Raw genomic sequence first — 72,089 nt, 5'->3', positions numbered from 1 at the left:
ACAAAATTTCTCAATAATATCTTTGAGAATTTGAAAGTTGAAAAGAATGTATTAGTTGTTTTCAGTGTCCGTATTATTGTTAAACCTGAGCTTTTTAGTGACACAAGTTGATTGAAATGGTATTTGACTCTTGTTTTCAGTATAATTTTTTGAAAACCCATTAAATCTTCTTTTTCTTTTTCGTTCATTATTTTTTTTATTACCCATTACTATAAAATGTATATATATATATAAATACTATCTTTGGTTGAAATGTAAATAAAATTTGTTGTCCGAATCGCTTATAAATGCAAACAATATATATATAAATGCTCCTTGTACTAATTGTTAAACTACAAATATTTTAGTATGAGGACTTACAGTAATCAATTGCAAACCAAGCTGGCATAAGAAACCATATCGTGTTTAAATTTTTTGGCAGTTGATCAAAAAGAGAAGCATTTATAGGTAGTGAACGGAAACTTTCGGCTTCGGCCGAAACCGAAACCGAAATTTCTGCTTCAATAATTTTTTTACTTTTCCTGTTTCGGCCGAAATTTCGGTTCAAACCGCAACCGAAATGAGCCGAAACTTTTATAAGATTTTTTTTTAAGTTTTACTTTAGAGTGGGATTATGATGGTTTCCTAATTGTAATTGTTTGTTAGTAAATCAATTTTTAATTATAACAATTGTAGAAATTTTAATTGAAATCACGTTACATAATAGTTTTAAATTACTATTCTCAAAATCATTCTTAAAATGAATTAAGATTTAAGTAAAGCAACCCAAACCAATAGTTTCATCAAAGGTTTCTCAGTAATAAATTTTACAATGGAAAATAATCGATAAAAAACTGGTTTATGGAATCATTTTACGTGACAGGTAGTGATTTCAAACACGGAACTTGCAATATCTGCAATTTGAAAGTATCTCGTGAATCGCACAATCCAAAACTTCAATCACTTAGCGGACTTTCATCACATTTAAGAAGTGGTTTACTCTAAAAAATCTCTTAACTGAAAAAGCAATACAACTACCGGCAGTCCTATAAATCTCAAAAATTGATTCAAACTTCAAAGAAGGTCTGAAGTTTCTTGTGCGACCGTGGCGCAGTGGTTAGAGCGCTTGCCTTTTAAGCAGGAGATCCAGGCTCAAAACGAGCTTCGCATATATTTTTGCGTCACGGTAATGAAGGAGGCGTGAACTTCCTGGTTAAATGCACTTCCACGGTGCTCTGTGACAAGACCTATAGGTCTTCTTGGGGCACCTAAATAACAACAACAAAAAAAGTTTCATAGATTTATATTAGAAAAAAACATTAAAAGCAAAGTTTGGTTTGGCAAAAGTAGCAAAGAGATTCCTTAGACCTCCACCAACATCTGCCGAAGTTAAAAGGTTGTTTTTAACTGCTGGAGAAATTCTTTCAAATGAAAGAAACAGACTTTTGCCAGAAAACATGAAAAAATATGTATTTCGCAGAGAAAATACTTTAATTATTACCTTTAATTATTGAAATGTCTTGACATATTCGAGTTTTTATCAAACTATGTTACATGGTGATTGGCTAGATATATGTAAAATAGTTTTTTTTTGCTTTAATTCGGTGATCATAAAAGGTTCAGGGATTTTAAACATTCATTTTCAAATTTCGGCCGAAATTTCGGTTTCGGTTTCGGCCGAAATTTTGGTTTCGGTTTCGGCTACGGCTTCACTGAACCGAAATTTCGGTACTTTCGGTTTCGGCTGAAATTTCGGTTTCGGTCGATCACTATTTATAGGGTTGTTGAAAATGACTTAACGAAAAAAAATGCAGTTGCTATGAACGTTGCTAATGACGCTTTTTTATACTTACCTACAAACTATCCAAAATACAATAATTTTTAGAATGAGTTAGATAAAACTAAGTTTATCATAACTAAAATGGATCATCAAAGCATTATATCACTTAAATATCAAAAAATTGATTTTTTTGCAAAAAAAATATTTTTTTTGTGGTTATCCACCTTAACAAACTTAAGAAACTCCTGAAAAACTTTTAGTACTAATTGGGAAAATAGAACTCCTAAAATAAGAAACTTTCTAGTACTAGCCCATTTGCTTGGTTTTTTATATAAAAAATAATGCTTTGTTACAAAAAAACAAATAAATGAATATTCGCTTTCCATAACCTTCGTTGATCTACGCAAGAGTTACGAACGATTGACCGAGGAACTAGGTAAGCAATATATAATAGAAGTCAAAAGTACGCCTCAATTTCAAATTATAAACAGTTGCCGTAATTATAGTTTGTGTACGTTTGACTTCTAAAACAGATTTTTTTTTTTCGGAGATTAAATAAATGATTAGAGAAATAAAATAGATGACAGGGATATAACTCGTGTTGTAATCTCGATTTCTATCGCATGATTTTTATTATTGATATCTGTTAGATATTGCTATATATAAAACAGCGACAAGTCATATGGAAAAGATTCAAGAAAAGCAACCTTTTCCATATGACTAGTCTTTCCATTTGATTTCGCTAAGAACTCGCGCTGTACTTTTGAGTTCTATTGCACGATTAGTTCTTTTGATATGTTGGATACCGTTATATAAAAAATAGCGACAAGTTATTTCTTTCAGTAGCGATATAACAGATATCAGATATACAACTCGCGTTGTATTTTTGACTTCTATTGTATGATTTGCTCTTTTGATATCTTTAATTTAATAGCTGTACTTTTGACTTCTGTTACATGATTTGTACTTTTGATGGCTGTACGACTTGTATTTTTGATAACTGTACTTTTTACTTCTATTACAATGTTTTTACTTTTGATGGCTGTACTTTTAGCTTCTATTACATGATTTGTGTTTTAATAGCTGTACTTTTGACTTCTATTACGATTTGTATTTTTGATAGCTGTACTTTTCACTTTTATTACACGATTTACACTTTTGATGGTGTTTTTTTGGCTATCACATATTTCGCTCTTTTGATAGCTGTACTTAAATAGATGTACTTTTGACATCTATTACATGATTTGTACTTTAGATATCTGCTTTATATTGCAATATATATAATAGCGAAAAGCTATGCCTATCATTAGCAAAATAGAACATGTCAGAGATTTAACTCACACTATACAACGTTTGATTGAGCTGTTGATAAACGAGAGAATTTTTTTTTAATCTTAAAAAAAAATTATCTCAAAAAAAAAAAAACTTGTAACCTAACTCTACAAATTAGGTCATAAAAACCAAATCACTTACTATGAGTATAACAAAAATTATTATTTTTAATAGGGCGGGTGAATAAATAAGAGCAATTGTTTTTACTCAGTAATTGCTCAGCCTTACGTGAATAAAAACTTAAGCAAAATTGTTGAAGATTAAAAAAAAAATTCTCTCATATATCATCAATACAATCAAACGTATAGTGTGAGTTAAACCTTTGACATGTTCTATTTTGCTAATGAAAGACAGAAAAGGCTTTTCGCTATTTGCTATGTTGCAATATAAAGCAGATATCTAAAGTACAAATCATGTAATAGATATTAAAAGTACATCTATTAAAGTACAGCTTACAAAAGAGTGAAATATGCGATAGCCAAAAATACACTATCAAAAGTGCAAATCATGTAATAAAAGTCGAAAGTACGGCTATTAAAAATACAAATCATATAATAGAAGCCAAAAGTACAGCCATCAAAAACACAAATATTGTAATAGAAGTCAAAAGTACAGCTATTAAAAATACAAATCAGATAGTAGAAGCCAAAAGTAGAGCCATCAAAAATCCAAATCATATATTAGAAATCAAAAGTACAGCTATTAATAATATAAATCATAATAGAAGTCAAAAGTACAGCTATTAAAAATACAAAATATATAATAAAAGCCAAGAGTACAGTCATCAAAAGTACAAATCATGTAATAGAAGTCAAAAGTACAGCTATTAAAAATACAAATCATAATAGAAGTCAAAGGTACAGCTATTAAAGTAATGTAAATTGCTTAACTTTATGTGAATAAAAATATGAAGAAAACTGCTGAAGTTTTTATTCAAGTAAAGCTGTCTAACTGTTGAGTAAAATGAGCAATTGCTCATTTTTATTCACCCGGCCTAATATGAATAGCTGTAACGTGACAAATAGCATTAACTAGTTTTTTAACGTTTCCAAAAAACAAAAGTATTACCTTGTGTTGAATTTGAGCTCTTTTCCTAAACTGTTGGTTCATGATTAATAAAGTAAATTTGAAATCATCAAAATTTACTAAATTGAAATCATATTTCCACAGTAAGGAAACTTTAACAAATTAGTCGAATAGCAGAACTAAATAAATTAAATAAAAAATTATAAAAAACAAACAATAAAAACAATAAAAATCTCTAAACCTTCAAAGGTTTTTTACCAAAGTTTCTAATTATAATAGTAATAAATATTTAAACATAAATAATGATTTTTTTTTGTTTTAAACAAAACTGAAGATGAAGACTATAGAGCATGATAACAATTAACAGAACATTCAAAAGATTGAGAGCACTTAGGAACAGACACAGTATAAGGACGAGACTTAATTGAATGACAAGAAACATGAGAATAAATTTTAGTAGATGGCACCAGAGACTCTAGCTCTGGTGCCATCTACTAAAATTTATTTTCTACTTGCTTTAGAGCAACTACTATTGTAATATTTGTAGGCATTATTAAAGAGTGTCATTGGAAGATCCTCAATAGATATGACAACAGTATTTCATACAAAGACAGATTAGAGATTTATAGAGATAAAGAATAGAATCCGGAGTAAGATATCTGAAGCATGATAAAGAGATGCCACCTTAGCTAATTTTATAATGGATTTGATATGTGGTTTCTAGGAAAGATCAGAAGTAAGAGATAATCCTAGAAGACACAATCTAGATGACTGATCTTTACCATTCATAGATGAAAAATAATCCAGATTATTGCAATAACGATTAGCTGAAAATAATTAAGTTTTATCTGAGTTAAAGATCAACAATCAATGAGAGCGCCATTCCATGCCAGAATTCTGATTATTAGAAGTCCAAGCAATCAGAAGCTTGACTTCTAATAATCAGATATCATCAGAAATTATCAGGTATCATCAAAAAATAATGCCACCTTAGATGTGAAAATTTCTGAGAGATCATTATTAAAGACTATGAGAAAAATCAGAGGGCCAAGGATAGAACTTTAAGTCAACCCTGACATTACAGTAAAGGAAGAAGTCAAAAGTACAACATGAGTTCTATATCACTATTGAAATATATAGCTGAATATATAGAATGTATGAAATAATTGAATAAATGAAATATAGCAATAAACTAGAACTTTAGAATATAATAATAAATTAGAACTTTTCTTGAAATTGATGTTTTAAGAAATGCACAAAGAAGCACTTTAATTAAAAAAAGGGGCACTGTTAACATTAACATTAAGTTCAGTAATATTATATAGAGATATTTGTTAACAAATGTTAATGCATAAAATAACAACTGGAGCCTAGTTGAATCATCAAATAGATAAATATTAATACTGAATCAATCCATGAAATGTAAAATTGAAATAAGTTTCTCACCACTTAAAAATAATCTTTGCTAATAGTACACCAAAATAACCATACCACTAAACAACGAACACCAAAATAACCATACCACAAGGGTAATACAACGTATAGTTGGCTTACAAAATCTTTAAAGCATTGTTAATAAAAAATAATAGCCACGCTATTAATTTCCATGAAGCATTTAAGTCATCTAAAAACCACAAAATAACAACAACAAAAAAATCCTCTAACATAAACTAATATTCAAAAATAATACTTTCACAGATAAGAAGTCACTGAACTCAACCAACTTAAAAAGTTTTTGGATGCAATATGAATAAAAATATATTAAATATTTATAATAAAAGTAATTTAAGATCATAAAAGTAATTTTAGAAAATTGTTAGTGTTCTTAAATGGTTTGTAGTTTAATTTTAAAAATAAATCTGATCATATCAAACTATACCTATATATGTGGTGATTTGCTTATAATAATAAATTATAAAAAACTTGTTCAATGATTTACAAAAAAAAATTCCAAATCTGAAAGACGAAATAAATAATTATAAAATAAACTTCCAAAATACATAACTATAAAATTAACTTATCAAAATATTTTCACTGATGCAAATAGAAAATATATTATTTTTGCATATAACATAAACAAATAAAAAACTTAAAGCTGATTTATATATATGGGTTAATGAAGTAAAGCAAATTTACTGCTATTAAATATTTAATAAATTTTCCACTACTTAGAAATACTCTTGTCAACTGAAATTAAAATATCTTACTTTTTGAAACAATTATTTAAAAATTAAATGTTGCAAGACCTTATTCTCAAACATAACAAACAAAAACATCTCAAAATTTCAGTCAAAACGCAGGATGGGGAAGGATTATTATCAAAACTTTTAATAAAAGAAAAACACACCCCACATTATTAGCGATTCCACGGCTTAACAAAAAACATTTGACGTTTGACAAAAAACACGTAGTTTTCATAAACTTTGCTCTCTTATATCTTTTTGTATGGTTAAGCCAACGCCTTGAGGTTTTTTGCATCAGTTAGTGTTACTCAATCTCTTTCCAACCATATATAGAAAGTACTAAGTTTTGAATGGCTTCATTTATATATTACCCATATCTTGAGACCACTTTTCATAAAAAAACTTGCCGCGGGAACGTTTTTTTAAAACGAAGCTTTTGATGGTAAGTATTCCTAAGATCTTAAACACATCTAATTTTTATGAAACTTTCCATATTTATTAAGAAAAGGACGAGGAATCTAATGGAATCTAGACGTTTTTTAACATTTATACAAAAAATTTTAGTTCTCAGTGTTTAAAAACTTCAAGGTTAATTTATATAGAAAAAAAAGTGTTTTTGAAAAACGTCCAGGTGGAAATTGCAAGTTTAGCCTTTCCTTTATTTAAATCAAGTATTTATTTAAGCTTACCTAAAGAATTGGTACTTAGGATTTGCATATATAAACTATGTGTATATATACATCCTTTTGTTCGCATATTTAATGACGTTATCTGTTTTGATTTTTGCGTTTGTTTTGGTTAAATTATGAAAATTAAATTGAAAGTGAAAGTAAGTGAAATAAGTTTTGAAACAAAAACATTTTTCTGTGTTATTTTCATTTTTTTTTATCTCAGGCGTTTTCATAGGTTTACATAAGCAATCTTAAAGAGTAAGTTTCTTATTTTATACTTATTTAGTTTTAAATGTTTTGAATTTATATATTTTTAAAATGAATTAACAAAATGTTTTTAACACGTTATTGTGTATCTGTGTTTCTAATAATAATATTTTTACATTTTAGATATAATTTCTGCTGTTATACCTACCTATTGCAGTTGTAAGTACTCCAAATTTCAGAAAGTTCGTTTGCTATAATTTATTTTCATTAAAAATTAAATTTATTGAACAATCTTCTGTCTGCTAAATAGGTTATTCTGAACAATTTCGTCAGATTTTAACCCCCTTTTGCAGTAATTTACTGACCGGTCTGTAAATTATACAATAATTTCAAAATGATGTATGATTTGAATTCCATGATTCTTTTATGCCTATTTGTATGGTGTAATTATAATATAACCCCAAATTTTATTTTCCAAAACTAAGTAAATAAGTGAAAACCATCAGTCTGTAAAATAGATGATTCTGGTTAATCTCGTCAGATGAATAAAAATGGGGCCATTATGAAAAATTTCGAATCAAATTTAATAACGGTTGAAAAATATCAAATATATTCAAATTCGGTATGCCCGGTTGGTTTGTGCAGCCCTTTTGCAGTAATTTACTAACTGGTCTGTAAGTTATACAATAATTTCAAAATGATGTACTATTTGGATTCCATGGTTCCTTTATGCACATTTGTATGGTGTTATTATAATATAACCCCAAATTTTATTTTCTAAAACTAAGTAAATAAGTGAAAAACCTCAGTCTGTAAAATAGATGATTCTGGTAAATCTCGTCAGTTGAAAAAAAAAAATTGGGGGTATTTTATTTTGTTATAGTCGTTGGATCACTATGGAAAATTTAAAGTCAAATGTAATAATCGTTTAAAAGTTATTCTAAAGACAATATGACACTAAAACTAAGTAAATAAGTTAAAACCCACAGTCTGGAAAATAGACAAATCTGAACAATCCCGACTAAATTAAATAAAATTATTTTGGTATTTTATTTTCTTATAGTTAGTTAATCATTATGGAAAATTTCAAGTCAAATGTATTAACGGTTCAAGAGTTATTCAAGAGTCAATATGACACCAAAACTAAGTAAATAAGTAAAAGCCCTCAGTCTATAAAATAGACAGTTCTGGGCAATCCCGACAGAATTAAAAAATTATTTTTTTGTATTTTATTTTCTTATAGTTGTTGAATCAATATGGAAAATTTCAAGTCAAATGTAATAACGGTTCAAAAGTTATTCAAAATTCAATATGATCCAAAAATACTCGGTGCCGTAACACTGCAAATTTTCCATACTTCAAAGGTCGAATGATATAAATTATATATTTTTTTTTAAATTATAAAAAAATCGTCTGGAATGGCTAACATTATATTACTAACTTCAAAGGTCAAATGACCCCTCATTTTTTAAGTCTGGTTAAGCTCTATACGATGATATAAATTATATATATTTTTTTAAATTATAAAAAAATCGTCTGGAATGGCTAACATTATATTACTAATATATATAATAATATATATTGTCAGACTAATATTATTAGTCTGACAATAAGAATAGATAACCACAAAGCTTATGAAACAAAATTCTACAATTTATATTCATAATGATGGTAACGATAATAACATAAATATTACAGCAATATTGTAACATTTACAAAAAAAATGTCCTTTTACGACGGTTAGCTTTCTTTAGTAAGACACAAAATAAGGTTTGTGATTTATAGAAAACACAACGACATCATAAATGCCGCCGCTCCGTTAACTATAATTACGGAAACCGTTTTAAATTTGAAAACGAGGCGTACTTTTGACTTCTATTATATATTGTTTACCGAGAAAACTAAGCGTGTCACCTTAGGCATAGCTTTACGTTAATAAACTAGTAAAAGATAAATCTTAGGAATTTATTTGAACTTTTTATTTCAGTACAAAATAATATGTCACATCAGTGGGATTTTGATTTTCATATAGATGTATTTTCCAATAAGTTACCTTTTGAGATCATTAACATAATTCCAATAGGAAGCAGAGGAAAAAACAAGCTGAACATTCCACATAACTTATTGGTTATTCCAAGGCTCGATAAAAAAGTTAGTGGAAGTGGAAGGGGAAGGCAATTACAAACAAATAAAGACTTACCTCCTATTAAACAACCTTGCAATTTATCATGTATGTCAGACTATGCCAAAGCCGATACTGGAAACAAATTGAATATGGCAAGTGAATTAGAATATCCTTCCCTTAAATCTACAACTCAACAAAGTAACACAACTTCTGCTCAAAAGAAAGATTTTTTCTTACCACAAAAACAAAAAAAAGTCTCTAAGTCAACTGGTCCAGTTTCAAAAGAAATTAAAAATGAAAATTTTAATTTACTTAATTTAAATAATGTTCCTAATGAAATTAAGCAAATTGAAAAAGTTGGAGAAAATAATGATGTTTTGTTTAAAGGCGAAAAACAACAAGTAAATATATTGCTTAAAGAAGGCAATAACAAAAACTTTCAAATACATTTAGATGAATTGAAATTAACTTCTAAAGAAATTGACATTCACTCAGAAATTTTGTTTAAAGATAATAATTCTGATTATATTTCTAATTCTCTAAACCAAGTAGAGTTAGAGTTTAATAACATTGAGAAAAAATCATTGATAAATAAAGTTGAAAGTCTTGAATCAAATATATTTGAAAGCAATGGCCCCATTAATCATGAATGTATAAATGATAAAAATGAAACTACTAAAAATGATATTCTAAGTATTGATTTTTTAAAATCACTTTTAAACCCAGAATGTTATGTTCTCGTTGAAAACTTATCTAAAAATATAAATGAAGACGATTTTAAAAAAGATATTAATGTTTTTGGTGAAGCTGAATCCTTCCTTTTTCAACAACTAAATAATTCTGAGAAAGTTGTTCTTATTAAAATGAACCAAATGAATGACTGCGATTTAGTTTTTTCTGGTTTAGATGGCTCAATGAATGAAAACAAAAAAAGAACAAGTGTTCGTAAAGTTGTTGATATATTAAATGTTTAAAGCTTTAAAACTTTAATATTTAGTAATTCTTAGTTAGTTGTAATCTTTTGATACTTTAATTAAAAAAAAAAATTTTGTAGTTTCATTTAATTTTTATGCCTTTAAAAAATGATAATGTGCAATGCACCATATATTTTATGTTAGATTATAGAAAGTATATGTATGATACATATTGTATTGATTGTAGCGTGAAACCTTATTAAAAAGAAGCATTTGAAAGCAGTGCTGCACAACATTTTTTTTCAACATTTCAACTTAATAGAGTACTAAAAGATTTTTGAGAGGGTTCTCTCCCCTGTTAAAAATTATTTTAAGGAATAGTGCCTTCTTTCCTCCCATTGTAAAAATCTGCCTCTATTTTAATGGTATTATGTATTCTTCATTTTTAAAACTTAGAGATATTTACTTTAGCTTATAATGTAGTATGGTTAGCGAATCATGCAATAAATATGATAGAACAAATGATTTGGTATTTAAAGAATATAAGCGATACAAGAAACGGAAACCGCCTCCTGATTTTAGTGAAGTAATTGACTTTCATCAGCCAGAAAAGTATATATCTTTAATTAAAGAGTCTTATGTAGATAGTACTATTCCAGAAAATGTTTTTTGCAAAGTTGGTTTAAAGCATCCAAAAAACTGGAAAGTATATGAGTTGCTAACTTGTCCAGGTTTTATTGTTATACAAAATCCATTTATATGTTATGGTGCACAAAGTCATTGGATTAAGCAAGCTTTAACAGAGTATACAAAGAAACCATACCCATGTAATTTAGATGCTTTGGTGGCTTTGGATAAAGATAAAACAGTGTGGGAAATCAGTCAAGAGTAAGTATTATATTTTTTATAATATTCTAAAATTGATTGTAATGTTAATTTAAGCAACTACAATATTATATTACTTATAAGTTCTTTTTCAGAAAATCTGTGGAAAACAACTTTATCAATCAGTTAAGATGGACACACATGGGATACCATTTTGATTATAACATTGTAGACTATAAAGCTAAGGAGTATTATGGATTTCCAAAAGATCTTGCTGAACTTACAGTTACTATTGCAGATGTGTTTAAGTTTCAAAACTATATTGCTGAGACAGGCATAATTAATTATTATCCAGAAGGCAGTAGTATGGGCGGACACACTGACCATTATGAGGAGGAACTATCACAACCGCTGATATCATATAGTTTTGGACAAGCAGCAGTTTTTTTGATTGGTGGCCCTACAAGAGATATAAAACCTGAAGGTATTTGTTTTAGCTTTTCAATTTTATTTTGTAAATTTTACTGATACTTGTTCATTAATTCATTTATATTGTTAAAGTTAATATCTATAAACATTATTTTAATGTTATTTTTATTTAGTTAAATTAAAACTATTAATGTCATTAATGTTTGCTTGTATTAAAGTTAGTTTTCAGTAATGTGTAAGGTATTTGGCTATTTCTTTCTAAATTAGTAAGCCATACTGTGCTAGCCAAACTCAGTTGAAGTGTCGCTGGCATCATTACATGAAATAAAATTTTTACATATTGTTTTACATATTGTTTTACATATTTTACATATTTGTTTTATATTTGTTACTCATTTTAGCATAAAATTTTTTTTATGCTAGAATGAGTTTTTATGCTAAGATTTGTTACTCATTCTAGCATAAAGGTATACTCCATAACTCTTGCGTATGTTAAAATTACAACTTAAAATGGGAAATTACCTTATTATAAAATTAAAATAAATAATAATGAGAATAAAGCTTTACTAAACAGTGTTTAGTTGTATTAAATGAGTGAAAAGATTATTTTATATATGTTTATGTATATATTTATATGTGTGTGTATAAATATGTGTGTGTGTGTATATATATATATATATATATATATATATATATATATATATATATATATATATATATATATATATATATATATATATATATATATATATATATATATATATATATATATATATTTATATATATATTTATATATATATTTATATATATATTTATATATATATATAAATCACTTAAATTGCTAGTTTAGATAAGTACTCTGATGTCAAATAGAATAGCCTGCTGCTGGGGGCTTCAGTAGATAAATCAACTGACAAATAGCCTGACTCGCAGCGGAGTGCTGCTACATCGACTGAGGGTTTGGGATGGGGCAGCAATCTTTTCTTTAATTATTCTTTCTTTTTTCTTTTTTTTTCTGAAAACTGTATGCTATAAAGATAAGCAAAACTAGTGAGCAACTGCTCATCTAAACAAGCTATAATAGATATATATACATATACACATATATATATATATATATATATATATATATATATATATATATATATATATATATATATATATATATATATATATATATATATATATATATGTGTGTGTATATATGTATATATATGTGTGTGTGTGTGTGTGTGTGTGTGTGTGTGTGTGTGTGTGTGTGTGTGTGTGTATAATCTTATTTTATATATATATATGTATATATTTTTGTTATTTCACCTCCCCAAGGCCCAGAAGGCCACTACAGATGAGTAGGCTACTTAATTGTGGTTATAACCCTCTCTCAACTCTATAACTCTGAAACACGAACCTTGACAAACAAGGCCGCTGCGAAACACGAACCTTGACGAACAAGGCCATCTACTATAGCATATTTATATATTGCTCACTTTTTTTGCTTATCTTAATCCATATGTCTTTTTTAGAAAAAGAAGAAGAAAAAAAAAAGAATAATAAATGAAAAGATTGCTGCCCCATGCCAAACCCTCAGTTGATGTAGCAGCACTCCGCTGCGAGTCAGACTATTTGTCAGTGGATGTATGTACTGAAGTCCCCAGTAGCAAGCTATTTCAGTTTGACGTCAAACTGCTCACCTATATATATATATATATATATATATATATATATATATATATATATATATATATATATATATATATATATATATATATATATATATATCAACAAAAGCGAAAATAAGAAGAACTTAGCTAAAACACAAAAAACATGAATATGACTTAGCTAAAATAAAACTCAAAAAAAATAAAATGCTAAATATATTTAAATCAGGCTTTTAGTTATGTTTGGAATAAGGAATAAGGTGTTTTTATAATATTTTGGGAAATTCTTTTGAATAAAGTAACGTAAAGTAATCAATAAAAAAAATGATTGTCTTAACTAAATGCGCACATTTACTTGAAATTTTAGTGTTTTTTTTTTGTTTTTTTGTTTTATTAATTTAAAAATTTCAAATTTCCATATAAATACTTGGTAGTAAATAATTATGCATTTAAAAAATATATATATATTTAACTCTTTTTTAAACCATTTCATGCTATGTTCAAAACATTTTTTTTTCTTCTAAAGATTAACATTTATTATAAAAAATTGATAATTATATATAAATAAAAAACAACTATGTATGCATTTTCATTTATATTTAAAAAATTATCAGCAGCGGTTTTAAATTTTTGTTTCATTAATTAAAAAAAATATTAAAGATCAAATTTATTTAATTCTATCATCTTTCATTCATCAAAAACATTTGTAATTTTTTTTCAATGAAATCTTTTTTTATCTTTTTAAATGTATTAACTTTATTGATTTATACACAGTTCATTACAGTTGTCAAAAAAATCGAAATAATTTTGTTTTAATAACATTTGTTATAAATTTGTTGTCCATTAGAAGACAAACTAGTGGTCCAAATAAAGAGAATATTGCTTTAAGCTTTCCAACAACTTCCATAGCTGTTTTGGTTACCATTTTATGCCATATTGTTTACAATGACAGACCAGTCACCATTTATTTCAGATGCTATCCATTGTAGTACAACTAATACAATCTGATCTGGATATCTTTTACTACTTGCTTAATAGTATTCAACCGTCTTTGTACTAACAATTGAGAAATTCTTGCAATCAAGTCCATCAAGTATCCAATCCAGATCAATTATATTATTATGGTGTGTATCAGTTACCGGTTGAGGTCATGCTGCATCTGCAACAACTGCTCCTCCAATGAGCATAAATGACACTAAGTCCTATGCATCGCAGTAAAAGTTTTTCCATTGGTTGGTACTAGCCATTTCCCACCAACCAAGTCTTCTTTTTCCACATGTTAAACATTTTCTTTTGAGTTGGAAATTGCCCAACAACACTTTGAAAATATGCAGGAAACTGGAAGCATCTTTCAAATTCGGAAAATAAGATTTTTATAGCAGCTATAGTAGTTTCATGAAAAGCGTTATGTACAATCTGAACATTCTATTTGAATTTGCTTGGTGCAAAACTTTATTGCAAATTCTAGGAGGTTTTCTTAAACTTTCATCCAAGTTTCATCTTTTTCATACACATCGTGCAACAGTTTCCAGGAAATTTCACTAGACTTGATAGTAATATCAAAAAACTAACAAAAATTAAACTCAGGAAAAATGAATCTTTTTTTGTTTAAGAAATTATTTCTAACATTTTTTATCAGGTGTACGACATTAAAAAATAAACTTTTTGTGATTGAAAATTTATTAACGAACTTAGAGCATCTTAATCGTGTAACTTCAATAACTTTGCGTAGGTTGAAACATTAGTAGCATGGTTACAATACCTGACTCTAAAACTACTCTTTTTTAAAATATCTCAGCTCAAAATTTCATCTTTTAACCAATCACTGTTGATTTTGGTAACTGACAAAGCTATTATAATGCGGGGTATATTTTCTTTTAGCCCAATTATTATAAAACATAAAATACTTCTACAAAGTTCATTCTTATCATTGGTACCAATAAATTCTCCTCCACGATACTTTGCACACTTTTGCAAATACACTTCATCAAATAAAACAATAATATCCTTTGATAAAGTATTATTCTCCATCAATAATTTTGCAACTTTCAATTAATCAATTTTACCTTCTTTTATCTTGTTTAGAAGGGAAACTGAAAATAAAGTTCAAGAAGACTAAATTTACAATTGTTCCTATGCCTGAACCAATGTGGCAAAGATACAGAAAAACCTTTAAGAAACAATTTCACGTGCAAGTCTTTATCAATTTTGATTTCATTCCATAACTTCTGGCACACACTCATCATTTAATCAATTCAAGTTTATAAACAACATAGTCTACATATTTTAAAAAGGTATATCCCGGTGTGCTGTCTGCTTCATTCATTGATTCTAAATCAAGTAAAGAATCGATTGGTACTCATCTTCTTGAAAAACCCTTTTTTGAGGAAATCTTCTTGGTAGTGAAATTGTAAGTAATAAAGATGGTGTTTCTATACAATCTGGATAAATAGTAGGGACTGATTTTGAGACTTTAATCAAGCGAAATCTTATCTCGTTCGCCCTTTATAAGTTATGATGAGGAAGTTGATCGCCAGTTTTTTCTGTTCACAAATCAAAATCCATCTGTTTTTTTCTATTTTCGTTTGTTGGAAAAGAAAATACAGGAGTTGATTGATTTCCTGAATAATTTGATCTACATCCAACAACACAGCATTTGTTAACCATATTGCACGTAAAGCTATTTAAGCAAATGGCCTTCAAAATTTTTCGGCAAAAATGCAGGATGAAAGGCCGTGTATTTTAAGTAGGCCATGTTAATTAGCAACATAATTAAGGTTAATTATTATTTAACAACATAACTAAGGTTAATTATATATTAACAACATAATTAAGGGTTAATTATTAGTTAACCACATTGATTACTATTAAGTTCAATATTATTCATTTTTTATTTTAATTTTATTGATATTTTTTTAAACTTAAAAGCTGTTGTATCGTTACATTTTTTTACTTTGTGTTATTATTTTTTATTATTTGAAGGTATTTGGGTTCGAACAGGAGATATTATACTTATGACTGGTCCTTCGCGGACTGCGTTTCATGCTGTTCCTTGTATTATTACAAAAAATCAAAAAACAATACCGCACGACATAGGTGTATCGTGTCAATTATGGCAAACCTCTGAATATTTTCCTGCAGCGGAAAGAGCTGAATATTGCAAATGCATTGATTGTTCTCATCATTTTTGGACTAATGCTATGAACGACTCATCGTGGGAAAAGTTTGCTGAATATATTTCCAAGACAAGAATAAATATCAATATCAGACAAGTTCATAAACACGTGGACACAAATAATAAATGAAATACAAAACAATGAAAAAGTTATATTTTCAAAAAAGTTGTTTGTTGTTAAATTTTCAGTTAACAATCGGATCTAATATAATTTTGAAATATAAATAAAGTTCTACGATTACAATTGCTTAACTTTTAAAAGAACTCCAATAATATTATCACTTCATATAAAATCAATTCTTTTGCTAACATACATTATGGTGAAAAAAAATCTAAAACGCAGATTCGAAGATAAAGTCCGTTTTCGTTATTTTGTATTATATACTTTTGTTTTTTCTGATGAAAAACAGTTTAGAATACTCATTACTTATTTATAATTGCAGAAATTAACCCAAAAATAAGTGCAAACCACTGGAGCTCTGCGAATTGGTATTTTCAGTTTCGAATCGAATCGATGCGGGTTTTGATTTACGAATCGAATCAGCAATATATGGAAATCCAAAGTTAAGCCTTTTTTTTTTTTGAAAAAAAAACTCTACTTAAAAATTTTTTGCCCGGATTATTTTTTAGCGGTTGTTTGGCAGCAGTATAACAATTACTTTCGATTACAATTACTTTACTCTGGCTGAGATAAATGAAAACATTTTGATAGCATCTTTGCGTTGGATCTGAAAAAACATTACCTCTTGCGAAATAAATAGTGATTCGAAAAACTCGAATCGAAGCGACACTTTATTAGCGAATCTAACCGATTCGAAAGGCCCTAATATATATATATATATAAATATATATATATATATATATATATATATATATATATATATATATATATATATATATATTTATATATATATATATATATATATATATATATATATATATATATATATATATATATATATATATATATATATATATATATATAAGGAGCAGGAAAAAGTTTTAAGTGAAGTATGCAAATTATAAATATGCTTTTCTAGTTATTCTTTCAAAGATCAATTTGCTAATTTCAATTGTTTTTTTAAAAGGGTACAATACATTTAATGTTTTTTTTTTTTTTGAATCAAATAAATTATTGGTTTTCCATTTAAAACAGAAATATAAAAATTTCTTATATATAGAATTCTGTTTTCTTTGGGGGGTAAAATTAGCGTGTTTGGGGGTTAATGTCGAAGTTTTAATGTTAAGTTATTGAGTAAAAATGATAGAAATGTCAGGGGAATATAAGAAAAGTTTCATTGAAAAAATCAGGGAAAATCTCAATCTTGACATTTATTAATTCAATTCTAATCTAGAAATTTATTGTTAATCGTTCAAAAAGCACAACGTGAAAAAAATAACAATAAACTCTAAATATTGTATACGAATTTTTTAAACTTCCATCTCTTATTTTGAGAACCTCCGGTCTATTATACCTTCTTGGTTTAACCAAGTAGCACACTGTAAATCTGTCGTCGTACCAGGTAAACTATCATGTGTCATAAGAAGTTAAGTTTCAAGACCAGTGAAGACTCCATTTGTTACGGTGGTTGCCCAACAATTAAATCTTGATTTTTTCAAAAAAAAAAATAAAAAGGAAACCTTTTTCATAAGCAAAATTTTATCCTCTTTAAAATGGTATATAAATCGTATATGTTCAATTTATATAAAGTTTTTTTTTTCTCATTTTTATTTATAGGTATATAAGGTTTTTTTTCGCATTGTTATTTTTCACGTTTTTCTTCATTTGTACTTGGGTTTATCTCCTCGGATAATCCTCAACTCCGTATCGAACCTAATGTCTTGGGGTGTATCTTAGGTTTTATGATTTTTAATAAACTAAAAGTCATTGATTAAATGAATATCTTACGTTTTAAGCAACGTGATGCAACATAAAATATATTATTTATTAGATTTTTATGAATGTATATTGATGTGTAATGACTTATTTGTTTTTTTTATTACTTCTAACTCTTTTAGACATAAATATATAACAATGGCCAATCGAAATAAGCAGAACTAATGCAAGAAAAATTAAAAGAAAGCCTTCTCCCAATCGGTTTAAGAAACAGGAAAAAATTGATCTTACTGCCGAGACACACAGTTTCAATACAATAAGCATGTGTTCTAGAGCAAAAAAATTAAATATGGGTATTCAGAATCATTTGGAGTGTCGTGATATGTATGACTATAATATCCTTATTAACTTTTTTGTTCTCAAAAATACTTTTTTGGAAATAGCTTGTCCAAAATGTCATATGCTAACCATTGACCTATTTGATAACACACAAAAAAGAATGGGATTTTCACATAATCTCGAGTTCAAATGTAGATCTTGTGATCAATGGAGTCTTGCTGTTTACTAATCTAAAGAATGTGTAAAGAATATCAGTAATACAACTGCAAGAAATATATTTAAAGTAAATGCAAGAGCGGTAATTGCTTTTCGAGAGATTTGTCGAGGTCATTCAAGTTTAAACACATTTAGTCAATGCATGAACATGTATGGTTTAGCTAAAAACGCTTTTGATAACTTAAATTCGATTGAGATATATTATACATATAATGATGCAGCTTTAAAATGCATGAATAAAGCTGCAGACGATCTTCAAGATTCTTCAGATGGTTCAACACAACAACGTATAAAAATAGACGGAGCGTGGTAGAAAAGAGCTTATTTATCTCTTAATGGATTTGTTACTGGTATCGTTGAAGATAAAGTCGTAGATGTACAAGCTTTTTCCAAACATTGTAAGAGTTGCCTTATGTGGGAGAAACAAAAAGGGTCACCAGGTTATGAAAGATGGGACCCAGTGAAAAATAAAACCGCGTCCCACATGGGTTACGCGTGGGTTCCGTGTGGGATTGATGGGATTTACGTGGGACGGTGTTTCCCATGTGGTATCCGTATGGAAATTTGTCACCTTAAACTCATGTGGGTAATCCCACATGGGTTACATGTGGGAACCATATAGTATTTACACACATGGGAAATCCCACGTGGGCTTCCTGTGGGATTTGTATGGGAATTAATTTGAAAGCTGGAAACTAAAAAAAAAATTTTTTTAAAAAACTAAAAAAAAATTTTTTAAATCGACATTGCATCGCGTTACGTTTATATTGTGTGAAAATATTTTATATTAATATAGAGAATGACAAGCAAGTATATAAGTACCACGAAAAATGTTTATCTTTCTTTATAGAAATAAGATTAAGATTTGTGCAAATAGACTTATTATTAGGATAATATAATAGTTAATTGAATATAGATCTTGAGTAAATTATTTGCAAACAACTGATGCAAATTGAAATGTTGTCAAAAACCAATCTTGCATGCATGGGACACTGCAGTGTCCCACAAAAAAATGCAGGTTTGAAAGTCGAAGAATTCCCAATTTTCTTTATTAAAAAAAGAAAAAAATAGGATGGAGATGGGTTTCTGTAACTTTTTTTATGCTCCAAAACTTTTAACTTTAGATATAATAAGGTCCCTAAGACTTAAAGGACTTACGAACTACATTGAGGAACAAAAACAGGATATTTACAGAAACTTTTCAATTTTTATTCTGGAGTACCACAGTGTTATTGAGAATAAAGCCTCAGGGTCCAGTTTTCAAAGTAATATAATCTAAAGTGATGTTTAAATAAAATAATATGCTTTAAAATGCATATAGTTATACATATAACTCCTGATAGTTAACTATATGTATAACTAGTTATACATATAATTTCTTATAAAAACTTATTTTTTAAGGTTATGCTTGAACAAATTAGTACCAATTAATTCAAATTCAAGATTTAGTTAAAGTTCAAGTTAAAGTTCTTATTTATTCATTTTTTTTTTTGTTAATTTTATATTTATTTGTTTAAATTTATCAGTTAGTACTATTTTTTACTACAGTAAGAATATTTATCATTGTTGAACGTGATTTTATTAGTAACTTCATTTTATTTTCAACATATTTTGACAACACCCATTATATTTTAAATGATGACAGCTTTACTTTTCTATTGATATTAAACTTATTACGTTTCAATAACTCAGATTGAATCTTAACTGAATTATTGTAAGCTTTGTAGGGGTTTGTTGTATATCAAATGGTGTTGTAAATAAAGTAAAAATAATATATATATATATATATATATATATATATATATATATATTATATATATATATATATATTTATATATATATATAAAACATAAAAGCAATAAAATTGATACAAAATTTTCACTTTAAAACGAATACCATTAACATTGTGATGATAATAGCATTAGGAAACTAGTATTTATGTATTATTATTATACTATAAATAAATAGTTTTTTAATTCATTTTATAAAATGGAGACTGACAACTGATAATTAATAGAAATAAATACAAATTATAAAAATCATCTAAACTTCATTTATTATTTCTAAATACTATATTAATGTTAGTCTACAAAGTTAAAATCAATTTAGAGCATTGTTATTTGTTCTTTTGCGATTCGCACTTCCACTTCTGTCTCTCAAATTTATAAAATAGGTGGTCAAAGCTTGCTCAATAGGTAGGTTCTCAGCACAACAATGCTTTTTTCTTACACTTTCTAAAGAGAAATATGGCAAATTGATTACTTATTTTACCTAAATCATAGGGTCATCTATGCATAATGATGTCAGATGATGACCCGGTTTATTGAACACCTTCACCCTTTATCAAACTCAGTCAATTTTTTTGCCATCTCCCATTGAAAATGATGTCAGTTTTTGTAATCATATTATGATGGTATATCTGAATTGTTAATATAATATAAAAAATGCATATACCATCAATTTTTTTCTGGTTCAATTATACATTTATTCTCAACTGTACTAAAAGTAAAAAAAAACGAACATAAATTGTTCTTTCAGATAAGCAAGCTAATTTCTGAATTTAAATTGTTTTTCCTATGATCCTCTACAGTTTTAAGCAACAAAAGCAAAAAGTTTTTAGACCACATCGTTGGTGTAAATACCTCTAAAACCTGCTCATAGCTAGCATAAATTGTTTTACTTTTTTTTTTAATAAAATATTTTGCTTTTTTTTTTAATTCAATTTTTTAATTGACATTATTTTGGTCTCAACATCCCCTCCCCATTGTCAATTATTGTTAAACTCACACTGCCCCTCTATCTACTGGCATCATTTATGGATGATCCCATTAGCCTAAATACTATATATATATATATATATATATATATATATATATATATATATATATATATATATATATATATATATATATATATATATATATATATATATACATATATATATATATATATATATTTACATATATTTATATATATATTTACATATATATATATATTTATATTATTTTTATATATATATATATATGTATTATTTTTACTTTATTTACAACGCCATTTGATATACAACAAACCCTTACAAAGCTTACAATAATTCAGTTAAAATTCAATCTGAGTTATTGAAACGTAATAAATTTAACATCAATAGAAAAGTAAAGCTGTCATTATTTAAAATATAAAGGGTGTTATCAAAATATGTTGAAAATAAAATAAAGTTACTAATAAAATCAAGTTCAACAATGATAAATATTCTTACTGTAGTAAGAATTAGTACTAGTTAACAAATTTGAACAAATAAATATAAAATAGTGAAAAAACAATGAACAAATAAGAACTTGAACTTGAACTAAATCTTGAATTTGTATTAATTGGTACTAATTTGTTCAAGCATAACCTTAAAAAATAAGTTTATATAATAAATTTTATGTATAGCTAGTTATACTTATAGTTAACTATCAGGAGTTATATGTATAACTGCATGCATTTTAAAGCATTTTATTTAATTTATATATTACTTTAGATCGTATTACTTTTAATACTGGACCCAGAGACTTTTTTCCAAATTACACTGTGGTACTCCAGGTTAAAAATTGAAAAGTTTCTGTAAATATCCTGTTTTTGTTCCTCAATGTACTTCGTAAGTCCCTTAAGTTTTATGAACCTTATTATATATAAAGTTAAAAGTTTTGAAGCCTAAAAAAAGTTACAGAAACCTCCCTATCTCCCCCCTATTTTAATTTTTTTTTTTAATAAAGAAAATTTGACTTTAAACCAGCATTTCTTTGTGGGACACTGCAGTGTCCCATGCATGCATGCTTGGTTTTTGACAACATTTACACTTGCATCAGTCAATTGCTTGCAGATAATATACTCAAGAACTATATTCAAATATCATATGAACATGTTAGAGAATGTTCATATGATATTTGAACATCACAAACTTAATAATATTGTTATGATATGTTATATAAATAATACCATAATAGATTATGATATGAAAATAAGATAGGATATGAAGGTAATGATCAAAGAATAAATTTACTTATAGAGATTTAGATGTTTGTTTATTAGTTTCAGAATATTATATTATGTGTGACCGCGGCCTTCTATAATAACAGGCCTTGACATTGCACAACAAAGTTGTTAAACTGAAGGCCAATTCCTAATACTGTGTTTACATTTTCATCTTTTAACATTAGACGAAAGTTTGTGTTCACACTTTTTTAATAAATCTTTAAAATTTGATTGGTTTATAAATTAGATAGCGCAACTTCAAGACGATAACGTTGTAAGGTTCAAGGCGTTAACATTGTAAGGTAATAATATTGTCAAACTAACGATAAGTTTTTTTAATAATTGAAATGCCTTAAAAATGCCTTTAAAATGCTGTGTATCTCTTTGCAAGTCGAACTATTTCAACTACAACAAAAATATCAATTTATACAACTACAACTACAATATCAATTGCAACTACAACAAAAATATTAATACTCAACTACAACAAAAATATCAATTTATAAATTTCCGAAGAATCTAGAGGAGAGAAAAAGATGTAGTAAGGCTATCCCAAGAACTGGTTTTATTGTTACAGACTATACAGCAGTATGTCAACTGCATTGGCCAAATGAAGAACCTTTTGAAAGCAAATATGGGAAGCAACGACCTTTAAACCCACCATCTGTTTTTAAAAATGTTCCGCCTAGTTGTTAAGCCACACCAGCAAGTAAAGTTAGAAAAACTGTAACTTCAAGCGGTTTTCGAAGCATTTTACCAGATAAGTTTAATGATTTTCTAAAAGAGGATGAACTTACATTTAACGATATTCAATCTTTGTTAAGTGATAATAACGATGTTATTGTTTTCCAGCTTAATAAAAAAGTTTACACATACAATCAAAAATGTACAAACTTGGTGTACCATTATTTATTTTAGTAATTTTCAATGATTATTTATTTGTAGCTAACCATAATGGCACAACTTGTAATATTTCATCTTTAGCTGTAAACAAATTAAAGTTAATAAAAACAAAATCATCTTTATTTGAAGCAGTTAGATTTTTAAAAATAAAGAAAGTTCGCTTCAGTCAAATATTCTATTCGAACACCTTAATGCTATGAGAAAAGTTAATGTTGGTGAAGTTTTATATACTTCAGATATTATATGTAGAGCATATGAGTATTTTGTTATGCGACGAAGTTTATATGATTGTTTGTGTATTGACTACAAGTTACCAAGTATATATATATATATATATATATATATATATATATATATATATATATATATATATATATATATATATATATATATATATATATATATATATATATATATATTTATTTATATATATAAATATATATTTATGTTTATATATATTTGTATTTAAATTTTTTTTTTTTTTTTTAAATATTTGAAGAAAGTTATAAGATACTAAAAACCTTGGTATTATACAAGCCGAAGCGATTTAATTAATTCAATCGACAAAAACGGCGTGTAAATCGCAAAAGAAAAAATATTTTTAATATTCATTTTGGATGTTTGATTAATAGCATTTATTTTGAAATAAATTCATTTTGCAACACGTTTTTTAATTTTATAAAATTTCGTCATAATAGTTTAAGGTAAATCCCACATACCGAATGGGATAAAGTAGCAAATACCAGATTAAGTTAAGTCTCTCTGAAAGCTTCGATGATTAATTTTAAATTACTATTTAAGTAATTTTTAAATTAAAAGAATTTTAAAAATTATTATAGAAGCATTCGGACTTTCGTTTGTCTAGTATTGACTACTTTTATACTATTTGGATTAAAATATGTGGCATTTAAGATCTATAACATGTAGTATATTCCACCTATATCCCATGTAGGATTTACCACATAAAACCCATGTGGGATTTGCCATATGAAACCCACATGGGACAAAATAATAATCCCCATATGGGTTACATATGGTAAAAACCCACGCGTATCCCATATGGGATTTACCATATGGAATCCATGTGGGATTTACCATATGAAACCCACATGGGACAAAATATTAATCCCCACATGGGTTACATATGGAAAAAATCCACGCGTATCCCATGTGCGCTTTTTCACTGGGGAAGCAGAACATGTATGCAATATTAATCATGTTAAGTCATCTAAAGCTATGGAGGGAGCTGGTGCTGTTAAAATCTTTGAACGTTCTGTGGAAAAGAACAACTTAATTTACAGAAAATACTTAGGAGATGGAGATTCTTTGTCTTTTAAAGATTTCATAGCAGCGAACCTCTATAAAGGCTTTGGTATAACACTTCTCAAATTGGAATGTATTGGGCATGTTAGATGCGCTTAGGTACTCGTCTTAGAAATCTTATGAAATCACACCCAGTGAAAAAACGCACATGGGATACGTGTGGATTTTTTCCACATGTAACCCATGAGGGGATTTTTATTTTGTCCCATGTGGGTTTCATATGGTAAATCCCACATGGATTCCATATGGTAAATCCCATATGGGATACGCGTGGGTTTTTACCATATGTAACCCATATGGGGATTATTATTTTGTCCCATGTGGGTTTTATATGGAAATCCCACATGGGTTTTATGTGGTAAATCCTACATGGGATATAGGTGAAAAATACTACATGTTATAGATCTTAAATGCCACATATTTTAATCCAAATGGTATAAAAGTAGTCAATACTAGACAAATGAAAGTCCGAATGCTTCTATGATAGTTTTTAAAATTCTTTTAATTTAAAAATTACTTAAATAGTAATTTAAAATTAATCATCGAAGCTTTCAGGGAGGCTTAACTTAATCTGGTATTTACTACTTTATCCCATTTGGTATTCAAAACGTGTAGCATTTTTGATCTTTTACATGTGATGTTTTCCACCTATAACCTGTGGGATTTACCTTAAACTATTATGACGAAATTTTATAAAATTAAAAAACGTGTTGCAAAATGAATTTATTTAAAAATAAATGCTATTAATCAATACATCCAAAACGAATATTAAAAATATTATTTTTTCTTTTGCGATTTACACGCCGTTTTTTGTCAATTGAATTAATTAAATCGCTTCGGCTTGTATAATACCAAGGTTTTTAGTATCTTCTAACTTTCTTCAAACATTTTCTAAAAAAAAAAAATATAAATACAAATATATATAAATATAAATATATATATATAAATATATATATATATATATAAATATATATATATATTTATATATATATATATATATATATATATATATATATATATATATATATATATATATATATATATATATATATATATATATAAGAGAGAGAGAGAGGAGAGAGAGAGAGGAGAGAGAGATTGAGAGAGAGAGAGAGAGAGAGAGAGAGAGAGAGAGAGAGAGAGAGAGAGAGACAGCGAGAGTGAGAGAGAGAGAGAGACAGAGAGAGAGAGAGACAGAGAGAGTCTGAGAGAGAGAGAGAGAGAGAGAGAGAGAGAGAGAGCAATTTTAATAAGGAACCTTATTAGTCGAGCAATTTTAATTATTAGCCAGTTTGAAGTCATTAATGACTACAATATTTCACAAATAATTATTTCCTAATTTATTACTTACAATGACTAACGTATTATGCGTAATTGAACACATATTATGCGTAATGAGCTTGAACCCATGAGGAGAATCCTGAAAAAAAGTGATCAATTAGGATAAGTAGTTAAACAAAAAAACAAAAACAAAAATGTAAAAACCTACTTTTTCAATGATGTAGACTTCTATAATAACAGGCCTTGACATCGCGCAAAATGCCGTAAAAACTGAAGGCCGATTAAACTTTCACTTTTACTTATATTGATATATTTTTATATTAGGTAGGGTGTAATGGCAGTCTATGTTTTCTAATAATAATCTCTAGTAAAAACGGAAATATAAAAAGAAAACCATAAAATTGTTAAAAGATAATCATGCTTTTCGTATTTCAAATTTCATTAAGAATATTTATGTAATATTAAATAGTATCAATAACAAGCAGAACCATAACAAAGTATATATCTATATATTAGAAAGATAACTGTATTTTTAATTTTTTTTGCTAAAAATGGTAACAATAAAAATCACCAACAATAAAAAACACCAACAAAAGTCGATTCAAGAAAAAAAAAAGTTTTATCAATATATCTCAACAGGGTTAAAGTCCTTATACTTGGCAACTTGTAGTCAATACACAAACAATCATATAAACTTCGTCGCATTGCAAAATACTCATATGCTCTACATATAATATCTGAAGTATATAAAACTTCACCAACATTAACTTTTCTCATAGCATTAAGGTGTTCGAATAGAATATTTGACAGAAGCGAACTTTCTTTATTTTTTAAAAACCTAACTGCTTCAAATAAAGCTGATTTTGTTTTTATTAACTTTAATTTGTTTACAGCTAAATATGAAATATTACAAGTTGTGCCATTATGGTTAGCTACAAATAAATAATCATTGAAAATTACTAAAATAAATAATGGAACACCAAGATTTTACATTTTTGATTGTATGTACAAACTTTTTTTATTAAGCTGGAAAACAATAACATTGTTATTATCACTTAACAAAGATTAAAAATCGTCAAATATAAGTTCATCCTCTTTAAGAAAATCATTTAACTCATCTGGTAAAATGCTTCGAAAACCGATTGAAGTTACATTTTTTTTAACTTTACTTGCTTGTGTGGCTAAACAACTAGACGGAATATTTTAAAAACAGATGGTGGGTTTAAAGGTCATTGCTTCCCATATTTGCTTTCAAAAGGTGCTTCATTTGGCCAATGCAGTTGACATAATGCTATATAGTCTGTAACAATAAAACCAGTTCTTGGGATAGCTTTACTACATCTTTTTCTCTCATCTAGATTCTTCGGGAATTTATAAATTGATATTTTTGTCGTAGTTGAGAATTGATATTTTTGTTATAGTTGTAATTGATATTGTAGTTGTAGTTGTATAAATTGATATTTTTGTTGTAGTTGAGATAGTTCGACTTGCAAAGAGATACACAGCATTTTAAAGGCATTTTTAAGGCATTTTAATTATTAAAAAAACTTATCGTTAGTTTGACAATATTATTACCTTACAATGTTAACGCCTTGAACCTTACAACGTTATCGTCTTGATGTTGGGCTATCTAATTTATAAACCAATCACATTTTAGAGATTTATTAAAAAAGCGCGAACACAAACTTTCGTCTAATGTTAAAAGATGAAAATGTAAACAAAGTATTAGGAATTGGCCTTCAGTTTAACAACTTTGTTGCGCGATGTCAAGGCCTTTTATTATAGAAGGCCGCGGTCACACATAATATAATATTCTGAAACTAATAAACAAACATCTAAATCTCTATAAGTAAATTTATTCTTTGATCATTACCTTCATATCCTATCTTATTTTCATATCATAATCTATTATGGTATTATTTATATAACATATCACAACAATATTATTAAATTTGTGATGTTCAAATATCATATGAACATTCTCTAACATGTTCATATGATATTTGAATATAGTTCTTGAGTATATTATCTGCAAACAATTGACTGATGCAAGTTCTAATGTTGTCAAAAACCAAGCATGCATGCATGGGACACTGCAGTGTCCCACAAAGAAATGCAGGTTTGAAAGTCAAATTGTGTTTTATTAAAAAAAAAAATTAAAATAGGGGGAGATAGGGAGGTTTCGGAAACTTTTTTTATGCTCTGAAACTTTTAACTTTATATATAATAAGGTTCATAAAATTTAAGGGACTTACGAAGTACATTGAATGCATGCAGTTATACATATAACTCCTGATAGTTAACTATATGTATAACTAGTTATACATAAAATTTATTATATGAACTTATTTTTTAAGGTTATGCTTGAACAAATTAGAACTAATTAATTCAAATTCAAGATTTAGTTCAAGTTCAAGTTATTTGTTCATTGTTTTTTCACTATTTTATATTTATTTGTTCAAATTTGTTAACTAGTACTAATTCTTACTACAGTAAGAATATTTATCATTGTTGAACGTGATTTTATTAGTAACTTAATTTTACTATCAACATATTTTGACAACACTCTTTACATTTTAAATGATGACAGCTTTACTTTTCTATTGATATTAAATTTATTAAGTTTCAATAACTTAGATTGAATTTTAACTGAATTATTGTAAGCTTTGTAAGGGTTTGTTGTATCTCAGATGGTGTTGTAAATAAAGTAAAAATAATATATATATATATATATATATATATATATATATATATATATATATATATATATATATATATATATATATATATGTATATATATATATATATATATATATATATATATATATATATATATATATATATATATATATATATATATATATATATATATATATATATATATATATATATATATATAGTATTTAGGCTATGAGATCAGCCATAAATGATGCCAGTAGATAGAGGGGCAGTGTGAGTTTAACAATAATTGACAATGGGGAGGGGATGTTGAGACCAAAATAATGTCAATTAAAAAATTGAATTAAAAAAAAAAAGTAAAATATTTTATTTAAAAAAAAAGTAAAACAATTTATGCTAGCTATGAGCAGGTTTTAGAGGTATTTACACCAACAATGTGGTCTAAAAACTTCTTGCTTTTGTTGCTTAAAACTGTAGAGGATCATAGGAAAAACAATTTAAATTCAGAAATTAGCTTGCTTATCTGAAAGAACAATTTATGTTTTTGTTTTTTTACTTTTAGTACTGTTGAGAATAAATGTATAATTGAACCCAAAAAAAAATTGATTGTATATGCATTTTTTATATTATATTAACAATTCAGATATACCATCATAATACGATAACAAAAACTGACATCATTTTCAATGGGAGATGACAAAAAATTGACTGAGTTTGATAAAAGGTGAAGTTGTTCAATAAACCGGGTCATCATCTGACATCATTATGCATAGATGACCCTACGATTTAGGTAAAATAAGTAATCAATTTGCCTTATTTCTCTTTAAAAAGTGTAAGAAAAAAGCATTGTTATGCTGAGAACCTACCTATTGAGCAAGCTTTGACCACCTATTTTATAAATTTGAGAGACAGAAGTGGAAGTGCGAATCGCAAAAGAACTAATAACAATGCTCTAAATTGATTTTAACTTTGTAGACTATCATTAATATAGTATTTGGTAATAATAAATGAAGTTTAGATGATTTTTATAATTTGTATTTATTTCCATTAATTATCAGTTGTCAGTCTCCATTTTATAAAATGAATTAAAAAACTATTTATTTATAGTATAATAATAATACATAAATACTAGTTTCCTAATGCTATTATCATCACAATGTTAATGGTATTCGTTTTAAAGTGAAATTTTGTATCAATGTTATTGTTTTAATGTTATATTTATATATATATATATATATATATATATATATATATATATATAAATATATATATATATATATATATTTATGTATATATATATATATATATATATATATATATATATATATATATATATAAATATATATATATATATATATATATTTATGTATATATATATATATTATATATATATATATATATATATATATATATATATATATATATTATATATATATGTATATATATATTTATTATATATATATAAATATGTATATATATATATATATATATATATATATATATATATATATATATATATATATTATATATATATATATATTTATATATATATGTATATATATATTTATTATATATATATAAATATGTATATATATATATATATATATATATATATATATATATATATATATATATATATATATATATATTATTTTTACTTTATTTACAACACCATTTGATATAAAAACCCCTACAAAGCTTACAATAACTCAGTTAAAATTCAATCAGAGTTATTGAAACGTAATAAATTTAACATCAATAGAAAAGTAAAGCTGTCAGCATTTAAAGTATAAAGGGTGTTGTCAAAATATGTTGATAGTAAAATTAAGTTACTAATAAAATCACGTTCAACAATGATAAACATTCTTACTGTAGTAAAATATAGTACTAACTGATAAATTTGAACAAATAAATATAAAATTAACAAAAAACAATGAATAAATAAGAACATTAACTTGAACTTTAACTAAATCTTGAATTTGAATTAATTGGTACTAATTTGTTTAAGTATAACCTTAAAAAATAAGTTTTTATAACAAATTATATGTATAACTTGTTATACATATAGTTAACTATCAGGAGTTATATGTATAACTATATGCATTTTAAAGCATATTATTTTATTTAAACATTACTTAGATCATATTACTTTGAAAACTGGACCCAGAGGCTTTATTCTCAATAACACTGTGGTACTCCAGATTAAAAATTGAAAAGTTTCTGTAAATATCCTGTTTTTGTTCGTCAATGTAGTTCGTAAGTCCCTTAAGTCTTAAGGACCTTATTATATCTAAAGTTAAAAGTTTTGGAGCATAAAAAAAGTTACAGAAACCCATCTCCATCCTATTTTTTTCTTTTTTTAATAAAGAAAATTGGGAATTCTTTGACTTTCAAACCTGCATTTCTTGGTGGGACACTGCAGTGTTCCATGCATGCAAGATTGGTTTTTGACAACATTTCAACTTGCATCAGTTAATTGTTTGCAAATAATTTACTCAAGATCTATATTCAAATAACTATTATATTATCCTAATAATACGTCTATTTGCACAAATCTTAATCTTATTTCTATAAAGAAAGATAAAAATTATTCTTGGTACTTACATACTTGCTTGCCATTCTCTTTATTAATATAAAATATTTTCACACAATATTAACGTAACGCAATGCAATGTCGATTTAAATTTTTCTTATTAGTTTCCAGCTTTCAAATTAATTCCCATGCAAATCCCACAGGAAACCCACGTGGGATTTCCCATGTGTGTAAATACCATATGGTTCCCACATATAACCCATGTGGGATTACCCACATGGGTTTAAGGTGACAAATTTCCATACGGATACCACATGGGAAAATCCGTCCCACGTAAATCCCATCAATCCCACACGGAACCCACGCGGAACCCATGTGGGACGCGGTTTTATTTTTCACTGGGTATATATATACACACATATGGTTCCCACATGTAACCCATGTGGGATTACCCACATGGGTTTAAGATGACAAATTTTCATACGGATACCACATGGGAAAATCCGTCCCACATAAATCCCATCAATCCCACACGGAACCCATGTGGGACGCGGTTTTATTTTTCACTGGGCATAAAAGTACAAAGAATCCCATATCAGGAAAGGGAAAATTGACTGAAAAAACAATCAACTCTATGTCTATGCCATGAAAAAAAGCAATTGGCTCAGTGTTGTTTCACTGTACTGCGTTTATCGATGAGAACCAGCGGCATGGAATGTGTCCACGCGATGACTTTTCTTGGTGAAAATGGCAGTTAGATAAGACTAACAAGACAAAAGCATTCAAAAACACCATAAGTTTACCAATGTCCATTCATTGCCTTTTAAAACCGATTTTTTTAATTTTATCAGAAGATGACTTATTAAACAAACGCGTTCACGGCCAAACTCCAAACACTAATGAGTCGTTCAACTCAGTTGAATGGATTCGCTGTCCCAAAAATGTTTTTGTTGAAAGAAGAACATTTGAGTGTTCAATTAACTCAGCTGTTTTAAATTACAATGATGGGAGTGGTGGAGTTAATGCAGTTTTAGGACATTTGGCTTACGCGGAAAGGTAACCGCTAAAAAATTCATTGCACGAGATCGCAAATGTGTTGCAAGAATGGAAAAGCGATCCAGTCCAAACGTTAAAAAACAAAGTAAAAAATTAAGAGCAATCAAAAAAGGATATATGAATACAAAGAATGAGAATGAAAACTATTCATATATCCTGTTTTGAAAACTAAAAAGAATGAGTGTGAATACTATGTTGCTGGTGGTTTTTAACATCTTTTTATTATTATTTTAGACAAAAACTTGATTTTCTCATGTTTATGGTTTTACATAATTTTTAAGATTTTGAAACATGATATCTCAAGATTGAATGGATGAAATAAGTTGAAATTTTCAGGAAATACTCATATATTATATATAATCCATACAACATAGGCTTTTTTTTTATTGAGGTAAATAACTTAATTTGTGACATTCATACAAATAATGCTATGTCTTTAGCACTCTTTTTACTAATAGAGGCATAACTTTTGACTAAATGAGTTAATCAAAAAATTAGTATGACAAATGGATTTTACTATCATCTTGAAGCTATATTGAAATTTTGATGTAGTTACCATGTTCATATCTGCAGATATCGTGTTTTGAAATATTGTATTTTTTTGTCTCGTTTTAGCGATAAAATAGGGCAAAAGCGATAAATTGAGGCAAAAAAAAGTTTGGTGCCTTTAAAATATTTTTTTAGTCAAGGTTTTTTATATTTTCCAAAATTTGGTTATTTAAATTCACAGGGTCAAAAAAAAATTGGTTTTTTGGGCAACCCCCTTGCAATTTCTTAGTATTAACAGAAATTTAAAGCAATTGCTTCCTTTGAATATAAGTCAGCCATGGTAATAATAGTCAATAAGTTTCAATACTTTTTGAATAGAAGATTATCTTTGGAGAGGACATTGTTTTTGTACATCATGGCAGCTTTAAAACTTGTTTTCGAAGAATCAATAAGCACCAATTACTAAGTAACGTCAAAAAAAAATCTTTTTAATTACAATTGAAAAGATTTTCTTTTGTTTTTGAAATGTATGATTTTATAAATTATGCGAATTATAAGAATCATAAAAGTACATACTTAATCTATTTCTGGATTGTGTTTTGATTCAATTATCACTAAATATTAATGAGATATTAGATTACCTTTTGGACAAAATAAACAAACGTTATACTTGTACTAATAAAATAAAGCTATGTTTAAAGTAAGAAAAAAAAACTCTAAGGTATAAAGTTATAAGGAATTCATGTCTTTTATTAATATAAAGTTTTACGTAGCAACCTTTAAATCATAAATTTATTGTGCTTAATATCCTCTGTTGTCATATTTATACATACATGATTAAAACATGTATAAAACTAATTTTTTACATTCGTTTAGTTCCATGAAATGTTTCGTATATATATAAATTCATGATATTCTTATTACAGAGGTATGACTTTGTTAATACTCTTAATAAATCAACTAAAACAGGGTGTCTGCCAATTATTAAAGATGATTACCCCAATCCTCTAACTGTTTTCCCTGATTTAATGTTAATTTACCTAAACTTAACTTCACAAAAATTAGACCTAGATTTGTTTAGATCTCTTCAATTGCAAAAATAAAAACAATAATACAACCCATATTAAACGTATCGAGAGAAGTTCATAAAATTATCTGCCAAATAAAATTTTATACAATGTGTACCATATACAACTTACTTAGGGTGATTCACCTAAAAAAAAAGCTACAAAATTTTAAAAAAATCTTTTTTTATTTCTTTTTAATGGTTTTTGAACACAATTTATTCAGCTTTCTTATTGTAAAAAAAATGTTTTAAATGTACTTTAGTTTTTTTGTTATTAAATAAAATAATTTAAAAACGCATAGCAACGTGCTAACAACCAAAAATTTGTTTATATCATCCTATCTTTAACTCATTAAAATGATATTTTTGGAAAAATGAATATTTTCGCATACTTTGCTTTATATGTTATGGAAATTATGAACACTTTTAGTCATGTCTTCAAGTAGCAAAAGCACATTTTTAACGTAAAAAATAAGGCTTAAAAAAGATGTACTTTGAGTTGCTTCGAGTTTTATCTCAACTTAGTATATATTTTTTTATAAAATTATATGCATGGAATATGAAGATTGTGAAACTTTCTAACGAAGTTTTACACGTTTAGAAAAGAAAAAGTTTAATGAAATCAATTCACAAAAGCAAAAAAGAATGTTGTGTGGTGGAACTTAATTTTATCAAAGTAAGTTTTTTATAGATGGACCACCTTAAGTAAGTTTGATAAAGAGCCAATTTCCTTGATTTCTCCAAAAGTTAACCTAATTTTCCCTGATTTTTTTGCAGAAATCTTTTTTTTTTTTTTTTTTTTTTTGTTCTCTATTACAATATTTATGATACAGATACAAAAATATATATAAAAAAAGAAAAGTTAACAAGCCAAGATATCGTTAAGAAATAACTAATAAAAATAAATATAAAGAACACGGAAACTCAAAGAAGACCATCAGGTCTTGTCACAGAGAAACCGCTATTGAAAGTATAAGAACGTTTGTTTTTTTTTTTATTTATTTTTTAATGGATATTTCCTTTTGTTAAGGTGTTTACGGCTTGCATCAATCAAATTACTATGTCTTCCGTACAGCTGACTCATGCGAACAATGATGTCCATAATTTACTAGATAAATCACTTGCGCACACTGAATCTAATTTGCCGAAAATAATCACTGAATCTTAATTTTCGCTATATATTATTCATTATATATCACTGAATATAATCAATATAGTTTAATTTCATTTCCAGACTGAATATAATGCATTTCCAGATTGTTCAAAAAGTTGTGCAAAAGAACCTAGATAGCCCCATTCGATGGTTATCGCTGTGTGTTAAGCCAAATTACCAAATTTCCGTTTACGCTTCTGACAACAAAAAACACCAAGCCACTGCCAAATTAACGTTTACGCTTCTAAAGCCAAAAACGCCAAACCACTACTTAATGATGGTTCACCTCCAAATAAAAGTATATAAAGTTCGTAATATAATATTATAAATTAAAATAAAAATAAACATACAATATTACAATTGAAGAGTTCTAAAACTTAAAAACTAAAACATGTTAAATAATTCACTAAAATTAAACATGTTAAACGATTGCTTGTTGATAAAAAAACAAACACAAATAAATAAATAAAAAAGAATAAATATTAAATATATACATATACTAATATAGATAAGGGATTTTCAAAAATTTAAAAGTAGATTTGTATATTTTCAGTTGAAAAAATCAGTTTTTTAAGATTTTGTTTAAAAGAATCAAAATTACATTCTTGAGAAAAATCTTTAGAAGTATTTAGAACTATACTATTCCATAAAAATGGTCTGCGAAATGAAATAAAAAATTTTCCGAAATTGGTTTGAGAAAATGGTTGTCGAATTAAATTATCGTTCCCTAAAATATATTTACTTCTATCTCTTTGTAAATACAAGTTACGAAAAGAAACGGGTGATAGGTGGGTCTTGCATTTATACATAAAACAAAGAATATTAAAAACATTTTTTAGATTGCGGTTCTGTAGTAAACGGACGTGCTTTTGCTATGAAAGAAATAAAATAATAAAATTGATATTGCAAGTTTTATTTATTTATTTATTTTTCAAATCTTGTCAATAATGAGTTCAAAACTTAACATTGAAGTCTCAATAAAATTAGTTCGTGAAATATTTCAAGAAATGTTCCAAATACAACAAAAAGATATTTTAGCGTTAATAAGTACAAATTTAAAACTGGCTAACGATCGAATTGATGGATTGCTAAAAGAAATTAATACATTAATAAATTCTTGTGAAGTTTTAAAAAAGGAAAACGAAAACCGAAATACCGATTTTACAAAAACAAACAAGCAGATGATAAAGTATGAAAAAATACAAAAAGACATTGAAGAAAGTCTAACGTTCTATCAGGATTGCCATGATAAAAAAGTCAGCGATTTGGAAAAAAAATTGATAAATGATAAAGAAGTCAGTGATGTGGAAAAAAAAATATGGTCGAATGCAACCATAGGGGAGAATGAAAAAAATAGATTTAGACAATTAGAAGATCGTCTAAGGAGAAACAAAATCGTCTAAGGAGTCAAAGAAAATGATAACGAAAACTGGGATGATACGGAAGTAAAAATAATAAACCTTCTTGAAAATAACCTCAATGTAAACGATGTAATCATAGAAAGAGCGTACAGAACTGGTATTATCAATATTAAAAAGCCTAGAACAATTGTAATTAAGTTACTAAATTATAAAGACAAAGCAAAGATATTAAAAAACGCCAGCAAACTAAAAGGTTCTGGAATTTATATTAACGAGGATTTTTCGCTAGAAACTACTATATAATAAGAAAGAAACTTCTTGAAGAAAGCAAAACGCATAGGATAAACGGTAAATATTCTGTTGTTATATATGATACGCTCATTGTTAAAGAATTTCGAAAAAAAAAATCATGTTAAATGATTTTTTTTTTTTTTTTCAGTTAAATTTATATTGATTTATTTTTTATTTAAAATGGCTGATAATATTGTTTTATCAAACATAAATTTTAATTCACAGAAAAAGCCAATAATTTTAAACAACTATTCGGATCCCGATTATAATTTTTTTAACGATAGTCAAGTAATTAAAAATACTAGTCCGATATACTATAACCAAATTCAAAAAATATTGATAAAGGAATGGAAGATAATTCGTTTTCAATGCTTCACATTAATATTAGAAGTATTCAAAAAAAAAATTTGAGTCATTGAAACAATTTTTACATAAAATTGACATTAGATTTCAGGTAATTTGTCTCAGCGAGACATGGTGTAACGATGTAAGCATTGAAAACAATTCCAATTTTCAATTACCTAATTATAAATTAATTCATCAAGTTAGAGCATCAAATAAGGAAGGTGGAGTTTTGTGTATATACATAAAAAATTCAATTTTATTCAAAAGGAAACCACAGTTAAGTTCAACCACTAATGATTATGAATCTTTATGTGTTGAAATTATTAATAAAACTTCAAGAAATATCGTCATCCATGCTTTATATAGACCGCCCTCAGGAAGTATTAAGGCATTTGAAAATCACATTAAAAGTATAATAAAAAAAAAATCATCTTTAAATAAATCGGTTTATATTGTTGGTGACATTAATCTTAATATATTAGAATACGACAAAAATAAAAACATTAAGAACTTCTTTAACACAATTTTCAAAATAGTTATATTCCCCTAATCAATAAACCAACGCGAGTAACTAGAGAAAGTGCAACATCTTTAGATCAAATTATTACAAATGATTTCGTAAATATCAAAATAAGGACAGGTATATTTAAATCTGACATTTCTGATCACTTCCCTATTTTTAATCTATCGCAAAAATGCATCGACTATGATGCTCTTAGTGATAGAAAAAAATTAATTACGACACGGTTAGTAAACAACGCTTCCATCAAAAATTATAACTCTGGCCATTCCACCGATCATGCAATCATTCACCTTGTTCAGGACATATTTAAATCGTTTGATGAAGGCAAGTACACCCTTGGTCTTTTTATCGATTTAAGTAAAGCTTTCGATACAGTTAATCATCAAATCCTTCTATCGAAACTCAAAAGTTATGGTATAAAAAATACTAACTTGTCCTGGTTTGAGAGTTATTTGACTAATAGGAAGCAGTATATAGTTTATGATGAAGGAAAAACTAATTATGAGACAATTACATGTGGTGTTCCTCAAGGATCAATTTTAGGGCCACTTCTATTTCTTGTTTATATAAACGATTTAAATAAATTTTCTAACATTTTAAATACAATTTTATTTGCAGATGATACCAGCTTGTTTTATTCCAATAAAGATATCAATATATTATTCCAAACATTAAACAAAGAACTAGACAAACTAACCCAATGGTTTAAATCAAACAAGTTATCTTTAAATATTACTAAAACAAAATACACTTTATTTCATCGCCTACATAAAAAATCAGATATTCCCTAAGAACTTCCGGACCTTTTTATTGACAATCAATTAATAAAGAGAGAGCAATCAATAAAGTTTTAAGGCGTGTTTCTAGACGAAAATGTAACCTGGAGGGAACATATAGGTGTAGTTGAAGATAAAATATCAAAAAATTTAGGTATAATGTACAAAGCAAAGCAGTTATTACATCGATCTTGTTTAAAAAACATTTACTTTTCTTTTGTTCATTGCTACTTAAGTTATGCGAACATTGCTTGGTGTAGCACTAACGCGACGAAAATAAAAAAATTGCTTAGCAAACAAAAACAGGCTATAAGGATAATTTCAAACGTAGATCGCTTCTCACACACACAAACACTATTTAATGAACTCAATATCCTAAATGTGTATAAACTAAAGCTCTATCAAGTTCTTATTTTCATGTTCAAACTTGATAAAAATATATTATTAATCTTATTTTATTCAATTTTTGAAAAAATAAATCACATATACCCTACTAGATTTTCAAAATACAACTACATTCAATCCAAAACTTATTATTCCGCTACTAAATTCTCTATTGTAAACCGAGGACCAAAGTTGTATAGCATAATATTAAATAATGAAATGAAAACTAATTATTCTATAAACCAATTCAAAACAAAACTTAAACAATTACTTATGTTAACTGAAAATGAATTAAATTTTTTCTAATAAAACTTCTTTATATTAGAAATCAATAATTAATAGTTAATTAATTAATTACTTTAGATTATTAATACATAACTAATCTATAATTGTACATATATTTTTATCATTTTAAATGATAATCTTCTTTTTGAGAAATTTATTTTTTATTTTTGCGTTATTTATTAATCTTTTACTTTTATTTGTTTTTACTTACTGTTTATTTGTTTTTACTTAATTGGCAATGAAAAGTATTATAAATATAATTAAATAAGTTAAACTATTAAATGCTCTACCAATAAAATGTTTTTATATAAAATCATATCTTCTTATTTTTCAAACCAATTCTTAAATGTTATTTTTGTCATTTAATATTTTAATAAATTTTGTTTCTTTTATTTTACAAAGCAATTGTTATATCTTATTTTTTGAAAAACTATAAATTTTAATATATGCGATATATTTAAATTTTCTTTTATAATATATATCAGAGATATATACATTGAAACTATATTTTATTGTCAAACTATATTTTGTCTAGTAATGACGCATTTTTTGGGGCTTAATGATAAGACTAAATTTGTCTTCTTCTAGCCTCGGTCATGTAATTATTTTTTTTATAAGTTACGACTGTAAATTTTTTTTTTATCGGCAAAAGTTTTAATAAAAAATAAAAATAAAAATTTAACTCATATATATTAAATGCTTTCATATCATATAAAAGAAGCTTGGCGTGAGCAAAACAGTCCTTGAAATTTATAAGGTGTGCTACATGCTTCTGTTGCCGATAGAGAGGTTTAAGTTTACTTTTATAAGTGCTACCCCAAGCAATATTTGCGTAGTTAACATGGCAATGAATTAGCGAATAATATAATTGAATTAAGGTATGTTTATCAAGAACGTTTCTTATTTTGTATAAAATGCCTATACTTTTTGAAATTTTATTGCATCGATATATACACCGAAAAATCTTGTCACTAGAACTATTTAATAATTATGTTATCGATAAAAGGAAAAGGTAAGTTTCTAGGCAGCTGGTGCTTTTTACTATAAGGATGAAAAAGAATCCATTTAGTTTTATCAACATTTAATGATAGTTTGTTTAATCTAAACCATTCAGAAAATTTGACTAGTTCAATGTTCGTGTTGCTAAAAAGCGTAAAAATGTTGTTATGAGAAAGAAATAAATTAGAATCATCAGCAAACATAATTGTCATTAGGTTAAAAGCTTTTGGTAAATCATTAATATATATTAAAATTAGGAGGGGCCCCTAATAAGGATCCTTGAGAAACTTCACATAAAATATCTAACGAATTAGATAATACGTTATCATCCGCATAAACAAATTGTTTTCGATTATTAAGGTAACTTTTTAGCCAAATTAATATATATCCAGTAATTCCGTACCACTCCAACTTTTAAAAAGAATTTCGTGATCAATAATGTCAAAAGCTTTTGCTAAGTCAATGAAAACACCTAAAGTAAATTAAGAATTTTTAAATGAGTCAGATATATTTCTAAATTTTTAAATGAGAATTTCTAAATGAGTCAGATACATTTCTTGTAAATTGTAGAATGGCAGAGCTTGTGGAAAAATTTTAGAGCTCGTGGAAAAATTCCCTGTTTAACTGATATTGAAAAAATCTCAAAGAGTATATCTTTTTAAACATCAAATGAACTTATAATAATGTTGCCGTTAATACTATTAGGGCTTTGTTAGATTTTAACATTTTAAAGGCAATTTCAAAAAAGATATATCAAAAGAGTTCAAGTAAGAGTTTAGAGGGAAACATAAATCATTCATTAAACTGTTAGCAATAGGAATTCTTTTTGCAAGATTTGGTCCTACAGACACGAAATATTTATTAAATTCTTCCGTAATTTATCATATAAATATTCATTATTATGTTTAACTGTGTTTGGCAAAGAGTGAGATGTACATTTTTTGCTGCCAGTACTTTCTCTTATTATAAACCAAGTGCGTTTAAAATTTAATTTATATTTATCTAGTAAATTTAAATAATATTTTTTTTTGAGGCTTTCAAAAAGTTTAGCGTAATTTTTATATATAATCTTATTTTCATTTGTTTTACAAATTTTTGAAGATTTCCGCAAACCCTTTGTAATCCAAGGCGATTTAATACTTTTAGCTTTGAGATTTAAATTAACTTCAGGGAAGGGGTCATCCATAAATGAGTCAGTAAATATACGGGGGAGGGAGTGCTGGAAAGTTTGACACTAATTGACTATGGGGAGGGGGATGTTGAGGGCAAAATGATGTCAATTTAAAATGATTTTTTAGTTTTAATGGGTAGATTTTAACGGTATTTACATCTACTAAATGGTATAGAAATGATGTTTTGTTTGTGGGAAATTAATATTAAATGCGGGGAATTTGATATTATATTTTATTAAACTATTTATAATATAATATTTTAATATAACTTAATATAATAAGTTTCACAGAGACATTAAATTAATAACAACTACTAACGTAAAATAAAAATTACTATCGTTTTATTAATATATTACCATTAAATGGTAAAATCAAATTGATTCGCAGTCAAATTTTGACTGCGAATCAAATTTTGTTAGAAATATTAACTCTTTGTACATAAAATTCACAATCGCTATTCGCTCCCTAGCGGATTATAAAATGGTTCAAAGTAAACTCATAAAAGTAAACTCATAAATTTGTCATTTTTGAAATTAAATTGTCGTTATTTCAAATACGAAACTCTAATTGCTCTCTAGTTGATTGTAAAACGTGATGCAATGCAAACATGTAAAGTCTATTCAAAATTCGAAACTCTAATTTCTCCCTAGCGGGTTGAAGAAACTCTTTTAAAAAGCTTGCACTAACGATGAGAAAAATCATTGTTCTGATTGTGATGTAAACAATACTAATATATCAATTTTAAAATATGGATAAAACCGCATTACTAAACTTATTGATAGTCTCGAATGGAAATGCTTATCCCGATAAAAAAAGGCTCTATTCTACTCTAATTAGAGCAAGATTTCTTCCGCCACCTGTCCCTGTCAACCAAACGAGAGACGGACTCAATGCTATATATATCTCAGAAGGAGCAAAAGAATTGTTTCTTTCATCCGTCTTTATGCTCATCGCATTAAATATTGAAAGTATTCTTCCTCATACTACCAAAAGATTTCCAATTTTGCCGTATGATGCGTTTTGTCCATCAATTCAGTCTAGCCTAGCTGATAGAATCTGTAAAAAGTGCAATATCTACTTTGCCTCTCAAGCTATGTTGAAAAAGCACGCTTCTATTCATTCTTCTGCTATAAAACTAGTATACGTCTAATCAAAAGGGTCCAAACTGTTCGTATCGCTGCCAAGCGTCAGACAAAATTTTTGGCAGTCATCGCCTTGTAGAAGAGTTCGGAAACTGCTGAATGCTTAGATGAAAATGAAGTTGACGCAACGAATTTGATTGTACCTGAAGAATACGATATCCTTTTAGAGCGAGGAGAACATTCACTACCTATTGTTTCAATCGATGATCACTTCAACAACTCATGGGAAGATTATATTAAAGATATATAATACTATTTGCTTAGTTGATTATTTAATAAGATATCGACTATTATATAATATAATTTGATGAGATCTATCATATAAATGTATAATTTAGTCAGAAAAAAAATCAATGGTTTTTAAGCATTTTTATTGTTTTTTAGGATGGGGGAGGGGGAGGGAGTACACAAAAACTGACATCATATATAACGGGGGGTTGGCCAAAAATTGACAGAGTTTTACAAAGGGGGGAGGAGGAGTCGACAAATTGAGAAAAAACACTGATATTATTTATGGATGACCCCGAAATTAGTGTTGTAAATATCAGAGAGTTTTAAAAAAGGAGTTATTAACTAAGTTTGTATTATCAGAGGCTTTAATAATGCTCCAATCAATTAGAGGTAATTATTCTTTAAAAGATTCAAGATTTTTATTTGTAAAAATGCGCTTTTTGAAAACTCGTTTTTTTATTAGGAAGTAATTTATTATCTATATTTATAGAAAAGAAAATGACATCATTTTTAATTATTCCCCTTTTTTTTAGGATACGTTAAAAATGTCAGTGGTTAAAATATTATCAATTAAAAAAGCACTTGATTGAGTAATTCTTGTCATTCTTCAATCAAAGAAATTGCACCATTTTTGAAAATGCCATTATAAAACTTTTTAATGTTATTATTGACGTGCTATTGAAAACAATCTAAATTCAGATCACCCAATAAGTAGATAAATTTATTTTCGCGGTTTCTTTTTTTAACAACGTCATTACATAAAAACGAATTAAAATTTTTAATTTCACCTGAAGGATATCTTAATTCCCTGGGGCCGTATTCTCATCTCTCTTTTAAGCTTAACGGCGCTCTTGTCTGAAATTTCATTACAATATTTCTAAGTAAAGAAATGACGAAAATTTATATTAATTTGTTAAAATAAAACTTATACCAAAATAAAACATTTGTTTGAAAATTTATAATTTTAAATAAATTTTTTATTAATGTAATTTAAAAGAAATTTTTGACTAACGCTCCGTTAAGCTTAACGGAGAGATGAAAATACGGCCCCTGATCTGGCAGACACTCTGTAAAACAACCACTGTAGCTACCAAGACAGCTTTAATTTTTATTTTATTTTAGGTGCTCCAAGAAGTCCTTTCGGGCTTATCGTAGGGCACCGCGGAAGAGCATTTGAAAGGTTTTCACGTTTCCTTCCTTACCGATGTTATAAAACTTACTCAGAGGTGGTGTTGAACAATGGATCTCTAGCTTACCAATATCATAAAACTTACTCAGAGGTGGTGTTGAACCACGGACCTCTAGCTTCTGAGGCAAGCGCGCTGACCATTGCGCTACCGTAGTGTTATTTTTTAAGTTATTTTTCAGTTTAACCCTTCGTGACCCGTATGGTGGCGGTTTATAAACAATTTTGAATATTTCAAATTAACTATAGCAATTGGGGAAAACTTTAAACTTATCTTTTAAATGTGAATAATTTCTTAAGTTAATGCTTCAAACCGTTTGTTGTTTGCATTTATAGAGCGCTCAAAAATCAATTTAAAAAAATGACAAATACTGTCATAAATGAGATCCTTGATATTTTTTTCAAAGATAGTGGTAAAGATTTTTTTTGTTTGATCACCACTATAAATGCCTCATTTATTTATTATCAAAAACGATGTTTATGTATTTCTTCTTTATTTGTTTAAGGTTACATAGAGAAATTATATATTTTTGTTAATTTCAACATGATCACGTTACTAAGATAACAAAAAAAATTTTTAATTTTCTGAAAGCCAATTTTTTGACAAAAAAAAAACAAGGTCTTATTTGTAAAATTCTGACTAGTAGTTTTTATTTTATACTCTTTTAATTGATCACGATACTAGATCGTTATTTTACGCGCAGTCATATAGCTGTTTTTTTATCTCAGTCGCGAAAGTGTTAACTAAATAATACTATAATTTGAAAAAAACAAACAAAACAACTAATGAAACAAGACAGACGGCCAAAGACACAACTAAACGTACATTGCTATAGTGGGTTAATTTTTTTTAATAAGAACTCTTTTTAAGAGAATATTTTTTATTTCTAAATATTTAAAGTGTATATTTAACAACACAATGAAAAAAGGGGATAAGAATGTGATTTTTAATTTCACATGTATCTACAAAAAATATACAGTATTATATAAACAAAAACTAGCGGGGAAACAACCAGGCTTCGTTGGATACGATAGTAGGAGAATTACTTTCTAGATATGATCCTATATAATTAAACATTCGAACACAAAATTAGTAAAAAATAATCGATATTTTGCTTATAACAAGCAAAACAAAACATATTAACGCATTAAAAAAAAAAAAAAAATAACGACAAAAATAAAAATACCATCTGCAGGAATAAATTTAGTCACAGGCTTCAGAGGATTGAGCATGGTATTAAATGATGGAAAATCCTTTTCTTTTTGTTTGCGCTTTATCTTTCAATAATAATAAGAATAACATGTAAAATTGTTATTAAAATTTACTTTGAAAAACATTAACACAAATTAAACAAGGTTTTTCTTAACTACTACATTCAACTCCTAAAACTGTTTTTCTAAGAACTCTGTTTATACATGCAAACAAAAAAACAAAAATCGCGAGGCAAGGTTGCCTCCAAGCACAATCTTTAGGCTTCCATCATTAATTATGTTACGGATAAACAATTCTAACAACTGACATTCAAATGTATGCCTCATATCATCTGAACTTTGTGCAGTGATACAAAATGCCAGCTGATCCTCCGACAGAAAATCCTTTATACACGTTTGCTGCTTTATAAACAATCATTGACGGTAAGAATCACAAAATAAAAATTTTACCAAAAAATTTAAACTTAATTAAAATTTGAACTTACACTTTAAAAACATTACCTTTTTTTTCATTTTAAATTAACATGAGAATAATAAGCTTATTTAATTACTTAAATAACTTTAAATTAAAAAAAACTTACATGACGGATATACAAGCAATAATGTAACTGGTAAGCAGATGGTCTATTAAAGGAAAATTAAAATGTATAAACTTCAAATTAGTCAATGTAAGTCTTAAGTGATTTCAAATAAAAAAAGTCATGCATTTTTCAGATAATTAAAAAATGTCTAAGGTAAACGAAAAAAATAAAAAACCTTGCAGAAGGATCTAATTGAAGACAAGCATCAACTAACTAATGAAAGAAAAAGAAAAAGTGTACATTTCAAACAATATTGTTCGAATGCAAATCATAATAAATATAATTGTTTAAACAAAAAAAACTATTGCCTATAAGAGGTTTGCATTACCCTAAATTTACATAACAACTTATAAATAAATAACTCAGTTAATTTCAAGAAAATCAAGACCTGACAAGACTTTTCAAGACCAAAAATTAAGTTTTGAAATTGTTCTCTAAATTACAAGACTTCATGTGCATTTTTCTTTTAAAAATTTGGAAAGGAATTGTAATACTAAAATAATTTTTGTGACGTCACATTCGACTAACCCCCTCCCTCTCCTTGCCGCAAAACTTTGCTTCCCCTCCCTCCGCCCCCCCCCCCAAGCGTGACGTAATTTATTGATGACCCCTTAGTACAAGGTTAAATTTGTGAACTCATCTTAGAAATCTTTCAGGTTGACTAGTCTAGTCTTGATTTAAAAAAAAACAAGAAAAGTCTTTATTTCTTGCATTACTAGTTATTTTTTAAGGTTGGTCTTGATTCATTCAAGACTTTTCAAGACAAGACTGAAATGGTCTTGTCTTGGTCTTGTCTTGCTAAAATGAATTTAACAAGACTTTTTATTTCAAGACGCAGACCTTTAGTTATTTTCTATTTGCATTTCACAACTTTTTATTTAAAAACTTTCATTATATTATCTTCAAGTTATAATTGCAACAAAAAAAGAACAAGAACTAACAAAAAAAAAAACGTCTGATTTTAATATCAAACCATAAAATATTTCTTGGATCAGGTGGCTTTACTAAAAACTGATTTAAGCAAACTTTATGTTTTAACATGTTGATTAAGAATTGCCATAACTAGATTTTATATTGATATAATTAAAAAAAAAAAACAGAATTAAAAAAAAAAATTATAAAAACTACAACTTTGTCATTATAATTTGTCAGGGTAGTTAATCAAGTCTTTAGTGTGTCATCAACGCTAGCTTTTGTACAATCTTGATATTTATTTCAGGTAACACCTAATCTTTGTTTCTAGTTGGAACTAGCACTTGTTTAAGAACTGCCTAAAAATCCGTAATAGGATAAGTTTTTAGCAAATTTGCTAATTGTCTAACTATTTTCTTTCGTACTTGTAGCTAGTCAGTAATTGGTTTAGCATAGTGTAACAAGACCAAATAAGTTTAAAACAAACATTTACAATTTCTGTGATGTTGCTAAAACAACAGGAACAACCAATTAATTATACACTTGTTGAGGTACACTTCTTGGTTGATGATTATTTCACTGGTCTAACAAGAATTTTACTAACATCTTTTATAAAAAATCATTTTTTAATGTTATATACCTCTCCAAGGCCACTACAGACTTAAAGGACAATACAGACTGACGAGGCCACTTCAGACTTGGAAGCTTTGCTTGCAAGGAAGTTTACGGCAAAAGCTTTTACAAAAGTTTACGGCTTGTTATTTTACCTTTAGGTAAAATAACAAGCCAAACAAAAACCTTATATTATTTTGTTGTTATGTTTGACATTGAGCGCCATAGTCTAGTCATTTGAACAATAAATCATTACCAGTTAGGAGTAAATTGCTTTATGTGAAGTAGCTCATCATCAACAAAAAGAATTTTTCATAATTATCCCACTTATCCACAATATATAATTATTCCTTTTTGTCTTTTAAGTGGTTTTTCTGATTCTCAGGATCGGCCAATTTTTATTTGACATAGATTAAAACATTGTCTCAACATAGTGCCAATTTTTAATTGACATACATTAAAATTATTGTCAACTTTGCTTAAAATTTTAGGCACCTTAAACAATTCGTATAAAAACTTAAAAACTATCTGACTCTACAATAAAGTTTTCTCTATTGTGGATCTAAATTTTGAAGAAGTAACAAAAATATTTCAACCTGTTATAAATGTTTGAAAAAAAATTTAAGAAAATAAAATACTTGATGTAACTGTTTTATTCGCTTGTGCTTTTGCAAGATTGGGACAGCTGTTGTGTATTCAGTGTCATTTTCAAATCCATCTAATGAAGATTGTGAAATCACAATATCTGATTGTGAATCTAAGCTTTTAGAGTAATCTGGAAATTGGGGCACAACACCACATAGTTTTTGAAGTAAAATCTTAAAAAATACAAATTGGAAAAGAACTAAAAATAATTTAAAAAAAAGGATAAAATTTTTTTTCGCTTTTAAAAATATAAATGTATAAACTCTTATCATTATTTAAATACTATATACCTCAGTTGGTTTCATGCCATGAAATGGAACTGTGCCAGACACAAGTTCAAAAATTGTGATACCAAGGCTATAAATATCTGTTAAGTAAGTATAGCCTTTAACATTCTATAAATACATATTAAATTTGCATTATGAAAAAATAATAGTAAAGAATATTAAATAATAGTAAAATATTAAATAAAATAATAGCAATTAGCATAAATGTTGTAACTTGTAGTTATAAGTTTTTTAAGCCTAACATAAGTATAATCAAAAAACCTGCTGTAATATTTCTGGAGAAACCCAAGGAAGCATTTGGACTGCATGTTTAGGATAATCGTGAGCTATTTGATTTTCTTTAGGTAGTAAAATACTATATGAAAGACCTGATAAACAAACATTCCCACAAGAATTAAGAAGCATATGGCTTGCTTTTACAGCTCTAAAAAAGTATAAAATTTGAAAATAACTTGCAAAAACGCCCATAAATTTTTATAATCCTAAATCACAGGATAGACTTTATTATAACTATATAAAGAGTAACCATTTTTGTTTTATAATTACCTGTGTATTATACCAAAATCATGAAGATATTCTAATGCAAGAATAGTTGAGCGAATAACCACAGCCACAAGTTGTATAGGTAGACCATGGCGAAATTCTGATGATATTAAATCATAACAAGAACCTAAAATATTTTTTAGTATTAGGGAATTGTATTAACACTTTACTAACTTAAATCCATATAAAAATCAACATAAAATTAAAAAATTATTTATTTAAATAACTATCATTTTTTATATTATTAAAAAGACACTATTAGTAAATGGTGTTAATATACTATAAAAACAACATATTCTTTTTTATTTATTAAAAAAATACTTACCAATATAAAATCTTAAAAATAAAATCAAAACAATATCTTAAAAACAAATAAAGCTAAATATGTATAAAATAAAATATCTGTATATAGTAGGGATTTGACTATATTTAAAAGATTACACATTATTAATCGTGGAGCAAAAATCCAGAAAATGCCATAAGTGTCAACTCCTAAAGAAGGACACACCCTGAGTCACTTAATGGCATGGTGGGAGTCATATATCACCAAAAATACTTTACTCCTTAAGTATATCAAGTTGGGTCTTAAAAGAAGCAAAATTTCATAGAAAGTCGAAAAATTAGATTAAAATAATTATCAAATCGTGTTAAAATTTTTGTACAAAAATTCACAATTTTAAACAGCAATTGAAAAAAGCCATTTTTTTGAGATAATGATGTTTAAATAATTTTGGTGATACATGGCACCTATCATACTGTTAGGTGTCTCGGGGTTCGACCTCCTTTAGGATTTGTCACTTTTATGGTATTTTCTGTTTATTTATTTTCTCCTTTTATGGATGGATAAAGCATGGGGAATAAAAAGTAAAAATAAAATATTTTTAGTCATATCTAACTATCTTTATACATCTGACTCTATAGCTAATCATAACTGAAACTATCTTTATACATCTGACTCTATAGCTAATCATAACTGAAACTATCTTTATACATCTGACTCTATAGCTAATCATAACTGAAACTATCTTTATACATCTGACTCTGTAGCTAATCATAACTGAAACTATCTTTATACATCTGACTCTATAGCTAATCATAACTGAAACTATCTTTATACATCTGACTCTATAGCTAATCATAACTGAAACTATCTTTATACATCTGACTCTATAGCTAATCATAACTGAAACTATCTTTATACATCTGACTCTATAGCTAATCATAACTGAAACTATCTTTATACATCTGACTCTATAGCTAATCATAACTGAAACTATCTTTATACATCTGACTCTATAGCTAATCATAACTGAAACTATCTTTATACATCTGACTCTATAGCTAATCATAACTGAAACTATCTTTATACATCTGACTCTATAGCTAATCATAACTAAAACTATCTTTATACATCTGACTCTATAGCTAATCATAACTGAAACTATCTTTATACATCTGACTCTATAGCTAATCATAACTGAAACTATCTTTATACATCTGACTCTATAGCTAATCATAACTGAAACTATCTTTATACATCTGACTCTATAGCTAATCATAACTGAAACTATCTTTATACATCTGACTCTGTAGCTAATCATAACTGAAACTATCTTTATACATCTGACTCTATAGCTAATCATAACTGAAACTATCTTTATACATCTGACTCTATAGCTAATCATAACTGAAACTATCTTTATACATCTGACTCTATAGCTAATCATAACTGAAACTATCTTTATACATCTGACTCTATAGCTAATCATAACTGAAACTATCTTTATACATCTGACTCTATAGCTAATCATAACTGAAACTATCTTTATACATCTGACTCTATAGCTAATCATAACTGAAACTATCTTTATACATCTGACTCTATAGCTAATCATAACTGAAACTATCTTTATACATCTGACTCTATAGCTAATCATAACTAAAACTATCTTTATACATCTGACTCTATAGCTAATCATAACTGAAACTATCTTTATACATCTGACTCTATAGCTAATCATAACTGAAACTATCTTTATACATCTGACTCTATAGCTAATCATAACTGAAACTATCTTTATACATCTGACTCTATAGCTAATCATAACTGAAACTATCTTTATACATCTGACTCTATAGCTAATCATAACTGAAACTATCTTTATACATCTGACTCTATAGCTAATCATAACTAAAACTATCTTTATACATCTGACTCTATAGCTAATCATAACTAAAACTATCTTTATACATCTGACTCTATAGCTAATCATAACTAAAAAATAAAACAAAAACATAACTTGCAAAAATATCTTAAATATACTTAAGCAAACTATTTCTATTTCAGAAAACATAAATGTTTTTATATAAAATTTATTGACAAACCTATATACTTAAAGGTATTAAAATGATTTTTAAAAAAGTGTTTTTTTAACAATAAAATATTTGCTTTTCTTCCAAATAAATATTATTTTTTGAAACCTTTAAAAAGATGCTTTTTTGACACCCAGGTTGACGTAATTTTTAAAAGTTTTTAATATATAAAACTAAAACTTTATTTTTAATAAAAATTTTATTTTGTTTAGATACAGTATCTACTAGATACAATATCATACTATGATGCTCATATTTTTTTATCTTATTCAATATCAGTGATGATTATCTTTTCTTCTGTATCAATTATTTTAATAATAATAACAATAATAATAATAATAATAATAATGGTGGTCTTTATTATATACCTTTATTAAAAACAATCACCAAACTTTATAACGTTTTCCAAAACACATACCATAGTTGTATAATGGAAAAAAGGTAAATATGTATTCATCTTTGACAAATGAGTGATAAAATGATAAAACACCAGGACAGTCAACCATTTCTGAAAGGTGTAATTCTTTCTAAAATTATTGAAGGTAAAACAAAACAAAACAAAAAAAAAAAAAAAATTTTATCAGAAGCTCGTGGTAAAGGTTATTTAAGAACAAATATATACCTGCAGTTCCTCTAGAGCCTCATTTGACAGCCTTTCAATCTTTGTTTTACGCATTACTTGCAAATTTTTATCATAGGTATCATTTTTAGGTTTGGCAAAATATAACTCTGATAAACCAAAGGTTCCATTTCCTAAAATAAAGAAAATGTTGATAATAGTTTTTAAATCACATAAGGGATTATCCATAAATAAGGTCATGCAACTTTTGTCCATTTTAGACCCTCTTGCCCCTCATTACAACATCGTAACTCTTTAGTAACAAGTTCCGTATAAGTTATCAAACCCCTGACACCTCCCCTTAAGTGTGATGTAATTTATGGACAATCCCTGAGCATAACACTACAAATAAAGTAAAATAAAAATCATCAGAAAATTTTTGTACTAGCATTCTGGTTTTTACATGGACACAACTTTAACAAACTTTGAAAAATATTTAGCGAAAAAGTTAAAAAGCAGTAAAAAATTTTCAACAATAATTTAAATCAGATTAATGAACAAAGTTCTAAAAAACTATTAGAATGAATTTATATTTAGCCATTTTAGTATTTAAAACAAAACCTTATTAAGATCTATTTTTTACACAATAAAGGTTTTTTATTTTCAAAATATTGATGTAAGCCATTGGAGGTGGAGTTATTAACAAGGCCAAAAGTAGCAAGGCCAAGACCAAGGCCAAAAGTTACAAGGCCAAGAGCTTTAAGGTCAAGGCTATAGGGTTTCCAAAAAACCGCATTTATAAAAATTTGCGGTTTCGGTTTTAATTTTAAAAAAATCCGCGGTTAACTGTGGTTTTCAGTTTTTAATGTTAAATAACAAAACTTATGTAAGTTTATCTTGCATTGTTTATTAAAAAAGTTTTTTAAACTAAGTGTTCTAACATGTTTATATTTTGAAATAAAACTTATGATTTATTTTTATTGTAAAAAAATTTTAAGAAAACTAAATATTTTAACAATTCATCAGATAATCGTGATCTGATTTTTGTGCAGAAACTAGTGCAGCTCGAAAAAAATGCTTTGACATCTGTTGATGTGGGCTTTATAGAGAGAATTGCATTTTTTTCAAGATTTTCTGTTCTTTTGCCTGTATTTCGGTACAACAAAAACTCTTGCTCAAGTCATTTGAATTGATCAGTAGATTTAGGCAAGTGTGTGATGCTATCTTTATTGAGAAATGTGTTTAATTCATCTTTAAGAGAAACAGGTAAACTTTCTGATGTTGTACATGGTGCTTCAGCTAGTAGTGGTTCCTCATCATTATATGCCTTCAACATCTCTTGAATTTAGAATTTTATGCCGGACAGCAAATTTCCAAACTAACAACATGATTTATCTGGAAGATAAATATTTTCAAGTAATTAAATAATTGTTAGAAACATTATTGTAAACTATTTTATTACATAACTATACATTAATATTTTGTTGAACAAAAATATGCACTAAAAATATCCTTATGTTCTATTAATAAAAATCTTTAATATAAAGAATAAGCCATTCTATTTGAGTATTTGAACACAGAGCTCACTGGTTTAAATGCAAACTATATAAATCATTAACAACTACTCCATTCACTGAGAAACAGGAGCAATGGGTAACACTAGATCTTATTAAGGCGGTCAAGGCTAAATGTGCCTCTTGGACCAAATACATTAATACAGGTTGCGATACACACAAATTACTCAAAGAACCACATTGCAGCACATGCAAAAATGTTACTAAAATGGTAAAATCTGCCAGGCGCAACTACAAAAATAAACTTGCCAGAGAGTCCAAAAGCCACCCTAAACTCATAGTTAAATAACTATTTTTATTTGGTTTTGTGTTGGATTCCAATGCCAGCTTTTGAAAGTCGTACTGAAGCCATTTGTGTTGTTGATCTAGCAAGTTTTTTTATTGATATAGTACAAAAGTGTCTTAACCACCTTGAAAGAAAGTTAACCGGCTACGACAGCTTATATCCACATCACAGTCCTTTGGCAAACCCCTTTTGCTCATCTATAAATGCTCGTTCTACTGGCCTATCTCGCTCACATCCAATTTCATGCAAAATGATAGAAAGTATTTTTCAAACAAGTATAATGGAACACTGCATTGCTAATGGCTTAATTACACCAAAGCAGCATGGCTTTATTTGTCACAAGGATTGCGTCTCAAACCTGCTAGAAGCTCGGGAAATCATGACAGAAGCAATTCATCGCAGCCACGCACTAGACGTCATATGCAGACTTTGACTAAGGGGTCGTCCATAAAGTATGTACGCTCATAGGGGGGAGGGGAGAGGTCTTCAAAAAATGTACGAAAGCTTATGGGAGGGGGCGCCCTCAGAATTTTTTGATGTTCCAGATAAGACACTTTCACACATCGTGCAAAATCATACTTTAAGTTTGTTTATACCTATGCCTAATGAGGAGGCCTTGCAAAATATCGGGATAGCGGAGGTCTGTGAACAAAAGTCCTAAAACGCTTACCTTCCCCTACCCATATGTGAGGGCACTAATGCAGTAAAATTTTCAACTTTACTATCTAAAACTAAGTTTAAATTTATTGACAGATTTTAACTTTTGTAGAAAAATATTGTAAATTACAAAAGTTATGACCATGCAAATTTTCCGACCCCCAAAATGAGAGGGGTGTAAATTTTGCATGGTCATAACTTTTTTGTAATTTACAATACTTTTCAACAAAAATTAAAATCTGTCGATAAATTTAAATTTAGTTTTAGATGGTAAAGTTAAAAATTTTGCTACATATTTCCCTTACGTTTGGGCAGGGAAGGGAGGAGGCAAACGTTTTAGGGCTTTTTGTTCCCAGGCCTCCGCCATCCTAATTTTTTGCAAGGCCACCTCATTTGGGGTTTATTTGAGAAACGTACGTACTTTTAAGGGGGGGGGGGGGGGGGGGCAGTAGTGAAATCTCAAAATTTTCGGCGTACGTACTTTATGGACGACCCCTAACGTCTTCTTCATAATTTCTACATTATTTAAGGTGCACTCTTAGACTAGATCTCATCTTGGTTATGCAACAAGGGGTCATGAAATGCACAATAGCCAACAAACGGGATATGTTATCTACTCGAAAAGACTGTTGTTGAAAGAGACCTTGGTGGTCATTGGATGGTCTCCAATAACCTTTGTCATGTCAGACTACAAGTAGAGTCAGTCGCATCAATAGCGAATAGAATGCTAGGGCGACTCAAAATAACATTTCGCAGTTGCAGTTTTTATTTTTGGTTGCTGGATTTTAAGTCCGACATTGCTATCCTCAAGTAAGTCCAACCACGAGCAACAAAAATAATATCATCTATTAAACACCTATTCTATGAAAATTGACTCCAACAGGTCTGTTTAACAACACTTGAAGAACGCCATAAAAGAGCAGACCTTATCGAGCAATTTAAAACCACGCGTCAATTCAAATTTGTCAGCTTTTTCATCCCACAAAAACTTTCAAACAGTAAAGCCAAGTATATTTTAAAAGGGCATAATCAAAAACCAAAATGCCAGCTTGTACAAAATTGTTAAGAACGACATAACTTTTTTTCAAATAGAGTTGTTGACCAATGGAATGCGCTTTCCCAAGCCTTTTTTTTTTTTTTACATAACACATTAATTAATTATAGTTTTGATTGTAGTCTGGCCATGGTTTAATTTAAAATAATTTATACAAAAAACATAGTTTATACAAAAAAACAGTTTATTAAGTCAATCAACAGATTGGTTACCCTCTATTCAAAATTTTTAACTACAATAGTAAATCAAACATTTAATTAAGAACAATTGAAAATTTAATTAATTTAAGCTTATTTCTATCAACAATTGAAATAACTTGATTCCTTTCCTTCCTATAAACAATTACAGAAAATGTACTATGATTAAAAATTGAGTTGTGTTAATAAAAATACATATATTAAAAGGTTTTATTTCAAAAAAATAAATATATTAAAGGTTTTTAAAAATTAAGTTTAAGTAAAATTATAAACATTTTAACAAAAAATTTAAAAGCTACAAACCAATTTTGCAACCAATTTCATACATGTCTTCAAAAGATAATTTGGCATCTTTTAGTTTCGCTTGTTTAAGCATGGCTCCATTTTTTCATTTTCATTTACCTTTCATATTTTGATATTTTTTAAACTAATATGTGTGTATATATAAACATATATATATACACACACACACACATATATATATATATATATATATATATATATATATATATATATATATATATATATATATATATATATATATATATATATATATATATATATATATATATATATATATATATATATATATATATATCTGTATATATATAAATATAAATGTATATCTATCTATCTCTCTCTATATATATATATATAAATACACGCACACAGCAGTCTCGTTTGTTTGAAATTTAATGACAGCACACTAAGAAGAGTCAGCCAGATGGACACTTTTATGTTAGCCTGTGCGATTTTAAAAATCCATTTTTTCCTGGTATTTAAATGAAAAAAAAACAGCGAAAAGAATGCTTTATTCAAAGATTAAATTATTAAAAAATACTAGATAAAATAATTAAAAACAAAATATTTTCAAAAAAAGCCATTTTTAATAAAAGTTGAACAAATGAACAAAAAAGTTTTGTTGCGATCTTAAATGAAACGCTTTTATTTTTGAGGCAAGCACAAAAGCGCTGGCTAAACAGGGAAGACTGATATATATATTCACAAATATATTTTTATATTTATAAATGTGTTTAAAGTAAAAATATATCAACTGTCTGCAGTCATAACTTTATATATATGTATATTTTATACAAATGTTGCTTTTATGTTAACAGTCACAACTTTAAATACACACATATCATCTGACAGGAAAGGTGTAGATGAATGGAAAAACAAAAACAAAACAAAACAAAAATTTTTCTCACTGAAAAAGAAAAAACGTGCATCCAAATTGGCATTTTACATTAAAGGTACAATATAAAAGTATAAATACAGTATTACAAGGTTCATGTATAATACTGTATTGTTGTATACTAATAACTACTAATTGTATACAAAGGTCACTTTAAAAGGGACTTTACTGAAATATAAACACATTTTACTTTATTTCTTGATATATGATTAAAATTTATGAAAAAAGGTTGGAAATTTTACAATTCCATTTCTTTAAAAAAAAAAGAAGAAATTATGTTTTTTAGTTAAGGATCAAAAATAAATAACTTTGCAACAAAAAAAAGTTTAAAAAAATAGAAAAAAAATCAAAAAAATTTATCACTAAATGACAGACAAAAATATTCAATACAATAAGTTTTCTTGATGTCTTTTTATGAAAACATTGTCACTTGAATGAACTAAAACATAAAAAATAAATTACTAATGCAATCAGTAAATTTATAACAAAAAATGACAAAATAAAAATGTATAAATAAAACTTAAAACAAAATGTATACACAAAAACAATCATACATCATCAAATGCAAAGCTAGCATATCCTGATTGAGTGGCATCTCTACGTCGAAAATGATCTAAATTATAAACAACTAATTAGTCTTGAATAAAAAAAAATATATTTGCTATCAAAAAAAAAAGTTTTTTACCTGTTAACATTCGCAATCTTATAGCTGCAGAAACAAAATCATCGAACTTAATTCGACCATTATTAGAATATCTTTTTATAATGATATTAAGCGCTTGACCACTCAAATTATATCCTACAAACCAACAACAATCAGTAAATGAAAAAATTAAATTACAAAATAAACCTACACTTATTACATATAAAAGACTTTTTTTTAAAAAAAAAAAAAAAAAAAGAAACCATAATAATCTAAAACACAGAAAAATTCATTCTTTCTTTCATTCAAGCAAGCATAAATAGGAAAGTTGGTAAAAAAAGATTTAATTGAATCCTATATTTTGTTTTTTTTTAACGATTTTTATTTATTTTAAATGACTATTTTTTAATATAGTTTTTGGTCTTGTGATTGAACATTTTGTAGACATAGTTATATAATTTATAAAGACATTTGTAATACAAACATAGTAGGCTTAATAACATTAGTATGTCTAATTATCACAAACTATTCAGTAGCACAAACCTTGTTGGGAGTATAAGTACTTATAATAATAGTAATAATAATGACAGTAATAATAATAATGATAATAATAATTTAATGATAATATTAATAATAATGATAACAACAAAATAAAAATGATAGTAATAATAATAATAGTAATAATAATAATAGTAATAATAATAATAGTAATAATAATAATAGTAATAATAATAATAATAGTAGTAATAGTAATAATAATAATAATAATAATAAGAAGAAGAAATAGTAATGCAACAGAGTTTTTGTACATCAACTGGCCTAAATAGGGAAAACATAAAGGGAGTGCACATCAGGGTTGCTAACCCTTAACGAAACTCTTAATGTATTTAAACTCCTCGCAAATTATCCCTATTTAAGTACACCTTCTGCATGTTTTTCTTTATTTAAGTCAGCCAATGTGTGTGCAAAAAAATAAATAAATTATTAATTTGTTAATAAGCGTTAAATAGCTCGTATTTTACGTATGAAATAGCAATTTTAGGTTAAGTGAAAACTTTTTGATTTGGGATATATAAATTATCTTTTAATATCATTTATGTGACATTTATTAAGAAAATATTAGATTGTAAAGCAAATAAAAGATTATCTTAAGTATAATATTGTTTTAAGAATTAAATTATTAATTTAATTCTTAAAACAATAAATTAAAATTAAGTCTTTTTCAAATACTGAATTAAGATTTCATTAGTATTTTTTATGTTTTTTTGCTTTTTAAATTACAATGCAGTACTTGAAAATACGCTTATGAAGCAGTATATATATACATATATACATATACATATATATAACAATGTAAATATCAAAGCTGAGTTAAGTTACATTTATTATAGCTACGCATATTTTTTACTAACGAAATCTCATGACAAGGCCTGACACATACATTTTTAAGATCATAAAGTTTGAGAAATTTTATTATGGTCTTGCCACACTTTGCAATGATGAAAAATATGCGCTTTCTAAGACATACAACAAATATAGCCATAGCTGCAAAGTATTGTCCATACATTGACTGACAGCAATTAGCTCAGTGAAGTAAACATATATCGACTGAGGGTATATATACAAATGTTTGTAAGCATTTTATGAGTTGGAAACTTACAAAAAAAACATAGCTGAAACAAACCATTTAAGTACTCAATTAAAATCTTTTGAAACTTTTAAATGTTTTAAACTTTTTGATGTTTAAAAGTAGAGTCAATACTTCTCAACATTTTAAAGATAGTGAATTTTTTAGTTTATTTTTGTTGCTTTTTGTCCAAACTGTTTGTAAAATGAAACCTGCTCTCAAATTTTTAATGAATACTAATGGATATTATTTCAATAACTTTTACAATATCTATTTATTAAAAATAAGAATTTAACGTTATTGTAAATAATAAAATTTTTAGAATGGCAACTTGTTCAAAAAAATTTCAATCAAAATCTGACAATTTAATTACGTTTAAATTTTTAGTCAATATCATTTTTTGCCAATGGCAAGTAAAATTTTCCGATTTTTAACTTTTGTTTAGAATATTAAATTAATCGGCAATAAAAAAAAATTTGAATTTTTTAAAATAGTCAAAAGTTGGGCCATATATCATATAAAACATAACTTTGATATCAAACTAATTAATACTTAAATTGCTTGTAAACTTAAAAACCAACATGAAATGTTTTTTATTACTTGCGTAATGAAAACGCTTTTATTACTTAAAATGTTTCTTATTACTTTTTTTATTACTTTAGTTACATTTATTTGCCTTATGGGTTTTTGTTATGCAATGAAATCTCATAACAAGGCGTGGATACAGTAGAAAAAAAACTTATAATTTTAAGTATATGATATGCCTTATCAAAAATAAGTGTCTGCCATCGCCACCCCTCTGGTGGCGATGTGGTCAAGTTGTCTAAAAAATTTACTTTAAGCGTGGACATACAAGGCTTCTCAGGAAGGTTTGATATATATATATATACATATATATATATATACATACATATATATATACATATATATATATACATACATATATATATACATATACATATATATATATACATATACATATATATATATATATATTTATATTTATATATATATACGTAAATATATATATATATATGTACTCTCAAGTACTTAATAGAAGTGGGTGGGGCGGAAGATTATTAATTAATTTTTTAAAAAATTTCCTATACACCCTAAGCTTATTAAGCCCCCCCCCCCCCCCTATTAATTTTTACTTGTTATCAACAAAAAAAATTATTTCTCAAAACTAAAAAAAAAATTTAAGTAAAAATCGGCCTTAAGAATTAAAAAACATACTAGAAAACAATAAATATTGAAATTTTCAGTGTAAATCCGGTCCCCCCCCCCATTTTTAGATTTGGACTAAAATTCCCACCTAGCCTCTTATTCCCATCCCCTTGTATTAAGGACTCGAGAGAAACGTTAGACAAATTTGTTTCGTCATCTAGGACTTTTCATTTATCCTCTAAGACTCTTCAGTATTATAATTAGTTTATGGGACTAAATATTTGCAATAAAACTAGAAAACTATTTTGTTGTGCACAACCTATAGAGTAGGAGCAAACAGCAATGTCGCATCCCATAAGGAGAAAGCTCAACAAAACTACAAGTTAAGGAGCTATATCCAACATTAGACAATATTGTTTCACAACACAAACATAATTACATTTATGCTTCACGTAATAAATTACATGAAGCGTAAAATAGTTATTAAAAAAATTAACTTTTTTATTTATAAATTAATGTAGCTTAAATAAAACTAAAACTAGCTTTAGTTAGCGTTAGAATCTTGTTTGACTTTTTGGGGCCAGGGGCTATTTTTATTTTGGAGGCCTTTTTTATGTACCACAGCGTAAAATTGACTAAAAAAAAGGTCTTCTTGACTAGTTCGGGGCCCCTAACATTGCGGGATTCAGGGCAATAGCCCCCTCTAACTCTACCCCTCCTTAATCCAGCACTGGAAATGAGACACAAGTATATAAATAAAAATTGTATTATACTCTTTGATAAATAAACAACATTTGTTTCATTATTAAGCAATCATAAGATGTTACTTTATATAAAAAATGTCGCTTAACTTTATAAAAAAATTATAAAAGAGCAATGTTTCGAAAATATTTGTTTTAAATGTAATTTATTTTGCTTTAAGTTTTTTTCGTGTTAAAAGTTTTTTTTTTTCCTAGTTTTTAATTTTTTTAATTGTCTCTCATCAGTCCAGTTAATCTTTTTTGAGCTCTTTTTTTTTTCTTCTTCAAATGTTCTCAAAACGACTAAAAAAAATCTGGTTTTTTGCAACTAAATATTATTTCCATGGTCAGACCAATTGATTCTTACAGAAGGCAGTTCTTGATTAAAAAAAAAATCATTTATGTTAAATATATATTATTTTTTTCTTACTATTGCAATAACCCATAGAATTTTTTTAAATATAGATGATCAACACACATTAAAAAAACAAAAACTTTTACTGTAAACAGGGCTTTAGCCATTATAAGGTCACGAATATTGCACTAATCTACTTAAACTCCATTTTTAAGTTAGATTTTAAGATTTTTAAGTACTATACTAGGCGAGTATTTATGGCAATAAAAAAATTATGGGATACTTGCAGCTTTAGGTGATAATGAAGATCAAGCGACAAAAGATTAATTTTATTATTTAGATATTTAGACAGGACAAAATATTTTTTGTAAATTAATTGCTTACAATCTCTATCTTAAGTAATAACAGAGAAATATGAAGTCAAAAATCATTAAAAAATCTCTGGAAAAATATTTGGTTTTGCAATACCAATAAGTTTATTATTATTTTTTTTAAATTTACTTTTTAAATCACACTTTACAAAACTGCACAAAATTCTATCAGAAAATGAACTAGAATACACACTTTTAAACAAGTAATAAAAAGAAATTCTAATATTAAACTAAAGATAAATTTAAATATCTTAAAATCCTGGAGAAATGTTTTATGATAACTACTCCCATTTAATAAAACTAATCCTAGTTTACAATGTTTTGATATAACAGCTATTTTGCTTTACAATACAAATTAATACACAACAGTTGTTAAAACAACATCATTGATTTGGTAGCAAACTCTATTTTTTCCACATAATAAAGAGACACCTATGTATAAAAATAATTTTCTTTTATTTAAAAGATAATTCCAAAAAAAGTTTAAAAATACTGTGTAAAAAATTATTTTCTAATAAAGAATAAAATCCATAAAAGAAATTTTAAATTTAAGTTTGTAAATTATGTTTCACTAATATGGAATAATACATTACAAGTAAAAAATGATCAAAAATAACACGATCCTTTCATGTTTACACTTTTATAAAGTTTGTCACTAATCTTATGAGAGAGTAAAATTGAAAGAATTATGCTATTCTCAATCCTTTTTATTTTTAATTTGTTATGTACATTATTACCAAATGTGAATAAAAAACAGTCAAACATAGTAAAGCATAGTAATAGTAAAACATAAATCTTTTAAAAATATTTTAATAAAACAAAAACAAAACAAAAAAATAACAACAAAAAAGCATTTCTTCTTGAATATTTTCAATAGTTATGAAGACTTCCATTACATGCAAGTGAAAATAATCTACAAACTTAAATTAAAAACTTCTTTTATAGATTTAAATCTTTATTTAAAAATAATTTTTTACACAATACTTCAAGGGAATATGAATTTTGGGAGTATGTTATCTTGTTATCAAGTATAATATATATAAATGCTGCTTTATTGTTCTAGTCAATAATGCCATAGCTAAATTTTCCCCTTTTTTCCTTATGTGTAAGCAAGAAGAGGTCTTTAATTTTATTTCTAAAATGTAACACTTTTTGTAGAAGCAATATAAATTTGCATACATTCATCCAGATGTATACTTGGATGAATGTATGTAATGAACAAATAAATGTAATAAACAAATTGTTTAAAAAAAAATTTATTACACAATATTTCAAGGAAAATTATTTTCCTTGAAATATCTTGTAAAAAAAACAGTTTTTAATTTGATTTTAATAATAAACTCTTTAAAGTTTAATTAACTAATTTTAATTTAATTTTAATAATAAACTCTTTAAAGACATTTAAAAATTAAAATTGGCAAAATTTTTTTTTTCTTTTTTGAATAAAATTAGCACAAAAAATTTAATTAAAATATTTTTTTAAATATAAGAATTTATAAAAGGTTTTCAGTGTGTGTACTTGTACAAACACACTGAAAACCTTGTACAAATCCCTTTATTCAAAAATTGCTAGAAAATATTCTTACCCCAAGAAGCAATAGCTTGATGCATTTCATGAGGCTCTACTGTACCAGATCGATCTCTGTCATAAATCATAAATGTAGTCTAAAATAAACAGTCAATAAAATATTAAATAAAATTTAAGATTTTTAAATCTTTTATATTTTAATTATTTTGTTTAATATTTATATAAAACCTTTTTTATTTTTTCTGTTGTTTATATTTTAATTTATTATTTTATTTAGAATTTAGATTATTTAGAGAATTTAGAATATTTGTTTTTCCGTATTTATTTTAATTATTTGTTTAATATTTATAAAACGTCTTTTATTTTTTGCCTTTTTCTTAAAAATTATTTTATCTAGAATTTAAATAAAATGTTTATTTTGCCAGACTTTTTAAAATTATTTTATCAAATTATTATTTGTTTAAAGCATTTCTTTTGCTGCTTTTATTTTAATTTAAGAAGCACACAAAAAAAGGCCAGCGGATTTTTCACATACTTAATGCGTGTTTGAATGTATATATTAAAAAACAACAACAACTATAGATTAAACTTGTTTATTTGTATTATCTAATAAAAGTTAAATTAACACCTTCCATTGATTTAGCGCATTCCATAATTCTTTGAACTCAGTGAAACCCATTTTGCCAGAATAATCTCTATCAAGCATATTGATCATAATGCGGCAAGTCTCTAAACTGAACTGTTGATATGAACCAGCAAATCCTGAAGATGTTAAGCAGGTTTGGAGCTCATGAGCATCAATTTGTTGATCCTAAAAAAACGAAAACACTAAATGTGGCATTGAACATTTTAAAATTAACTACTAGTTAATTAGCATATTCTTAAAATAATTAACATTCAATTAATATAATTAATTAACATAGTCAATTAACATAATTAATTAATATTATTGAGTAGACAACTTCTAGTTTTAAAAATGCTTGTTGGATTTACAAACAAAATATAGAATATATTTGACAGCGTTATAATAAAATTATATAAGATCATTAAAAAAATTATTAAAATTCAATCCTATTAATTAAATAAAGCTGTTATAATAACTAAAAAAATTATGTAAATAAAAATGAATTACTAAAATTCATGAGTATTGTACATGTGACGAAAATAAATATGAAAGTAAATTGAATTCAAAAAGCTTCCAGGAGTAATGGTCACCCAGCAAGAGGAATTTTCTGCATCTCATTTTTTCAGAATAAAAGAGTGAAATTTCAAACTTTTAATAGAAAAAAAGGGCATAAAAGTTAATAACTATATACCTAACAAAGGGATAATCATACATAATAAAATTATGTATGATTATCTTTTTGGTAGGTGTATTGCAACACAGAATTTTAATTTTGATTTTAAAAATCTAGTATCAGAAAACTATTGAGTCAATTATTATCGTGTCAATTTCAATATTTTGTAAAAAAGATTCGACAAGTCAATTTTGCAAAAATTAAATTACAATTCTACTTAAAAAATATTTAAAAATATATTTTGCTTATCAAAAAAAACAATTTTAATTAAATTTTATACTGGTAAGAAATCAACAAAATAGTAAAACCAGACTAAAGAAATTGATGTTAGGATGCAATGTACTCTAGAACTAGTGCTGATTTAGATATTAGGCAAATACAGGCCAAATTAAACATATATACATAAAACGTTCGACAGAGAAAAGCAAGATATTTAAATAACCCATTAGACAAAATTGTCAATGTCAACAAAAAATTTATTAAACAAAAATGAAAACAAAAAAATAAAGTGAGAGTCTAGTTGATGGCGCACTTAAATCCTGAAAACTCAAACCTCCAAGAGACCAAGAAAAACAGTTCAACTAAACGAATGTTAATTTTAGCAAAGTAAAACAATTGTTCCAGTTTTCAGGAGAACTGAGAAGACAGTTTGAGATGACTAATGTTTGAATTAACTAGGGTCAAATTATTAGGAGATATATAAGCCTCAGCAGAAATGGAGGTGATCAGGTATGCCTCAGCAGAAATCGCAGATAAAATTTATATATTTTTAAAACAGGAAAATTTATTAGTTTTTTTATTAAATTTAATGTTTTTTGGTTGAGTGGAATTTAAAAAAACGTGAAAAACATCTTGCCCATTTTAAATACCGCTTTAATAAGTATTAGATAACTACATAAAAATAAAAAATAAAGATATTTATTATTATGTTTTTGTGAGCATCTTAAAGGTTAAAAAGTTTGTCATGGAAGATTTTTTTTCTTAATATTTTGACATAATTATTCTAAAGTAAACTCAGTATAAGAATTTTATTAAAATTGAACAGTATAAGAATTTTATTAAAAATTATATTTAAAAAAAAAAACTGTACAAAAAAACAAACAACAACAACAAAGAACTATAGAGCTTTAACAGTTTTTATCAAGCTATTTAACTTTTTAGTTTTATCTAATTGAAAACTATTTATTCAAAAAGACAAAAGAACTTTTTAATTTAAAAAAATGTTTTTAAATCAATATGTAAAACACGACTTAACTAAAGCAAAAGTAATAGATACACACATATTCATTAACTTAAATAAAATCTTTTTTTATAAACAATTATAAAAATTTATTAGTTTAAATTAGTATTACATAACATAAAAACAGTTTAAAAAATATCAAGCTTATTCATTCAATTTTAATAACAAAAGCCTTTTCTTATAATTACTTGCTCACTCACTTATGCGGTAGTGGTGTAATGGTAGAACGCTCGCCTCATAAGAGAGAAATTTCAGAGTTTGATCCCAGTTTGAGGTAACAAAAGTTTGAGTTAACCAGTGTTAGTCTTACCAGGAATAAACCATATTTTATAATGTAGATATTCAAGATGCCTTTTATTTATCAGTTATATACAGTTGAAACTGACAAAAATTGAAAACTAACAAAAATTGAAAGTATATATTTACAGAAAAATTCACTGCATTGAGGAAAAAAAACTACTTACATGACCTGCTACTGCAGAGAAGTATCCAAAAAGAGGGTCCTTCAAAAAGAAAAATAATTATCTTATATATATATATACATATACATATATATATATATATATATATATATATATATATATATATATATATATATATATATATATATATATATATATATACATACATACACACACACACATACAGATATATATATATATATATATATATATATATATATATATATATATATATATATATATATATACACTTACAATTGCACCAGGAGGATATCCAGTATAACCACCAGGAGGACCGTAAGCCCCAGGATGACCATACCCAGGGTATGCACCCTAAAAAATATGACAATATGTAATCAAAACAAAAGCAGAAACAGTTTGGAATGTCATAGATAAACTTTATATTTTTATTTATGTAAATATAATAGACAATACAGCTCAATTCATTTTATAAAAAATTACACTATCATATCAATGTATACTATCAACTAATGAAACAAGAGATGTTAGCTTGCTTGAACAGCAACTAAGATAGTAATTGTAGAAAAGTGAAAGAGTTGCAACACCGCAATAATGGGAGAAGGTTCAAGCTTAGTAGATAGAACAGGTCTAAATATATTTACAATATGCTTTTAAATCTTGATTAAAAAAAACAAACCATTAGAAGATTTTTTTTTTTTTAAATCAAGATTTAAGCCCACCACCAGCCCACTTGTGACAACATCCAAGGCCCAAGGCATGATAGAATAGCAACCTTAATTACAAGGCATGATAGAGACATAATAGAGTGTATGTAGTTGCCACAAGAGATTAGTAGTGAAGGATAGTTTGAGATAGTAGAGGACTCATTAAAATTTATTAATATCAACAATACTGCAATATTTGATATCGGCAATAAAAAATAAAATCTGGGTGGAGCAATACTTGACTTGAAATTGGAAAGCAAAAATAAAAGCTTCAGTAAATGACTGAACTTGAATGATTATTAGAGGGCTTAGTTTTCAGCAGTGAGATGAAAGATATCTATCCATAACAAATAAAATTACAATCTTATTCAGCCTAAATTGTGGTGAAACAGTAAGTCTGATGTAGAAGTATAAGATGAAAATTTTGATGAGAATACCATAAATTTGAACAGAAGAAATTGGGCACAAGCTAGGGTCAGAGGCAACTCACAAAACAAGGAAGGGGGATTAGGGAAGAGCCACAAAGTTATTATTGGGTCAGCCTTTTCAAAATCTACCATAAAGTTCAGGAAACCTTACTACCAGCTGGCCTTAAAAAAATTAAACCGAGTTTTAAAGGTATAACATCAATAGATGATCAGCAACTACTATGGTGGCACAAGCAAAAATCTATGAGTAGAGTCAAGAAGATCCAGCATTCATACTCCTAGGCAATAAACAATGTAACACAGATACATTTGCACTATACATTTGCTTATATTTTGGTTTCATAGGTAGCATTTATTATAGTTATATTGTTTAAAAGATTTTTAGGCTGGTTTAAAATTAAATTTAATTACAATGTGATACTTTAAAATGTGCTAATGACACAACTTAAATTTTATTGATATAAATATAATTTGTTCTTTGTTTGTTCTGAAAATTATTATTCATTTTCAGAACAAACAATGGCACACCTGTATTATGAATGAACTAAACTGATTGAATCAAAACTTGATTTTCTGTTTTAGTTATGTTGTTTGTTTATTTCTATTGTGTTATTTGTTTTTTTATATTTATATGTTATTTGTTTATTTAAATTTTAAACAAATAAATAAAAATAATTTGGGCAGAGTTACCTCTGTGCCGGCACATGTCATAAGGAAAATTGGTGGAAATATTAACATATGTAGGCATTTTTTTCATGAAAAAACAATATTTGTCGTAAAAAAAAGTCCTCAGTTTCTGAAATTGTTGAATTCTGAATTGCACAAATGTTGCCAAAATAAATTCAATACAGTCAAAAAGGGTCTAGAATAGCCCCTGAAAATATATATTCATTTTACTTTTACAGGTTAACATTTGCTTGTTAGATGAAGGGGTGTAAAGAGATTTTCTACAAGACAGTAGCTGGCTGCTAATATCTGCCTAAAATGAGTATTTTTATGGAGACACCGCCTTTAAAAAAGAAGTTTTTTGATCTGAGTTAACTTTTAGCAGCCTTTACTTAGAAAAGTGAGTCCTACAAGCAGGACATGTGGAAGGTTATACTGGATTATATTACCAGTAGCAGGGCAATCATGATGATTCTAACCCTACACTGAAATATTTTATGGTTTTATAGCTTTTAACATTTTAATAATCAGTTAATTATTGTATGGGTATTGGCCTTTTTCTATTCACCAGCATCATATGTACAATTGGTAAATAATATATATATGAAAAATAATAAAAAACAAGGTTTTTAGAATTTTTTTATTTTTATTTCAATTATTTAAAATAATTTTCCACTTTTTTTATTTCCAGTTGAATTTTAAAAATTTCAAAAACAAATGAAACAGATTTTTGTGCAACAAGAGATGGTTCAGAAATCAACACAAAGTTTATTAAAAAATGAACTAAAAGTTCTACATTTCTAATGAAAAAAATAAGAAGAGATTCTACTTGACCTTGGCTTATCTAAGAATATTAATGATGAATAGACTTGAGAAAAAAGTTGATGTTCTTAACATGCATAAATATGAACAATAAGTAGAAACAAAATTCAAAAGTAGAAACAAAATTCTAACTAACAGGCTAAAAATAAGACTAAATAAATTCAAATGTAACTGGTCCTAATTTAGTTAGTTCTATGATTATAAGTTTAACACAAAGCATATTATTCACAAAATATAAGGCAAATCATATAAAAGCTGAATAAGTAAAATCAGCACTCAAGAATATAAAACCAAAATATAATATCAAAAAAAAACTTATAAGAGCAATTAATCAGTAATGTTGTTTTATTTTTAAAAAAAATTAATTAAAAGGATCATAACAAAAGAAAACAACAAAGCAGTAAATGAGTTAAATGTTATTCACAAATCTAGTATATAAATATACTAAAAAAAATATAATAAACTTATAACTTATAATAATATAATAAAATAAATTTATAATAATATAACATAATATAAATATATAATAAAATAATATATAAAATAAAAAACTAACTTATCACAGTAAATGCAATAATTTCAAACTTATTTGAAACAACTCAATTAAATTCAATTTAAAAAAATGTTATCTACTAAAAGTTTCATTACTGTATTATTAGACACAATACAAAAATAATTATTTTATATTACTGCTATTGTTAATATCATTACTAAAAAAACCTCCATAACTATAATATAATTAACTGTAAAAGCAAAAGAGTTGTAAAGTAAAAAAAGTGATATACATTTCACTTTAATTCAATAAATATGATTGTTGCATGATTCAAGTTAGCACATATCATCACTTGTAATAAAACAATATTTTAATTAATGGAACAAACTAATGAAAATATATCATTTATAATATCAAAATATAACATAACTTTATTAAGTATATACTATATAAAAAAATAAATTAATAAAATATATACTTTATATTAAAACATAATTTTTTTTTTTTAAAAAAAGATTAGTTTTACAAGAAAATATTATGCTGTATGATTTTCAAAATCTTTCAATTAAAAAAAAAAACTAATATTAGAAAATATAATTACTTTAAAATCTACTATCAATATTCACAATTTTATTCTGTTTTTACTTTTTTCATAATTCTAATTTATATTTTCAAAATAAACTTATAGATATTATAGACTAAAATCTTTAATATCTATAAGTTTGTTTTAAAAAGATGAAAATCTCTTGTTTCACTTTCTCATTACATGAGATATCATCAATCAGTCAAGTCGCATAGTTTCACGACTGTTTCTACTTGTTTAACTTTCCATACAACAAATTTGTTTTTTTTTCCATACAAAAAATTTGACATTTTTTCACCTTATCATGTTAACCAACATAATAAAATTTTTAAGGTTATAAATTTCCTGTTAACAATTTTACAAAAACTCAATCTAGCAAAAAATGTCTAAAGTGTATTTGTAAAACTGCAATTTTTTTTAACTTTCTTGGGATATATACAAATATGCCACTTGCTAAAATAATCATTTAACACTCTTTGGTTGATTAAATGTGACTGCTTCGGTTCTTTAGTCTCAAAAAAAAAGTCTCAATATTCTCAAATAAGTTTCAATATTCTCAAATAATAAATCAAGAAGCTCTGATACCAGTCAGCGAAAAAATTTCAAAATTTACAATAGATTTTCTTGTTGAGGGGAAATTTAATAATGTAACTAAACCATTCCTATGAATAGATAAAAGATTCAGTATGGAAAAGTTCAACGTTGACCATAATGCGTTGCAGTGTGTTATAAAAGAAATAAGTAAAAGAGCTGTTTCAAAGTTGAAGTTTTTAGCCATTTCAATTTTTTTAGTAAATGAACTGTATTATAATAAATATTAGTATTAAAAATTAGATATCTATATATAAACTAACCGGTTGATTGTATCCTGGATATGCCATCTTTGTGCAATTTGTTCACGTTTATGGGTGGAATCAGATATAAACTTTTTAAGTTATTAATTTTTTTGTAAGTTACTGCAATTTAGGTCAGCGGAAGTTAGCCAGCGGCAATTTTAATGTTAACGTTTTATTTTGTCCGTTTTTCGTTACACAAAGGTGTAGCTCGTTTTTAATCAACATCACTTTTTTTTAATCAACACCGAGGCCGGCGCGATGGTAGAGTGGGGGGGGGGGGAGTATGAGCGTGGTACCCCCGTCAATGATTTTTCGTTTATTCAGTCGGCAAAATTTACCCTTTTAGACTAATTAGTCGACCCTTTAAACAAGTTAGTTGGTAAATCTAGGCAGTCAGTCGGCAAATGTGGACTAGGCAATCAGCAAATTTTAAAAAACGAGAACCTTTTTTTTTTAAGTCGGGAAAAGTTGTATTGACCCCCCTCCCTCTCCCCCCGCACACACACACACACGTGACGCCGACTCGCGCCACTCCTGATCAACACTGCTATTTTTTTTAGTTGTTTAGGTGCCAGCTCTAACGACAATACCAGGGCTGCACTTGTTGAGTAACATGTTATCATATTTTTATAAATAATTTATAACAATAACTAAATAGTTATTATTTCAAAATTACAATCAGGGATGCAAAGTCATATTGATTTTCATGGACTCCGGAAAATAGGGACTCCTTGGACTCTGAAATCCGAATCGAGTCAATTAACCTGAGATTTTAGGGATGAAATAGTCCCTGAAATGCTAGAGTAAACTGTATAAAGTTTCAACTATGCTGTAAAAAATTATAATTTATTATTAGCTTTATTTCTTTACTCAAAAAAAAAATATTTTTTTTAGGTTGAAGAAAATTCTACCAATTTACTTTAGTTCATAGGAGTTTTTCGGTAGTAGTGTAGTGGCAGATCCCTCGCTTTGTAAACAAGAAGAAACATTACCAAACCTTAATTATTTGTTCATCGACCACCAATTATTTTATACCCTTACCAAAATTACATAATTAGTTCAAATAATTCACAAAAAAATAATTATTAAAATTGTTATTATAATAACTTATAAATTGAACATAAATATTTAAATCATAACATCGTAAAATAAAATAAGCATAAATATTTAAATCAAAATATTGTTATGCGTTATTATTTAATATAAATGATGAATTAAACGGATATTTAAATCAAAACATCATAATGCGTTATTGTTTAAATATAAATGATAAATTAAACAGATATTTAAAATCAAAACATCGTAATGCGTTATTATTTAATATAAATGATAATTTATAATAACTCAAAAAATGTTACGAATTTTAGTTGAAGTTTATTAAATGTTACACATTTAATAAACTTCAACTGCTACACTTGTAAAATGGTACTTCCTAACTGTGTTTAAAAAAACTTCATAGTTAAGAAAATGGCTTTTTATGACTTAAAAATATAACTTTCACCGTAGTCATAGTATTTAACAAGAAACTGGAACTTGTATACACAGAGTTAGATGATCATGCATATTTAGTACC

General features: G+C 26.7%; 3 protein-coding genes and 1 long non-coding RNA gene across 6 annotated transcripts; 1 reads left to right on the top strand and 3 right to left on the bottom strand.

Moving 5' to 3' along the window:
* Positions 1–10,435: 10,435 nt before the first annotated feature.
* LOC100210027 (nucleic acid dioxygenase ALKBH1) lies at positions 10,436–16,723 on the top strand. Its single transcript, XM_065810417.1, has 3 exons — positions 10,436–11,105; positions 11,198–11,526; positions 16,112–16,723. The coding sequence occupies exons 1-3, from the start codon at positions 10,702–10,704 to the stop codon at positions 16,432–16,434; spliced, it is 1,056 nt and encodes a 351-aa protein (XP_065666489.1). The 5' UTR covers positions 10,436–10,701; the 3' UTR covers positions 16,435–16,723.
* Positions 16,724–25,641: 8,918 nt separating this feature from the next.
* Positions 25,642–31,563, bottom strand: LOC136087515 (uncharacterized). The gene is made up of 3 exons (XR_010641842.1): positions 31,498–31,563; positions 26,285–26,353; positions 25,642–25,824 (listed from the first exon to the last, which is right to left on the bottom strand). It is a non-coding gene; the product is annotated as an uncharacterized LOC136087515 (long non-coding RNA).
* Positions 31,564–44,818: 13,255 nt separating this feature from the next.
* Positions 44,819–55,830, bottom strand: LOC100200686 (STE20-related kinase adapter protein alpha). Of its 2 annotated transcripts, none has more exons than XM_065810415.1 (11): positions 55,681–55,830; positions 51,673–51,803; positions 51,469–51,577; positions 48,681–48,804; positions 48,396–48,558; positions 48,138–48,242; positions 47,841–48,020; positions 45,854–45,891; positions 45,679–45,721; positions 45,073–45,163; positions 44,819–44,947 (listed from the first exon to the last, which is right to left on the bottom strand). In XM_065810415.1, exons 1-11 carry the CDS (start codon positions 55,751–55,753, stop codon positions 44,883–44,885), a joined length of 1,122 nt encoding a protein of 373 aa, XP_065666487.1. In that variant the 5' UTR covers positions 55,754–55,830; the 3' UTR covers positions 44,819–44,882. The 2 variants fall into 2 exon arrangements, with proteins under 2 accessions (XP_065666487.1, XP_065666488.1); XM_065810416.1 differs by having other exon boundaries at positions 51,469–51,558; positions 55,681–55,806.
* Positions 55,831–56,436: 606 nt separating this feature from the next.
* LOC105844501 (sorcin) lies at positions 56,437–70,686 on the bottom strand. 2 transcript variants are annotated; one of them, XM_065810413.1, is made up of 8 exons: positions 70,535–70,686; positions 66,258–66,335; positions 66,006–66,044; positions 63,632–63,814; positions 63,062–63,140; positions 57,258–57,371; positions 57,127–57,185; positions 56,437–57,011 (listed from the first exon to the last, which is right to left on the bottom strand). In XM_065810413.1, exons 1-8 carry the CDS (start codon positions 70,559–70,561, stop codon positions 56,985–56,987), a joined length of 606 nt encoding a protein of 201 aa, XP_065666485.1. In that variant the 5' UTR covers positions 70,562–70,686; the 3' UTR covers positions 56,437–56,984. The 2 variants fall into 2 exon arrangements, with proteins under 2 accessions (XP_065666485.1, XP_065666486.1); XM_065810414.1 differs by lacking the exon at positions 66,258–66,335 and having other exon boundaries at positions 70,535–70,652.
* Between the last annotated feature and the right edge of the window lie 1,403 nt (positions 70,687–72,089).

This window comes from Hydra vulgaris, chromosome 11 (assembly GCF_038396675.1).
Source record: "Hydra vulgaris chromosome 11, alternate assembly HydraT2T_AEP".
NCBI lineage: Eukaryota > Metazoa > Cnidaria > Hydrozoa > Anthoathecata > Hydridae > Hydra > Hydra vulgaris.
Note: the sequence above shows the minus strand (reverse complement) of the source record. Positions and strands in the feature narration are given on the sequence as shown.

What these genes read in the sequence shown, in the direction of transcription:
- LOC105844501 (XM_065810413.1), bottom strand. Translation starts at nt 70,561, where the DNA reads ATGGCATATCCAGGATACAATCAACCG. An exon ending in ATCCAGGATACAATCAACCG is followed by an intron (nt 66,336 to 70,534) that starts GTTAGTTTATAT and finishes CATATTTTTTAG; the next exon opens with GGTGCATACCCTGGGTATGG. An exon ending in TCTCTGCAGTAGCAGGTCAT is followed by an intron (nt 63,815 to 66,005) that starts GTAAGTAGTTTT and finishes TCGTTTTTTTAG; the next exon opens with GATCAACAAATTGATGCTCA.
- LOC100200686 (XM_065810415.1), bottom strand. Translation starts at nt 55,753, where the DNA reads ATGCTTAAACAAGCGAAACTAAAAGATGCCAAATTATCTTTTGAAGAC. An exon ending in GATTTTGGTATAATACACAG is followed by an intron (nt 48,559 to 48,680) that starts GTAATTATAAAA and finishes ATACTTTTTTAG; the next exon opens with AGCTGTAAAAGCAAGCCATA. An exon ending in CTCCAGAAATATTACAGCAG is followed by an intron (nt 48,243 to 48,395) that starts GTTTTTTGATTA and finishes ATGTATTTATAG; the next exon opens with AATGTTAAAGGCTATACTTA.
- LOC100210027 (XM_065810417.1), top strand. Translation starts at nt 10,702, where the DNA reads ATGGTTAGCGAATCATGCAATAAATATGATAGAACAAATGATTTGGTA. An exon ending in GTGTGGGAAATCAGTCAAGA is followed by an intron (nt 11,106 to 11,197) that starts GTAAGTATTATA and finishes GTTCTTTTTCAG; the next exon opens with AAAATCTGTGGAAAACAACT. An exon ending in AAGAGATATAAAACCTGAAG is followed by an intron (nt 11,527 to 16,111) that starts GTATTTGTTTTA and finishes TATTATTTGAAG; the next exon opens with GTATTTGGGTTCGAACAGGA.